At 38.4% G+C, this 60826-nt stretch overlaps 3 protein-coding genes across 4 annotated transcripts; all 3 read left to right on the forward strand.

Moving 5' to 3' along the window:
- The first annotated feature begins 8622 nt into the window (after positions 1-8622).
- Positions 8623-14392, forward strand: LOC103349087 (olfactory receptor 8B3-like). 2 transcript variants are annotated; one of them, XM_070065355.1, is made up of 2 exons: positions 8623-8642; positions 10379-11312. In XM_070065355.1, the coding sequence occupies exons 1-2, from the start codon at positions 8623-8625 to the stop codon at positions 11310-11312; spliced, it is 954 nt and encodes a 317-aa protein (XP_069921456.1). The 2 variants fall into 2 exon arrangements, with proteins under 2 accessions (XP_069921456.1, XP_069921462.1); XM_070065361.1 differs by lacking the exon at positions 8623-8642 and adding an exon at positions 14373-14392 and having other exon boundaries at positions 10380-11295.
- Positions 14393-32429: 18037 nt separating this feature from the next.
- LOC127486304 (olfactory receptor 8B8-like) lies at positions 32430-34337 on the forward strand. Its single transcript, XM_051830145.1, has 2 exons — positions 32430-32447; positions 33417-34337. The coding sequence occupies exons 1-2, from the start codon at positions 32430-32432 to the stop codon at positions 34335-34337; spliced, it is 939 nt and encodes a 312-aa protein (XP_051686105.1).
- A 5615-nt stretch (positions 34338-39952) lies between these two features.
- Positions 39953-44530, forward strand: LOC100358496 (olfactory receptor 8B8-like). The gene is made up of 2 exons (XM_002708845.3): positions 39953-39966; positions 43591-44530. The coding sequence occupies exons 1-2, from the start codon at positions 39953-39955 to the stop codon at positions 44528-44530; spliced, it is 954 nt and encodes a 317-aa protein (XP_002708891.3).
- The last annotated feature ends 16296 nt before the right edge of the window (positions 44531-60826 follow it).

Below are 60826 nucleotides of genomic sequence, written 5' to 3' on the forward strand. Positions count from 1 at the left end.
GAGAAGGATATTAGGATATAAACCCTTAAAGAAAACAAGGGAACTAGTCTTAAGGTACAATTTAAATATGTTTTTTTTTTTTTTTGACAGGCAGAGTGGACAGTGAGAGAGAGAGAGATGGAGAGAAAGGTCTTCCTTTGCCGTTGGTTCACCCTCCAATGGCCGCCGCGGCCGGCGCACCATGCTGATCCGATGGCAGGAGCCAGGTATTTCTCCTGGTCTCCCATGGGGTGCAGGGCCCAAGGACTTGGGCCATCCTCCACTGCACTCCCTAGCCACAGCAGAGAGCTGGCCTGGAAGAGGGGCAACCGGGACAGAATCCGGCGCCCCAACAGGGACTAGAACCCGGTGTGCCAGCGCCACAAGGCAGAGGATTAGCCTAGTGAGCTGCAGCGCCGGCCATAATTTAAATATTTTCTAAAAAAAACTATAATTATATACATTATTTCACTCTTTTTGAATCTCCATCCAATGTTTTGATATTGGGAAATTAGGTATAAATTCTTCTTTTTGGCTATTTTAGTTATTTTTATATTCATAATTGATAACGCCCTGACCTATAGTATGAACCTCTGAATATCTACACGGTGTCTCTAAGAGCAAGAAGATTGGTTTTTCACTCAACAAGTTCTATTTATATAAAAAAGTTTATAATTTATTTTATTTTTATTTCTTTCTAAAATGTTATTTAAGGTATACAAATTTTATATATTTCCTATATACAGAGTCAGGAACAAATTGATACTTCCCACCCATAGTCCCTCATACCCATATTCCCACACTTATTCCTCTCCCCTCTCCTGTTTCCTTACATAATTTTTACAAATATTTATTTCAGTTAACTTTTTATTCATAAGATTAACCCTGCACTAAGTAAAGAGTTCAACAAGTAGTATAAAGAAAAAAATATTATTCCTCAACAGTTAAGACAGTTAAACAAACATCAAGTCTCAAAATGTCAATTTCACTTCTACAGAGTACCCTTTAGATATGTTACTCATTACCACCGATCTAGGCAAAATCTATGGTATTTTCCTTTTTGGGACTGGCTTATTTCACTAAGTGTAATGGTTTCCAGTTGTAGACATTTTGTTCAAATGACAGGATTTCATTTGTTACTGCAGTACAGCGTTCCATAGTGTATATATACCATAATTTCTTTACCCAGTCTTTAGTTGTTTGACATATGCAGATTCCTGTCTTAGCTATTGTGAATTGAGCTGTGATAAACATGGAGGTACAGCTCACTCTTTCATATGCTGATTTCTTTTCATTTGGGTAAACTCCCAAGAGTGGATGGCTGGACTATATGGTAGTTCTGTATTCAGATTTCTGAGGTATTATCATATTGTCTTCCAAAGTGGCTGAACCAGTTTACATTCCCACTAACAGTGGATTAGAGAACTTTTTCCCCCATATCCTCACCAGCATTTAATGTTTGTTGATTTCTGTATGAGAGCCATTCTAACTACAGTAGGGTGAAACCTCATTATAGCTTTGATTTGCATTTCCATGATGGCAAGTGGTCCTGAGCCTTTTTTTATGTGTTTGTTGGCTATTTGAATTTTTTCTCATTAAAAATGCCTGTTCAAGTTCTTTGCCCATTTCTTAACTGGATTGTTTGTTTTGTTTTTGTTGGGGTTCTTGAGCTCTTCATATATTCTGGATATTAATCCTTTATCAGGTGCATAGTTTTCAAATATTTTCTCCCATACTGTTGGTTGCCTCTTCAGTTTTGTTTCTTTTGCATTGCAGAAGCTTCTCAACTTGATGTAATCCCATTTGTCAATTTTGACTTTGATAGCCTGTGCTTCTGGGTCATCTGCTAGTATTTTTTGCTGTTATTGTTGTTGTTGAGGATTTCTGCATCTATATTAATCAGGGAAATTGATCTGTAGTTCTCTTTCTCTGTTGCTTCTTTGTCAGGTTTAGGAAATAAGGTGATGCTCAATCCATAGAAGGAGTTTGAGTGGATTCCCTGCATTCCAATAGTTTTGAATGGCTTGAGAAAAATTGCAATTAGTTATTCTTTAAATGTCTGGTAGAGTTCAGCAGTGAAGGCATCTGGTCATGGGCTTTTTTCTTTGTTGGGAAGGTCTTTATTACTAATTCAATTTCTGTCTTGACCATTGGTCTGTTTAGGTTTTCTATTTACATCACTCAATTTGAGGAGATTGTATGTGTTTAGAAATCTATCAGTTTCTTTCAGGGTTGCCAGTTTGTGGGCATCCAGCTGTGTGTAGTAATTCCTGCTGATTCTTTTCATTTCCATGTTATGTGTTATTACATTTCCTTTTTAATTTCTGTGCTTATTGATCTGAGTTTGCTCCCTCTTTTTTTGTTAAATGGAACAATTTTGTTTATTTTTTCAAAAAAATACAGGTCTTCATTCACTGATCTTTTGTATTGTTCTTGAGTTTCAATTTTGTTTATTTCTTCTGTAATTTTAATTAATTATTTCCTCCTACTGATTATGAGTATGGTTTCTTGTTGGTTTTCTAGGTCCTTGAGATGCAATGATAACTCATTCCAATTTCTTAATGCAGGTGCCAATTACTATAAGCTTCCCTTTTAACACTGCTTTTGCCGTATCTCATAAGTTTTTTTTTTTTTTTGTAATCTTCACTCATTTATAGAAATTCTTTTATTTCTTTTTTGATTTCTTCTATTACCCACTGATCATAGAGACCCACTGACTCAGAGATCCTGAGTTGTTAATTTTCAGCATCATTCCATTGTGGTCAGGGGAGATGAATGGAATGATTTTGATTTTTTTGAATTTTCTCAGACTTGCTCTATATGCTCATATACGGTCTGTTCTAGAGAAAGTCCCATGCACTGATGAGAAGAATGTGTCTTCTGCAACTTTGGGATGAAAGCTTCAGTAGATATCAATTGGTTCCAATTGGTCCGTATGATGATTAGCTCTGTGGTTTATTTATTTTTTGTGAGGTTGATCTGTCCATTGATGAAAATGGGATGTTGATGTCCCCTGTTACTATTGTATTGAAGTTTATATCTCTCTTTAGATCCATTAACATTTCTTTTAAATAACCAGGTGCCCCTGACATTAGGTGTAAATATATTTATCAAAGTCCCATCTTCCTTTTGAATTAATCTCTTCATCATTACATAGTGTCTTGTACTCTTTAACAATTTTTGTTTTAAAGTCTATTTGGTCTAATATTAGGATGGTTACAGCTGCTCTGTTTTTGCTTTTCATTAGCATGAAATATCTTTTTCCATCCTTTCACTTTTAGTTTGCATGTATCTTTGTTGGTGAGGTGTGCTTCTTATAGGCAGGAAATAGATGTATCTTTTTTTTTTTTTTTTTATCCAGAGAGGCAGTCTGTATCTTTTAATTGGAGAATTTAGGCAATTTATATTCAAGATTAGTATTGATAAGTAATGATTTGGACCTTCCTTTTTTTTAAAAAAAAAATTATTTGAGGGGTAGGGTTACAGAGAGAGAGGGAGAGACAGAGAGAAACATCTCCCCTTCACTGGTTCACTCCCCCAAATGGCAGCCATGGCTAAAGCTGGGCCAGTCTGAAGCCAGGAGCCAGAAGATTCCTCCTGGATTCCCACCTGTGTGTAGAGGGCCAAGTACTTGGGCCATTCTCCACTGCTTTCCCAGGCCATTAACAGAGAGCTAGATTGAGGGAGGAGCTGCTGGGACACTAACAAGTGCCCAAATGAGATGCCGGCAGCTGGGATGGAGGCCTAGCCTATTATACCAAAGCGCCAGCCCCTGGCCCTGTCATTTTTCCATAAATATTCCCATTGTTTACTTTTGATGTCCTTTGTACTTTTACTGAGAGATTTTATGCCTTCACATTATTTCTTAGTGATGACTATGTTTCTGTGTTTTTCTGTGTTGCACATTCTTAAGCATCTATTGTAAGACTGGTTTAGTGGTGACAAATTCTTTTAATTTTGTTTGTTAAGGAAGGTCTTTATTTTACTTCCATTCATAATTTAGAGTTTGCAGGGTACAGTGTTATAGGTTGACAGCTTTTTCTCTTAAGACTTGGACTGTGCCTCTCCATTCTTTCCTTGCCTGGAGAGTTTCTGATGAGAAGTCAGCTGTGAGTCTAATTGGAGATCCTCTGAAAGTAATCTGGTGTTTCTCTTGTGAACATTTTAGAATCTTTTCTTTATGTTTTACTGTTGAAAGTTTGACTAAAGTTTGCCATGGTGACTATCTTTTCTGGTCATGTCTATTAGGATTTCTATGTGCTTTCTGTACTTAGATGTCTCTTTATTTCTCCAAATTAAGGAAGTTTTTGATAATATTTCACTAAGCAGGTCTTCTAATTCATTCTGTCTTTCCATTATTTCAGGAACTCCTAAGACCCATGTGTTGGGTCATTTGATAATATCCCCATAAATCTCCAACACTCTTTTTAATTTTTCAAATTTCTCCTCCCCTTCCTCTTCCTTCTTCTTCTTTTGTCTGACTGAAAAATTCCCAGATTTGTCTTCTAGCTCATTTCCTATCTTTTCTCTCAACAGATCTGTTATTAAGGCTTTTCATTTCTAATACTTAATTTTCTATTTCTCTTCAAAATTTTAACTTCATGGGAAAATTTTTCATTCATGTTATGTATGAATTTCTTTAATTCATGGATTTGCTTCTGAGTAATCACATGATTAATCTGTTGAATTTCATTTCAAGCATTTCATCCATCTCTTCATTTTCACATTCTAATATTGAAGATGTTGCTGTGTTCCTTTGGTGGGCTCATGGTGTCTTCCTTATTCTTATTTCTTGAATTTCTTTGCTTATTTTAGACATTTGTGGAAATGCTTGTTTTCTTTTCTTCTGATGGCTGTTATCTTTGAATTATGCCTCTATGGCTTAGTGGAATGTCTGTTCTGTCTGTATACCCAGAGGTGTTGGTGAGCATGGCCAGGAAACTCTGGTCAGTTCTCCAGGGTGGGGTGAGTATCCAGGGTGATATCCTGGATACTCCACGTGGCTGGTTCCTGGTGCTCGGTATGAACCCCAATTCACCTCTCTGTCCTAAATAAAGCTCTTACTTTCCTATGCAACTTTCTCACTAAATAAAAGCTTACAACGTAAAAAAAAATAAATAAATAAAGGCATGCCCCTGCCCAGAGGGCACGGAGGAAGGGCCGCAACAGGTGGACGCACACCTCTGAGGCGCGAGCAGAGCGCGGGCTGCACAGGGCAGCGCACTGGTGACTGGGCTGACCCTGCCACGCTGGGGACCAGGCAGGAGATGAGGGGCGGGAGAGGGGGCAGACAGAGCCGGGGAAGACGACTGGTTGGGGCCAGACACTGTGGCATTAGTGCCAAGCCAGAGGAGCAGGGGCTCCTGGCCCCCAACCACTTACAAGAGGTGTGCCTGCACCAAGCAGAGTCCATCAGTGACCTGGACAGCAGAGGCTGGCTGCGGCCCCGTGTGTGGCCGTGGGGCGGGGAGGGTTCCTGCCGCTGCTGGCGAAGTTGGTGCTCACCTGCCTGGCTCTTGCCGTCCTAGCCTTCTACTTGAGTGTGCTGCAGAGTGAATCCTTGCGTGTCCTGGCACACATGCTGCGCACCCAGGAGGAGACGCTGCTCAGACTCCGCCTGGCCAGCCTCAGCCAGCTGCTGTGCCTCAACTCCAGCGAGGCCCAAGCGCCTGGCTGAGACACCACTTGGACCTGGGGCCTGTGGGTGTGTGTGGGGGCGGGGGGGGATAAAGCAGCCACTGGCAGGTGTTTGCCACGGTCAAAAAAAAAAAAATCCATCACGCCAAGTTGGGCGTGATGGATTTCTTGTTAACAGAAGGGGGAGTATGCTCATGTCTGTTTGCAAAATCCCACCCTCACCTCCTCTCCTTCATGGTGATCAATGCCTGGGTGTTAGCCCTCAGTTGGTGCCATACTCATGCATGTTTCTGCATGAACCGCACAAAGGTCCTGTGCAATCCTCAGTATGAGCACAGATGCCCCTGCAATAACCTATCCCAGGCAATCAGGGATCTCTCACAGTGATTGCCAAGAGACCCAGCTGCACCTGGTGCCCTCTCATGCAGTCACAGGGTTCTCATAGTCTCAGCACACAGGGCTCCCATAGCCACAGGATGCAGAGGATCCACTCTACCCCACTAGCCTGTCCCATCCACTGAGATGGTGAGATGTTCCCAGTGCCAGTTGCCTTGGACGCTCTGCCTAGGCAGTTTGAGCCCTAGAGCTTGTCATATGTTGAGAGGCTGAGAGCACCTTACAGTCACATGTGGGTTTCCAGCCTCCTGTCAATCCTCCCAGCCAGACTCTGTCAATGGGAAGCACAGATTTTTCCCTCTGGTAAAATCCCTGGATCACATGCATGCAGAATAGCTGCTGGCTGTAGCCCTACTCCTTTCACAATCGAGCCTTCTCTCTGCTGCTTGTTGTGCACATGGGAGAGTCTCTGCAGCTGGTACTAATGTTGGAATGGTTCATTCTCCCTGTCTGTTGCTGGGTGCATGCACCCTAGCTACTGCTGGTGTCTCTACTGACAAGATAGCGTCTGTCCCCACCAGTTGCTGGGCACACAATCAAGATCTGCAGCAGCTGTTATCTACTTATGTCCAGACTGGCACCTGCCTTCTCTCAGCTGGTTGCTGGGAGCCTTTGTGGGAGTGATGTGAAGCGAGAAATATGCCCCTTTCTTTCCCTAGGTGAACAGGCAGCCTGTTCCCCTCAGAGCTATGGGCCAGACTCAAAGACAGTGTAGTCCTCTATGCCCTCCCTCTGGCTCTATCACCAGTGGCATGTGCCATGGCATTCTGAGCTCACCCTGCTCTCCATAGCTGGAGCTTTCTCCACTGGGCTGCTCGGTTTGTGTGCTGTGTCCATGCTCATTGCTGTGCACCTATAGCAGATCCACAGTGTCTTCTCCTTCCACGGGATCTTTACTGCAGTTTTCCCTCCAGCTCTCCCCTGAGAATGCAATATCTCCAGTTTTTTTTTTTTAACTGTTTTTCCCTAGCCTAGGGCAATCTGTCCTTTCCTGTTCTGCAATCTTGAAATCTCTGTATATAAAATAGTGTGATTTGATTTTTCTTTTCTGCTGTCTCTTTCGATAAAATTATTTTCTATATCAAATAAAGTTCTATTTAAATAAGAAAACAATGTGCATGTGTCTGTCATCTGGTACCCTTTGCAAGTACTGCAAATAACATCCCCTCCTGAAATGTTTCATCACTCTTTGAAGGGACAAAAGGGTAGATTTAACCAGTTCACTAATATTTCATTTGAAGAGGCCCAAGATACAAATGAAGAGTGCTCCATTTTCAGTAAATATAAACCTTTAAACTTAGTTCCATACTTTCAAATTTTTGTGAGGAATTAACTTTACAAAATTTAAGTATGATTTATAACATTAAAGTGATGATGTTTGAAATGAGACACTCGCTGATAGGACTGAACACGTCAGCTTTGGATTTCTATTAAAAAAGGCATAACCTTTTTTTTTGGTGGTTATTTTTTCTTTCTTTTAGTTTAAGTGAATAGAAAGCATAACAGTTCTACTTTATTAAAATACTGGGTTTATTTCATATGTGTATTTTTTCTCCCCAAGATTTCTATGTCTGACCCCCACTGTTACTGTGTCCTATCATAATATTCAAAACATACTTAACACCAAAGGAAGGATGGAATGTTCACTACTTGCCTCAAGTATTATAGTTAAATGTTAGAGAAAACTTCTAAATTCACTTTTCCTATTCTTTTCTATGGTGAGAAGAAATTGATAACCTCATTAAGGAAATGTCACATCTAAGGAAACAACAGTATACTCGAGTAGGAATTTCTACTAGCTTTTTTTTTTTAAGACTTATTCATTTATTTGTAAGGCAGAGTTACAGAAAGGCAGAGGCAGAGAGAGAGAGAGCCTTCTTCTATCTGTTGGTTCACTCCCTAGCTGGCTGCAAGGGCAGAAGCTGCATCGATCCAAAGCCAGGAGCCAGGAGCTTCTTCTGGGTCTCCCACACGGGTGCAGGGGCCCAAGGACTTTGTCTGTCTTCTGCTGTTTTCCCAGGCCTTAGCAGAAAGCTGGACAGGAAGAGGAGCAGCCAGGACTTGAACCGGTGCCCATGTGTGATACCCACACTGCAGGTGGTGGCTTTACCCCCTCTGCCACAGGGCTGGCCCCCACTAGGTATTTTTTTTTTTCAGTGCTTTGTTTGCTTACTTTTTATTGAATTATTTATTTAATGGAGGGTTAATCTTATGGTTATAAAATAAACTGAAAGTGTATCATTATAAATATTAAAAGAAAGTTTAAGAAAGGAAGGGGGAGGGAACTTGGGTGGTGGGAAGGGTAGGGTGGGAATCTTCTCTATGCTCCTAAATCTGTATATATGAAGTATATGGCATCTGTTTAACTTATATAAATAAAAATTGCTTAAAAATTCCAAAAATGAATTTTCACCAGGCATTTAAAGGTAAAAACTTTAACTGGATACAACAAAAGAAAAGTCATTTTGGTAATATTCCTGGTGAGACAACACCTGAAAATTTTTAGGTAAAGAAATGAAAAAGCAGGCAGAAACACCCCTAGGAATATTTTCATTAATGATGTAGGAAGAAAGGTGAAAAAAATCACAAACAATCCATTTCCCTACAGAGATGAAGATGATGGAGAGAATGTAATTTTGGATCTGCCATGGGAGAAGTACATTCCCTAAGGTGAAGCAAACATTTGAGTAATTTATTGGGTCTCTCATGAAAACACAGTCCCTTCATTTTCCTTTTGTACCTAGAATCTCTTCCCTGGGAGGAGAGTGAAAATGTCTTTAGCCTGCTCATAACAAGGGCATCATGTTATTAGATTAGTTTGAATCTCCATGTATCTCATCAAGTGGTAACTGTCCCAATAACATGGTTGTTTATTTTTCTCTTGCCCGAGAGTCCAAAATTATAATCAGGAATTGAGATAGAAGTTCAGAAAGATTTTCAGAAAATATGAAAAAATAACTCTATGTTGCATCCTCTAGGAATCAAAGGAAGCAAAGCCTCAGAGCCTGATATGGGACATGTCAGGACCCCAGAGTGAATAACAACATCAAAGAAGCCTTAGCATTTTCTTCCTGTGGTGGGTGAGTTTTGGATTCTTTTTACGTTAATACCTTCCTTGTTTCTTGACACTTTCATGGAGATATCACTGACACAAATTGTACATATAGGCACCTATTTAATTTACATATATATTTCTAAGATATATGATAGACAACTTCATGTTTATATATACATATATGTATATTTACATTGTGAAAGAATCACAGTGTTCAAGTTAATTAAATTATCCATCACCTCTTAGGAGATGGCTCTTTCATGAATTTGTGTCTGTACATGTACTGAGGAAATTAATTTGCCTATGTATAATCTTAGAAAATGTCAAATATAATAATATATTATTGTTAATTATGGATACACTGCTGTATATAAGATATCTAAAAATTATTCATCTTGCATAATTGAAACTTTACCTACCTATCTGATTCCCCCCCTCATTGACCTCAGGCAACAAACATCCTACTCACAGCTTATATGAATTTGACTACAATAAAACCCTCATTTGAGGGAGATTATGATGGATTTCTCTTTCTATATCTTGCATTTTAACTTTATATGATGTCTTCATTTTTTAAATTGAATGCAGGGATTTAAGAAGCACCATTTGGTTTCCATTTCCTGAAATCCTAACCTCCTGACTGTGCCAGAAAATTCTCTTTGACAGGAGAGCAGAGACTATTCAGAGAAAATAGTGGCACGAGGCTTGCAATACCTTAATAGTAAACTCCCGTTACATGGTAAGAGCCCTCACTCTTCTAGATTCATAACTCTTATTCTCTGACAGTAAGGCAGTAACCAACCTCTCATAGACTCTGGTTCCCTAGTTTCAATTAGAATTTGTTTCAGGAACCCATTCTAGCTAATTCTATCTGCATTACTGGTAGTACAAAATTGTTAATTTCTTTGACTGATTATATTGGTTGTGAAGGATCTTCAAGCAGATGACAAAATGGTGAGAGGAGAGAAGGACCACTTTGTGCGGGCCTGCCCTTCTTCATTTTTTAACTCTTGACTTTTCCATATAAAACTGGTGTTAGAAACATGTTTGCATATGAAACTGGTGACTTTCTCTCACACAGGAGAGTGCATTGGTGTTTCACTTTGCTTTGCTTAAGTGTTAAGACTCCAATAAGGAGAAGGCCCATCACTTGGCAATAGGGTATTCGCAAAAGCAAACCCGATGGGCTCATGTTGGGGTAATCTCAGGCATTCTCAACTTTGACCTTACACTTGCGTGAGAAAATACTGTTCAAAGAGTGGGGTTCTAAAGCATTTTTTTTCCTTGTGTCTACAGGTTCCCTTGGAGAAGAATGGCACACCCAAATGGCTCTCTGGTGACTGAATTCATCTTGGTGGGGTTAACAGACCAGCCAGTTCTCCAGTTGCCCCTTTTCTTCCTGTTTCTGGTCACATATACAGTTACTGTGTTGGGAAATTTGGGCCTGATTATTCTAATTGTGCTGAATTCACACCTTCACACTCCCATGTACTTTTTTCTCTTTAATTTGTCCTTCATAGACCTCTGTTACTCCTCTGTCTTTACACCCAAAATGCTGCTGAACTTCGTATCAAAGAAGAATATTATCTCTTACATGGGATGTATGACCCAGCTCTTCTTTTTTTGCTTCTTTATTATCTCTGAATGCTATGTGCTGACATCAATGTCCTATGATCGCTATGTGGCCATTTGTAAGCCACTTTTATACAATATAACAATGTCCCAAAAAGTATGTGCCAACCTTATGCTTGGTTCATACTTGATGGCCTTTGCTGGCGCGATGGCCCACACTGGATGTATTCTCAGACTGACATTTTGTGATGCAAACACCATCAACCACTATTTCTGTGATCTGATTCCTTTACTTGAGCTCTCCTGCACCAACACTTATGTCAATGAAGTAGAGATTTTCATCGTGGTGGGCATCAACATCATTGTGCCCAGCCTCACCATCTTTCTCTCTTATGGTTTCATTCTCTCAAGCATCCTGCACATCAGCTCCACTGAGGGCAGGTCCAAAGCCTTCAGCACCTGCAGTTCCCACATAGTTGCTGTTTCTCTGTTCTTTGGATCAGGTGCATTCATGTATCTCAAACCATCTTCTGCTGGGTCAATGGATGAGGGAAAAGTCTCTTCTGTTTTTTATACCACTGTGGTTCCTCTGATGAATCCACTAATCTACAGTTTGAGGAACAAAGATGTTAAAATTGCCTTGAGAAAAACACTGAGTAGGATAAAGTTTTAATTAGAAACACCATGTTTCTGTGTATGTTGTTGGAGCACAGAGAGACTGCATTATATTACACACTTTTAGGGCAGGTTTCATTTTCTATTTCTTTATTATCAAGACAAAGGAAATTTTCCCCTTTCTTGGTTTCAATTTTTTTATCCAGCAGCTTTTTTTACTTGCCTCACCTTTTACACTATTTTACCTGTTTATTAGTGGAGTTAAATAAAAAAAAATGTTTCTTACTTTTCATTGTCAGTAGAAAGTTTATTTGTCTTCAAGAGTGCTGAATGTTTTGTAGCAAAGGCATACCAGGTTGACATTACTCCATTGGTTCTTATCTACCACTTGCAATGATGCATAACTTCAATGACATGTTTCAACTTGTCTTTTCATCTCCACTGAGCTGGAATATGTTTCTGTCAGATGTTGGTCATTCACAAATATATACCTTTCTACATAGAATATCCAGTGGAACCCACTTTGCAGTTGTAAACAGTATGCATTAAAGTTCTTAGGGCAGAACTATTACGTTTGGTATTGTATAGGTGACATGTAAGTACTATATTTTCAATATGGATTTATTGTACGGACAAGATTTTGAAGCTCAGAGTCTTTAACAACATCTAGAGCTATTTAAAGACAAAGGCAAGAATAAACTGTCAATGCATCATTTCAAATGTTCCACACTTACAGTATTTTTTCTGTATACTTCATTATATAGATTTTATTTCACTAAATATGAAAGCATTCTACTTTGGAAGTTGGCTGTGGTTTTTTTTTCTTGGAAGACACATGAATTTAACTAAAGATCTTCATTTTCTTCTTTGTAACTGGAAAAAATGATGACCCTTTTCATAATTATATTACAATCTTCATATCACTTTATTAATAAGACTATGATATCAAATGGGAACTTTTTAAAGAGCACAATATCTAATTTTACTAATTTATGTGCTTTGCTTTTCCTAAGAACTTTGGTTACCTTTCTTATAATACATACAAGGAAAACCACAGAAATTCTGATTTTCTCCTTGGAAGACCTGTGCACTTTTTACTTTTAATTCATTTATGAGAAAGAAGTAATTTCCAACATCTCAAAAAATACACTTTTTGAAAAACTTGTGTATTTATTTGAAAGGCAGAAATAGAGAGAGAGAGAGAGAGAGAGAGAGAGAGATTCTCTACTGCTGGTTCACACCCCAAACAGCCACAATGATTAGCGTTGGGCCAGGCTGGAGCAAGGAGCCAGAAGCCTCCTCCAGGTCTCCCTATTACTAACAGCTTACTTTACTATGTTTGTCTCAATCCACATATCACACTCCCCTTTGTTTTTCATCCTAACTCTCTGTGTCTCTCCCATCATTCCTAGTCTATAGTGATCAACATTCCATGTTTCTATTGAGGCCTCTTTTGTAGCTTCCACCTCTGAGGAAGAACACACAGGACATCATGTTAAGGATGACTTTTTTCTGAGTGAGAAAGGGAGGGCCTGTTGGGTTAGAAAGTCGGGAAATGCTGACTCAAGTAGCGATCTAAAATTTTTGCTAAAAATGTATTTTCAGTGTATTTAAATTGCCGTAATAGGAATTTGGGAACAAATGAAACTCTTAGCCAGAACTTAAAGGCATATATAACCAGTAAACAAGAGTTTTGTACGTTGTGGATGGTCAATGATGACCTAAATAGCATTTTAATCTCACTTTGACTCCTGTCCTAAGAGTCCTGTAGTTTTCTTCAATTGTACTGTGCAAAATGATTAAAAAATAATACTTGTCATCCAGGGCATCCACACATTAATATGGTTTGTAGAGCTACAGAGACTTCATTTGTGAAGAATCAGGAAGTTAGAGGAAAGCAAGTTCCCAACATAAAATAGTGAGTGACAAGAAATTAGGAAGACGAATTTGAAACTCAGTGTGATGATAAAATTAAAAATCCTTTTTACAATGATCCTAAAATCATGAAGATCATGGAATGCGATGGATGCATGAAGGGTTATAAATTAAAGTGAGAAATAAGGGCTATTTAGTATAAAGAGTGCTTAAGCCCAGAAGACAGGAAGATTTTTAAAAAATGGAATCACTCAGGCCGGAGCCGCTGCTCACTAAGCTAATCCTCCACCTGTGGCACTGGTACTCTGGGTTCTAGTCCCGGTTGGGGCGCCGGTTCTGTCCCGGTTGCTCCTCTTCCAGGCCAGCTCTCTGCTGTAGCCCAGGAAGGCATGGAGAATGGCCCAAGTGCTTGGGCCCTGCACTGTGTGGGAGACCAGGAGGAAGCAAGCACCTGGCTCCTGGCTTTGGATCAACGCAGCAGGCCGGCTGTACGGCTGTAGTGGCCATTTGGGGAGTGAACCAACGGAAGGAAGACCTTTCTCTCTCTCTCTCTCTCTCTCTCTCTAACTCTGCCTGTCAAAAAAAAAAAAAAAAAAAGAATCACTCATCTTTTTGTTGGCTCAAATTCTATTCCCACATGGAACTGAAGGCATTAATATCTCCTATTGCAGACAGGGAGCAATGATAATCTGAAAGGAGCATATGGTAATTAAAACAGTTCTGATAACTTATAACAATTGGATGTTAAAATATTATTCTTTTGTCAGCACCATGGCTCACTAGATTAATCCTATGCCTTTGGCGCAGGCACCCCGGGTTCTAGTTCCAGTTGGGGCACTGGGTTCTGTCTTGGTTGCTCCTCTTCCAGTTCAGCTCTCTGCTGTGGCCCAGGGAGGGAATGGAGGATGGCCCAAGTGTTTGGGCGCCTGCACCTGCATGGGAGACCAGGAGGAAGCATCTGGCTCCTAGCTTCAGATCAGTGCAGTACCAGCCGTAGCGGCCATTTGGGGGCTGAACCAATGGAAGGAAGACCTTTCTCTCTGTCTCTCTCTCTCTCACTGTCTTCCTCTGTCTGTCAAAAAAAAAAAAAGACATTATTCTTTTAAGAAAATAGGGAAATATGTTTATTCTGACAAATTTCAATGCAATACATTAATTTAAATATTTTTAAAAAAACATAAAATATACATTCTTTTTTTTTTTTTTTTTGACAGGCAGAGTGGACAGTGAGAGAGAGAGACAGAGAGAAAGGTCTTCCTTTGACGTTGGTTCACCCTCCAATGGCCGCCGCAGCCGGCGCGCTGCGGCCGGCGCACCGTGCTGATCCAATGGCAGAAGCCAGGTGCTTCTCCTGGTCTCCCATGGGGTGCAGGGCCCAAGTACTTGGGCCATCCTCCACTGCACTCCCTGGCCACAGCAGAGAGCTGGCCTGGAAGAGGGGCAACAGGGACAGAATCTGGCGCTCCGACCAGGACTAGAACCCGGTGTGCCGACGCTGCAAGGTGAAGGATTAGCCTAGTGAGTTGCGGCGCCGGCCAAAATATACATTCTTTTACCATTGTTGTAATCTCCATCCAATGTTTAATACTGGGGATTTTAGAATAAGTTGTTTCTTTGCCCTTTGATTATTTTTAGATATTCAGTGCTGCTGCATTCATGACTTAGGATTTGAAATGACCTCTCAGTCCCTACACAGTGGCTCCAAGATCAAATGCTTGGTATTTCATTCAACAAGTTTTATTTATGTAAAATAGTTTAACTTCGTTGGGGGAATCTTTCAGGTTTTCCTTTGGCTTCTTTTGCTACAGTTAATTTTTGTATCAAGTAAAATTCTATTTGAGAAAACAAGGTATAGGTCATTTGGATCCTTTAAAGATACTGCAAGGCTGCATCACTATTTGAAGAGGTCAAAATTGGATTCAACTAGATCACTAAGCTTTCATTTGAAGAGCTCCAAATACAAATGAAGGCTGTTCTACAGTCAAAAAAGATAAACATTCTTTAAAATTATGTTCCATACTATCAATCTTTTTAGAAAATGAATTTAAAAAGCTCAAAAGCAATTTGTATAAGTCAAGGCAGCACCATTTGAAGAGGCAGTTCCACAAATAAATAGTGAAGAACTTAATTGTATTTGTTTCCAAAGGTGAGTAACCAAGTCTGGATTTTTATTTTTTAAATACACCAGCTAATGAACACCTACGGGTAATGTAATAATTAAAAGTGGTAATTATTCATTACTAAAAAGAAATATTTCTCCTATGGACAAGATCTAAGTTACAGAAGATTTTAATTATAAAGGAGAGCTAAAAACAGCACAACCCGTTTATTTCACCTTTGCATCACAGTAACTCTCCAATGGGATACCCTGCAGTTCACTTACCTCCTTCCCTATGTCCTAACTACACATGGTAACAAGAGAGCAAGTCTGAATATTTCACATGCACCACATACAGTATTTCTTGAGAAATACTTCAGAGAGAGAGAGAGAATCTAGTACCTGCTAGTTTATTCCTCAAATGTATGCATTTGCCATGGCTGGACCTGTGTGAAGTCAGGTACCCTGCAACTTAATCTGGGTCTCCCACAAGGGTGGTAGGGAACCAAGTACCTGGGTCATCACCTGCTGCTATCCAGGACGCACATTATCAAGAACTTAGAACAAAAAGTGGAGCCAGAACTCAAAGCTAGACACTCCTGTATGGGACAGAGGCAATCCAGGCAGAATCCTAGCTGCTGTATCAATGCCCACCACTCTTTAGGATCATGACAACATCTTTCCACTCATGTGACATGTAGAATTTCTGGTGAGATATCTGGTAATAATTTATATTGAGACTGCTTTGCATGAGCTGTATTTTCATTTCTGTTTCTTCAGAATTATTTTGTCTTGATGTTTAAAAATTTTATTTAAATTATATAAGTTTCATGTATTTCATATATACAGATTTAGGGACATAGTGATCACTATGCATCTCAGTGAACTCCTCTTTGAATCAAATTTAATTGGTGACATCTTCTCTTCTAGGACATGGATGTGGTATCTTTGCATAGATTAAGGAAGTTTTCTGTAATCATTTCCTTAAATGTACTTACTTCTCTTATGTTCTTCTTCTCAAACCCTTATTGTATGAACAGGTCCTTTTTGATTGTGTCCCATAATGTCTGTAGGCTTTCTTTCATTTTTTTTCTAATTATTTTTTGTTTTATTTTTTCTAATTACTTTAATTTCTCATTATTTTTGAGTTTCATCAAGTCTACTATTTTAGCATTCCAGTGCATTTATCTATTCAGTCATTGTTTCCTTAACCACTGATATTTCTAGTTTCTATACCAAAATGTTTGATTTGCTCATTAAAGTTCTCATTTTTACATATTCCATTTGCAAGCAACTCATGACAAGAGCCTAGGGTGATTACTGATACCATAAACAAGAGTGTCAATTTGATAAGTCAACAACAGGAGTCACTGTGCACTTACTCCTCATGTAGGATCTCTGTCCTTAATGTGCTGTACATTGTGATTTAATGCTATAACTAGTGCTCAAACAGTATTTTTCACTTTGTGTTACTATGTGGGTGCAAACTGTTGAAACCTTTATTCAATATATGCTAAACTGATCTTCTGTATATAAAGAGAATTGAAAATGAATCTTGATGTGAATGGAAGGGGAGAGGGAGCGGGAAAGGGGAGGGTTGCGGGTGGGAGGGAAGTTATGGCGGGGGGGAAGCCACTGTAATCCATGAGCTGTACTTTGGAAATTTATATTCATTAAATAAAAGTTAAAAAAATTATCTGTATATTCTTGTAGTCCAATCAACCAACTTAAGAGAAGTAATCATTCTTTGCCTGCTCTTCCATCAGTCTCTACTTCTTTTGGGTCCATTGTTGAGTGTTTCTTGTTTCTTTTAGAAATATCATTACATTCTTATTCTTTACAAAACTATGTCCTTGTATTAGAGCATGTCTTTTGGAGTAATAGTCATTAATTCCAAACTTTTAAGGGGTTTCTCAGTTGGTAAATGACTTCACTATTAATACAGTCTGAGATTCTTTGTGTAAAGGCTGACAACAAACCCACAGAAGCTTGACTTGGGGTTCTCTAGACAGCTAGAATGCGACCTTTGGTGTGAATTTTGGTGGGGAAACTGGGTTCTGCAGGCTGGTGTGACCATTGGAAGAATTAATTCAGCAATTTCGAAGATCTGAGAAAAGAGCACTGAAGTACTCTCTACTTGAACTTGGAGACAGTGTTTTTCAGGACATGTTGGTGTTATTCTTCATGTCTTTGAGTTGGACAGGGTTGCCCAGGCAACAAGCAGAGTCACTATTCAGGATGAACTGCACCAACTGTTAGCCTCTTTAGAAATATTCCATTGAATTTTCCCTACCAGTATATGTAGTAACTTCAGGTGGGCTTTGAGACTGTGTTGAGAAGTATTTATATATTTTGGTGAGGCGAAAGTAACTCCCAGTCTTTGTTGCAATGAGTGGTGCCATGCATCTCTCTCCCTGAGTGCTGAAAGTTGACTGTTTTGGAATTCAAGCCAGGCATATGCAGCCACCACTTCAGGAAGTAAGCAGATCAGATGTGTGCACTAGGCACTGTGTGTTCTACGTGATTGCTTTATTTCTACCTGATCCATGGTGATACAACTGTATAATTAACTACTGGGTTCCATATGAGGTAGGACCGGAGTGGGCTTTGGGGAAACTTCTTGGAATCCTGTTGAAAACAAATGCTGCATTTGCAGAAACTTTGGTAATGGATAATATTCTTTGTGAGGCATCATGCCAACTTAGCAGAGGAGAAGCATGATGTTGTCAAAGAATTTTATTTCCCTGCCCTTTCTAAGACTTTATTCCATTCTGTTGTCCTCACAGGTTTCCCAAGCTGGTTTTAAGGTACTCTTGTATATGGGTAGTTGCTAGCTAACTTTCCTGAGATAAGGTTTTGAAACTTTGGATCTCATATTCTGTCATCATGCTGTTATCTTTTTTCCTGAAAGTTCTTGAATTTTGGAAGGACAAAGCTGTTTGTTCAGAGCCTGTGATAGCAATGGTGTGAAGAATTAAATAGTAGTGTGTATGTAGGGAAATGCTAGAACAGTGGTTAGGATAACACCACAGTTCAGCAGTGTAGTTCACTTACAACAATATCAGTATCTATATTTATGAGGTGGCTGTGAGAAAGCAATGGAAGTCATTATGTTTATTGTCATATTGTTCAACATGTGAGAAATATGGAGACAATTCTGAAAAATTTTAGCAAAAGAAAAACAGGATTTATATAAATATTTAATGAGTGCCTATGCTGTACACTGTATTGTACTTAAATGACAAAATCAATCTATATTAGAAACTTGTAGGTCATTTACAGCAAGATACTTATGGTTTAGCAGGGAACACATTAATTACATGAAAGACAAACATTGATGATGAGTGTTTTGATGGAGTAAACAGCAGAAACAATAAGAACATCAAAACAGACAATCTCCAATTTATGATGTTGAAGTCGTAAGTTTGTGACTTACAAGAGTATGAAATATGTGCATTAAATACAAATCATATTTTTAGCTTTTCTTTCTGAGATAGGGATATATAGTATTGTCATCTCTTGGGATATACAGCTGAAGGCTGTTAAAGTGATCTGAACATGTTGAAGTTAGACTAAGCTGTATTTGGTGAGTAGGTGTATTCAATTCATTTTTCTGATTTTTAAATGTTTTCTGTTGAACTCACATATTGTAACTGCATATATTCATAGATTCAATGTGACATTTCAACCTATCATTGACATGTATATTGATAAAATTAGGAGATTAGCATTTCCTTTTCGTTAATATGCCTTTATGTTTGGAGCCTTTGACAACTTCCTATTCGAGTGCTTTATGAAATATAATAATTTCGTTGCAAACTGTGATCACCTGACTATGCTAGAGAGGAAAAAAACATCTAGTTCTTCCTGTCTAGCTGTATTTTAATCCCTGTTACAAACCCTCTCAGAGTTATATTTTCCCCCTACCCCCACCTTTCATATCTTGGAAACACACTATTCTACTCTATTCTTTGAGGTTGATGTCTTAACTTTTACATATGCTGAAAACTGCAGAATTTCACTTAACATCCTGCATAAATTTTAGTGCCTGTGACATTTTCAACTTTAAAATGATTTTATGAAAATAAATATCTCTCCCAGTTCTTAACCACTGATCTTCACAACTGACAGGGGAACATTTGCCAAATGCCAGCACATTCCAAATATTTTTCTGGAATGTTTTGTTTTAATTAGCTCAATAACCCAGTAAAAAGATGCTATTTATATCATCCCTATTTTGCAAAGATTAACCTCAGGTATGAAAATGTTAACTATCTTGTGAGAGGCACAGGGATTCAAGCACAGACCTTCTAACTCCATAGGTCCCATTCTTTTCAATGGGGAGAAGAAACCAGTGATCTCACTACTGAAACATCACATCTAAAGAATCAACAGAATACTCAGATATAAATTTACACTAAGTTCTAAGGAGTAAAAACTTCTATCGGAATGCAACATATGCAAAGATATTTTGGAAATGTGCCAAGAGAGATAACACCTGAAGTGAGTTATGGAAGTCATTTCATGCTAAGTGAAATAAGTCAATCACCAAAAGACAAATATCATATGTTTCCCCGAATTATAACTACTATGCAGCATACAAAAAGTGTAATGTATATGAGCAGAATGGACATTTTGAGATTTGATTATTGTTTATTGCTCCTGGCTATATTCTAGAGGAATAGTGTTTTTCTGCTTGATACTTGTTGAACTTTTATTTAGTGGATGGTTAAGCTTGTGATTATAAAGAAAATTGAAAGCATGACATTGTAAAAATTTAAAGAAAAGGAGAAGGAAGGTTGGGAGTGATGGAAGGAGAGTAAGACGGAAAGTATCATTATACTCTTAAAACTCTATGTATGGGCCGGCGCAGCGGCTCACCAGGCTAATCCTCCACCTAGCAGCACTGGCACACCGGGTTCCAGTCCCGGTTGGGGAGCCGGATTCTGTCCCGGTTGCCCCTCTTCCAGTCCAGCTCTCTACTGTGGCCCAGGAGTGCAGTGGAGGATGGCCCAAGTGCTTGGGCCCTGCACCCCATGGGAGACCAGGAGAAGCACCTGGCTCCTGCCATCGGATGGCCGCGGTGGCCATTGGAGGATGAACCAACGGCAAAAGGAAGACCTTTTTCTCTGTCTCTCTCTCTCTCGCTGTCCACTCTGCCTGTCAAAAAAAAAAAAAAAACTGTATGTATGAAATATGTGAAACTTGTTTCCTCTTAATAAATTTTTTTTAAAATCATACAAAGAATAAAAAAAACAGGAAGACAGACCTCAAGAAACATTTTTGTTAAAGATGTGGGAAGAAATTGGGGGAAAAATCCATTTCCCTACAGAGTTGAAGATCATGGAGAAAGATTAAGTTTGGCCCCTCCTTGGGAGAAGTACAATCTTGAGAGTGAAGTGATGACCTGAGTAATGTATTGAATCACTCAGCAGATAAAGACAGATCATGATCTGATGTATATCTATAGTCTCTTCCTTTATTTGTTATTATTATTATTACCTAGAATATGTTCCCTATGAGAGAATGAGCAAGTCTTTACCCTACTTATCACCAAGCACACTGCATCATTAAACTCAAGTTAAATCTCCTAGTGTCTCATCAAGAGGCATATGTCCTAATGACACAGGTTGCTTAATTTCCCCTGGTACTTGAAATGGCAAAGATTATAATCATGAATTGTGACCAGCAGCTCTGAAAGCTTATAACATAATAGAAAAAATAAGTCTATGCTGTATCCTCTTAACATAAAAGAAAGCAGTCACAGGGCCTGACACGGGTCCCAGCAGGACCACAGAGGGAATAGCAATACGTAAGCACTGAGGCTTTCTTCCCCTTGGAAGGTGAGTTTAGATTCTGTTCACATTAACATCTTCTTTTTTTGGCATTTTCATGGAAATATATATATGAGGTACACAATTTCATGTTTTGAAATATGTACTCATTGTGACATAGTCGCAGTGATCAAGTATATTAAGATATCTGTCACCCCCATGCTCGGGCTGACTTGCCCCAATTGGTAGAGTTGGAAACATACCAGGGGATTCCAATTCAATTCCATCAAGGTGGCATGTGCCAATGCCATCTCACTACTCCAAGTGATCAATTTCAGTTCACAATTGATCATAATGAAAGGACTAAGAGTCAAAGGGAGCACATAAACAAGTCTAGTATCTGCTAACACCAACCGATAGAATAAATAAAGGGGAGAGTGATCCAACATGGGAAGTGAGATACTCAGCAGACTCATAGAATGGCGGATGTCCTAAATAGCACTCTGGCCTCAGAATCAGCCCTAAAGGCACTCGGATCTGGCTGAAAAGCCCATGAGAGTATTTCAGGCATGGAAAGCCAAGACACTCTGGCAAAAAGATCTCTGTGAGTGAGATCCCAGTGGAAAGAACAGGTCTTCAAAGAGGGAGGTGCCTTTCTCTGAAGGGAGGAGAGAACCTCCACTTTGACTATGACCGTGTCTAAACAAGATAAGAGTCGGAGAACTCAAGGGGCTTCCATAGCCTTGGAAACTCATAACTGGTGCATAGGGAGATTACTGATGCCATAAACAGGAGTGTCAATTGGTAAAGTCAACAACAGGAGTCACTGTGCACTTACTCCTCATGTAGGATCTCGGTCCTTAACGTGCTGTACACTGAGGCTTAATGCTATAACGAGTACTCAAACAGTATATTTCACTTTGTGTTTCTATGGGGGTGCAAACGACTGAAATCTTTACTTAATGTACACTAAACTGATCTTTTGTAAAAAAAAAAAAAAAAAAAAAAGAAATTTTCAATTCCCAACTTGACTCTCACTGGGATTAAACATGACAATAGGTCTGATCTGATTTCATCATCATTTTAAAAAAATCATCTATTATTTTTCACTTTATGTTTCTGTGTGGGAGCAAACTGTTGAAATACTTACTTAAGGTATACTAAGCTGATCTTCTGTATATTAAGATAATCGAAAATGAATCTTGATGTGAATGGAAGGGGAGAGGGAGTGGGAAAGGGGAGGGTTGTTGGTGGGAGGGACGGTATGGGGGGGGAAGCCATTGTAACCCATGAGTCGTACTTTGGAAATTTATATTCATTAAATAAAAGATAAAAAAAAAAAAAAAAAAAAAAAAAAAAGATATCTGTCACCCCAAAGGCAGTTTCTCTGTTGTGTTTTATTTTGTCTGTGCATTATTGAGAATATCAGCTTACAAATCTATCTTCTTAGAAAATATAACATATATTAATAGAGTAATTTTTAAATTTTATTTAAGGTACACATATTTCATGTGTTTTATGCATACAGCTTTAGGAGTTAGTGATGTTTCCCACCATACCCTCCCTCCTGCCCACACACCTATTCTTCCTACTCCTTCCTCTCCTATTCTTTCTCTTATTTGTTATAATGATCTAATTTCAAATGCTTATACTCATAAGATTAACCCTACACTAGGTAAACAGTTCAACAAATAGTAACAAGAAAAATAAAACTCTTGTTGCACTGCTATATATTTGACCTCCAGAAATCAATCATCTTGTATAATTGAAACTTGGTAAACTATAACCAACCCTACATGATTTCCCCTTCCCCTGACTTCTGGCATCAAGCATACTACTTCCTTGCATGAGTTTGATTATGTTAAATTCACATATAAGAGATTAGGCAGAATTTCTGGCTCAGCGCTTGCATATTAACATAGCATGAGTCCTCATGTCTTAAGCTAAATTCAAGGATATAAAAAGCTATACTATCTTTTTATTTCCTGAAATCCAAAACATCAGGATTGTTGCCAAGAATTCTCTTATTTTATTTTATTTTATTTTAATTTATTTTATTTTTTTGACAGGCAGAGTGGACAATGAGAGAGAGAGACAGAGAGAAAGGTCATCCTTTTTCCGTCGGTACACTCCCGAAATGGCCGTGCTGACCCAAAGCCAGGAGCCAGGTGTTTCTCCTGGTCTCCCATGAGGGTGCAGAGCCCCAGCACTTGGGCCATCCTCCACTGCACTCCAGGGCCACAGCAGAGAGCTGGACTGGAAGAGGAGCAACCGGGACTAAAAACTGGGGCGCCAGTGCCGCAGGCAGAGGATTAGCCTATTGAGCCGCTGGCCAGAAATTCTCTTTGAAATGAATTCAGAGAATATTCCAAGTCATTAGTGGGCACAAGGGCTGCAATAACTTCATAATAAAATGCCCTCTGCATTTTCAGAATTATCACATTTCCAGACTGATAACTTTTGTTGAGTGACAAGACAGTAGCCAAACTCTCACAGACCCAGGTTTCCCAATTTTAGTTTGAAGGTGTCTTGGGGGCCCACCCTAGCAAATTCCATCCTGCATTATTGGTAACACCAAATTATTAATTTCTTTTGTCTGATTTTATTAGTAGGGAAGGATTTAAAGCAAATGAGTAAATGAAGAGCGGTGAGAAGGACAACTTTGTCCATGTTTTCACTTCTTCATCTTACCATTCCACTTTTCCAGCAATTGAGTTTTCATATAAAAGCACTGTATGCATCTAACTACACAGGCAGAGTTGTTACACTTGCTGTTCTGTAGTTGAACTTCACATTCTACATTGCCTATATGTATTTATTTTGTGCACCATGTTCTGAATCTCTGAGTTTTTAACAATTAACAAAGCTTCTTAAATAAGACGAAAGCTAGGATAAACTCTCAGAATCATAATTTCAGATTTTCTACACTTATATGTATTTTCTGTATACTTCATTTTATAGGTTTTATATCACTAAATATGAAATTTGAATCTCTTCTCAGCCTTTTGACTAACATCAAGGGAAATTTGAGAAAAACTCTACTTTGGGAAGTGATAATAATTATTTCCATGAATATTTGAAATCTATCTATAAGTCTGTGTCATTTTTTTTTGTTGCATTGGAAAAATTGATGATTTTTTCCACAGTTATACAGCGAAATTTATTTCACTTTATTAAAAGATTATGAAATAACAAGAGCTACTATAGAAGAGCACCATATCTAATTTAAATGATTTATATGCTTTGATTTTTCTGGTAATTATTATTATCTTTAGCACAGTAAAACCAAGGAAAACTAAAAGAAATTCAGATTTTCTAAATAAAGCCCCTGAGTATTGTGCTACTGTTTCTTTCATTTTGGGGAGAGAAGTAATTTCCAATGGCATCAAAGAGCACACTTCACTACTAGCTAATTTCTTACAGGTAAATAATTTTGTATCTGCTGTAGAACTATTTAGCATCATCTTTTGTAGTGAAGAACAGGTTAGCAACAAAGAGTTTGGGTAATATTAGGAAAATAACACTATAACTAAATTCATTTCTTGGGGGTCAAAGAAATATTGTCCCATGATAGGTTTACTTAATTTGTAGTTGTTGCTTTATCATTTATTTCAGTATACTTATAACCTTACGGAATAAATTATATAGTTGTACATTTTCCCATTTAATCCCCACACAACTTCCCTATTATTAACATCTTAAATTAGTGTGTTTGTCTCCATCTGCAAACCACACTCAAGTTTCCCTAAACATTTTCATCCAAACCTCATGTGTCTCTCCCATCCCTCCAGTCTGTAGTAATCAATATTCTGTGGTCATATTTCAGTTTTACTTCGGGCTGCCCTCTGTGAGGAAGAGCATGCAGGCTATCATGTTGCATTACGACTATTTTTGTTAATGTGGAGGTCTGTTGGGCAAGGACGCTTGGTAATGATTGGCTCAAGAAGAGAAATGAATCTTTTTGAACAAAAATGAATTATATATATATATATATATACATATATATATATATATATATTCAGCATCTTCAAGTGACGTAATATGGGCTTGGGAAAAAAAATGAAACCTTCAGCCAGATTTCAAAGTGATAAATATTCAGTAAACAAGAATTTCATCTGTGGTAAATGTTCAATGGTGATTTAAATGCATTTCCTTTTCAATTTGTATCCTGTCCTGAGACGTCACATTCCACTGTGCTGTACAGAGACTACTGAACAGTGACTACAAGGTGACACTGTGATCCACAGCATCCACACACTGATATTGTGCATTGATTTCCAGTGTCCCCATCTGTGAAGAACCAGGCAGTGAGAGGAAACAAACTAGTGAGCAGCACGAAGTTAGGAAGAAGAAATCTGAAAGCTAAAATGATGAGAAAATGAAAACTCCTACTTATGATAATCTTAAAAATATGAAGCTCATAAAATGTCAGTGGCCATGATGAAGGATTATAAATTAAAGTGAGAAATAAAGGAAATTTAATATTAAAGAATTATTAACTCAGGTAGCGGAAAGTTCTTAAAACAATGAAATGACTCACATATTGTTTGATTTTAGAATTATAAGTAATATAGCAAAAGACAATTTAAATATTTTCAAAGATAACCATCATAATAAACAGCATTTTGTCATTTTTCTGATCTATCTCTGATGTTTAGGTATGGCATAATTTAGCATGAATCATTTCTTGGCTCCTCTGATTATTTTTAGATACTCAGCACTGCTACATCTATGACCTATAATTTGAACTGACCTCTCTGTCTCCACACTCCTCACACAATGTCTCCAAGATCATATCTTTGCTATTTCGCTCAGCAAGTCCTATTTGTATAAAATGGCATAGCTTGATAGGTGTTAGCTGTTTTTCTTTATCTGCTGCTGCTTTTGCTACAATTATTTTCTGTATCAAATAAAATTCCATTTTACTATGAAAACAATTTTATGTTGTTTGGGATTCTTTGCAGGCACTGCAGAAGTGCATCCATTCCTCATGTGTTTCGTCACCGTTTGAAGAGATCAAAAAGATGAACTCAATGAGATCACTAATGTTTCATTTGAAGAGCCACAAAATAGAAGACTGTTCTATATTCAGAAAAAATATGCCTTCTTTAAGATTATTTCCATTCATTTGATTTTTTTCAAAAATTCATTTAAAAAGCTTAAATACAAGAAATAACCAAACTTTGGTATTTCTTTTTTTTTTACATATGTAAGCTATTCTGTGCTTTCTGTTAAGACTGTATAAATCTTTCACATTTATATATGTAAGCTACAGAATGCCTAAGGATAATATAATAGCTATCAATAGTAAATATTCTTTACCAAACATAAGTATTCTTCTCTGGGCAATAGCTAACCTACACAAGCCTTTTGATTATGATTAATCTTTAAAAACAGCACAAACCGTTTCTCTCACTTGACTATCAGAGTAACCCACCACAAGGACTCCCCAAAGTTCACCTTGTCAGTTTCCCCATGTTCTAATCTACACATCATCACTAGAGTGCAAATCTGAGTATTTTACAAGCATTACTTATTTTTGGAGTATTTTTATTGTTAATGCCTCTAAAGAATTGATGAGAGAAAATATATTTTTATAAGTGTTGTCATAGATGAGAGTTAAAGTAATTAACTGTGGGATACAACTTTGCCCATGCACAAAGAAGATGTTTGTGAGTGCTTGGAAAACATGTTATTTCTGTGCATTAACACAAAATCATTCCATTGAAGGATCAGAAATAAACCTTCCTGAAAGGCAATTCCGAACTTTATGTCAGTAATATATTGACACTTGTAAAAACTGATAGAAGATAGAAAAAGTTGGTGAGGATTTGGAGAAAAGTGAATATTTGCATGTTCTTGCTGGAAATATAAATTAGTAGGGCTACTGCTGAAAGCAGCCTGATCATTCTTCAAAAAATTAAAATTTGAGCTATTTTATGACTCATCAACCCCACTAGTAGATGGACATCCAAGAGAAATGAAATTACTCTCGTGAAGACACATGTGCACGCCCATGTTTATTGCAGCGTTAGTCACAATAGCCAAGAAATGGATACAGCCTAAGTGTCCATGAATTGATAAATGGATAAAAAATTACATATATGTATATATATAATCAATCCAATACAATTTAGCCATATAAGCAAAATTCTTTCATTTGCAACAACATGGACAGGACTGAAATTATTATGTTAAATGCCATAAACATAGCACCATAAGATAAGCATCACATACTTTCATATGTGGAATCTTAAAAGGATGATCTCATAGATTTTGAGAGTATAATTTGTGGTATCAAATGTTAGGGAGATCATGGAGGGGGAGCTCTCATTTAATAATCAATAAATAATAATCAGTTAGAAATTGCAAATTCTATTGTTCTATTGCACAGTAAGTTGACTACAGATAATGATAGTGTGGTTTTTATTCTTCAGGAAAAGAAACTTTGGGATAAAAGATTTTGCATACATTTGTGGTATGATAATATTATATGATTGTGGAGATAGGCGGTTTAACCTTATTAGACATCACTGAATACATTCATATACACTATAGAACAGTCTATAGGGAACTGTGAGTAAAATAATAGTAGAAAAATTCCCTAAGTAGGAGGAATAAAGGGACATCCAAGTACAAGAGAAGCATCTACATCTCCTTATAGACATGATCAGGAAAGATCTTCATCACTATACATTATGTTCAAACTTTCATAAGTAAAACTTAAAGAAAAGATTCTAAAATATGCAAAAGACAAATGCCAGATTGCCCTCAAAGGATCTCCAATTAGACTGAAAGCTGATTTCTCAACAGAAACCCTACAGGTTAGGAGAGCATAGAGGACATAGCCCAAGTGTTAAGAAAAAAACAACACCTGTAAATTCAGAATACTATACATAGCAAAGGTCTCCTTTAAAGATGAAGCTGAAATAAAGACCCTCCAAAATAAAGAGAAATGGAAAGAATTTGTCAACACTCATCCAGCCACACAAATAATACTTAAGGGTGTGTTATATTCAGAAATAGAGAATAGTCATCATTTTTAAAGAATGTGAAGGCATAAAATCTCCTAGTAAAAGTTCAAAGGAAATCCAAAGCAAACAGTAGGAAATATATGGCAAAATGGCAGACCAATTTGGTACTTGTCAATAACATTGAATGCAAATGACCTAAATTCTCCAATTAAAAGATACAGACTGGCTGAACAGAATAAATAAAAGACCCATCTATCTGCTGTATACCAGAAACATATCTCACCAACAAACATGCACATCGACTGAAAGTGAAATGATAGTAAAAGATATACCATGGTAAGAGAAAGAAAAAATGAGCTGGAGTAGCCACCCTAATACTAGACAAAATAGACTTGAACACAAACACTGTTGAAAGAGACAAATAGGGCATTGTGTAATGATTAAAGGATCAATTCAAGAGGAAGTTGTGACTGTAGTAAATATGTATACACCCAAGCCTAGGGTACCTGGCTAGTTAAAACAAATGTTAATGAATCTAAAGAGAAGCATAAACTCCAATACAATATTAATAGCGGACTTCAACATCCCACATTCAGCAATGACAGAAAAAGTAGGTAGAAAATTGACAAAGAAACATCATAGCTAATCTATACTACGGGCCAAATGCACCTAATTGATATCCACAGAACATTTCATCCCACAACTCAGGAATACACTTTCTTTTTATCAAAGCTAGGAAAATTTTCTAGCATAGACGTGATAACAAATTTCAATGTGTACAGCAACTCTATACTTTCAATGCCTTCCACAATTTACATTTTTATGTCAAAATCTATATTCCTTTGTACTATGTATCCTTTGACAATTTATTTAAGTTGTAATTATTCTAATAATTTTGTCTTTTAACTCTCATACTACATATAGAATCGCTTCAGAAACCAGTTTTTCAATTCTAGAGTATTCTGAATATGGTTTATCTTATGTACATCATTGAGTTTTTTACTACTGGGAGTTCTATGTGATTCAGTAATGGCCATTTTTCCAGCTTAAAGACCTCCCCATATCAACCACTGTGACATAGGGCCAATGATGATACTTAAGGATGTGCTACACACAGAAACAGAGAATAGTCATGTTGTCCACAGATGTTTCGCAGGCCCGTTTTCAAGGTTAGATTTAAAGTACTCTTGTATGTGTGTGGTTTCCAGCTAAACTTCCTGATGTGGGTTTTGTTTGTTTGTTTGTTTTTTGTTTTTTTTTTTTGTTTGTTTTTTTTGACAGGCAGAGTGGACAAGGAGAGAGAGAGAGAAAGGTCTTCCTTTGCCGTTGGTTCACCCTCCAATGGCCACCACAGCTGGCGCGCTGCAGCCTGCGCACCGCGCTGATCCGAAGCCAGGAGCCAGGTACTTCTCCTGGTCTCCCATGGGGTGCAGGGCCCAAGCACTTGGGCCATCCTCCACTGCATTCCCTGGCCACAGCAGAGAGCTGGCCTGGAAGAGGGGCAACCGGGACAGAATCCGGCGCCCCGAATCCAGCGCCCCGACCGGGACTAGAACCCGGTGTGCCGGCGCCGCAAGGGGGAGGATTAGCCTATTGAGCCGTGGTGCCAGCCAACATGGGGTTTTGAAAATCTGGGTCTCATATTCTGTCATCATGCTGGTATCTTTTTTCCTGAATGTTCTTGACCTTTGGAGGGACAAAGCTGTTTGTTCACAGCCTGTGCTAGCTGCAGTGTTTAGGACTAAATAACAGTGTGTTCGGGGGGAAATGTTAGAACAGCTGTTAGGATATACTACAAATCCGCATGATAGTTATCTTAGAGCTTTACTAATATCTTCTTTGTGTGACAGCTGTGAGAATAGTATGGGAGTCATTATTTTTGTAAACCGTATTTTCAGTATATGATAAATATGGAGAAAAATTTGAAACATTTTAACAAGAGAACAACACAATTTCCAAAAATGTTTGAGAGTGCCTTCACTGTACTCTGTATTGTATTGTATTTAGCAGTAAAGTGGTAAAAATGGCAGAATCAACGTATGTTATAAACTTGTATGTCAATTACACCAAGCTGTATATGGTGTAGGGAGCAACACATTAATAAAAGAAAGCCAAACATTGTTGATGAGAATTTTGATGGAAAATGCAGCACAAACCATGAGATAATCAAAACAGACATTCTGCAACTTGTAATATTGAAGTCATCATTTTGTGACTTACAATTGTATGAAAACACTAGGATTTAAAATGTCATTCTGTAAGTTTTCTATTTTTCTGGAGTAGGGTTATGTTAGATGGTATTCTCTTGGGATGTACTCTAGACTAATGTAAATATTCTGAGTGTGTTTAAGGTTGGCTAAGCTATGATACTTATAGATTATGTTTATTCAATGCATTTTTTCATATCTTAAAATCTTTTTATAAAGATTTATTTATTTACTTGAAAGTCACAGTTATACAGAGAAAGAAGGAAACACACACACACACACACAGAGAATGTGAGTGACAGAGAGAGAGAGAGAGAGAGAGAGAGGTTGGTCTTCCATCTTCCATCCACTGGTTCACTCCCCAATTAGCTGCAGTGGCCAGAGCTGCACCAATCTGTAGCCAGGAGCCAGGAGTATCTTCTGGGTCTTCCATGCAGGTGCAGGGCCCCAAGGACTTGTGTCATCTTGTCCTGCTTCCCAGGCCATAGCAGAGAGCTGGTTCAGAAGTGGAGCACCTGGGACTTGAACCGGTGCCCATATGGGATGCCAGCACTGCAGTCAGTGGCATTACCTGCTATAACACAGCACTGGCCCCAAAATCTTTCTATTAAATGCAAATATTGTAACTATTGTCATGGGTTCAGTGTGAGAATCCAAAATGTCGTTGCCATGTAAAGGATAAGATTATGATATTTCCATTTTCTTATTATTTTTCTGTGTTTGGAAATTTCAAAGCTTCTGTTCTAGTGGTTTTTAAAATCTAATACTTTGTCTTCTCTCTAAAGTGCAGTAGAATATAAAGTCTCATTCCTTCTGACTATGTTCCTATTAAAAAATTCCTTATTGTCACTCATCCCTCCCACCCTCAGTAATCACTGTTCTAATGTTTTCTTGGATATTAAGCTTTTTAAATTTTACACAGAATTGAAAACTGTAGTGTTTCTTTTGTGTTGGGTATTTAACTAAACATCTTTCACCAATTGTACTTTACTTTATAGGCTTATGATATTTTCAACGTAAAATGAGTTTATGAAAACAATATCCATCCTAAGTCCATAACCACTGATTTTCACAACTGACAGTTGAATATTTACCAAATGCCATCAGTATTCCAACCATTTTGATTTAATGTTTTGTCTTAATGTTTCAACATTTCAATAAAAGAGATGTTATTTTTATTATCTCTGTTTTGCAAAGATCCACCTGAAGTACAAAATTGTTAACTAATTTGTGAGAGGCACAGGTATTCCAACCCAGACTTTCTAATTCCATAGGCCACATTCTTTTTTTTTTTTTTTTTTGATGAGAAGAAATTGATGATCCCATTACTGAAATGTCACATCTTAGGAACCAGCGTGTTATTCAGGTAGGAATTTCCTTTAGCATTTAGAAATAAAAACTTTAGTGGGGATGCAACACAAGAAAAGTCATCTTGGAAATATCCTAGGAGGGATATTTCAGTAAGTTACTGAAATCCTTGAAAAATTTCATATAAAGAAATAAAGAAGCAGATAGACAGAAAATTTCTATTAAAGATATTTGAAAAGGGGGGGAGGGGCAATCCATTTCCCTACAGAGTTGAAGATGGTGGAGAACACTTATATTTGGCTTCTCAATGAGAGAAAAAATATTCTCTGGAGTGAAGTGAAAACTTGAGTAATTATTGAATCACTCTTCAGATAAAGGCAGATCATGATCTGATGTACATCTACCATCTCCTTATTGCATTATTCTTCCTAAAATGTGTTCCCTGGGAAGGCAATTGGCAAGCCTTAACCCTTCTTATAATCAAGCATATTACATCATTAAATAAGTTAAATCAGTTAAATCTCCAAGTGTCTCATCAGGTGGCAAATGTCTTAATGACACATGTTGTTTATTTTCCCTTGGTACTTGAAATGCCAAAAAATATAATCAGGAACTGTAACCAGCGAGTCTGAAAGATTATTGTGGTACATGAAAAAATAATTACATGCAACATCCTATTAGATTCCAAGGTAGCAAAGTCACGGAGCCTGACACTGGCCTTAGCAAGACCACCGATTTTATAGCAATAAGGAAACCATCAGTATTTCTTGCCTGCAGAAGGTGAGTTTGAGATTGCATTTACATTCACTTCTTCTTTTTTATTTGATGCTCTCATGGAAATTCAGAAACACAAAATTATATATGTGCATATATATATATGTATATGTGAAATAGATAATATCATGTTTTGAAATATGTACTCAATGTGCAACAATCACAATGATCAAATTAATTATGATATCCATCCCTTCATAGGCACACCCTTTGTGTATTGTTGTTCATGAGTTGAGAAAATTAATTTTTAAATGAACCTTCTTAGAAAATATCAAGTATACTAAATCAGTATTATTATTTGTTGCTACATTGCTATAATCGGGTCTCCAGAAATCATTTATCTTGCATAGCTGAAGCTTGATGATCTTTAACAAACCGACAAACCCTATGTGTTTTTCCCTCCTAAAGACTTCTAGAATCAAACATCCTCTTCCTTCCTTACATGAGTTTATTTATGGTAAATTCACATATAGGGAAGATTATGCAAGATTTCTCTGTCAGTGCCTTGATGTTAACAAAGCGTGATCTCCTCATGTTTTAAGTGAAAACCAAGGATCTCTCCTTTCTCTCCATTTCATGAACTTCTTAGCCTCATGAATGTTGCAAAGATTCTCTTTGAAAGGAGCTCAGAGAATATTCAACACATTGGTGTTCACAAGGGTTGCACATTCTTAATAAGATGATTCCCTCTGCATGGTCAGAATTATCACTGGTCTATATTCATAATTCTCATTCTCTGACAATAGGCAGTAACCAATCACTTATAGACTAAAGTTTTCTTAGTTTCAATTAGAAATTGTTTAGGTGCCCACTCCAGAATATTCTAATCTGCATTAGAGGTAGCACCAATTTTGATTCTGATTTTATTTGTAAGGAAGGATCTCAAAGCATATGACAAAATAATGAGAGGAGAGGGACCATTGTGTCCAGATCTGCCCTCTATCCTTTCCATGCACCTTCTCAGCAATCATATTTGCATATGAAATCATTGACTTTCTCATAGGAGGGATTTTTTGCTTTGTTTAGCTTGTAGGGCTTGAATAACAGGAAGACAATATTGTCTAGTACGTGAAAATATTGTTGAAAGAGGGGTGTTCTAAGGTAATTCTTATTTCTTGTGTCCACAGATTCACATAGGGAGTTATGGCACACACAAATGGCTCTTTTGTGACAGAATTCGTCCTGATGGGATTAACAGACCAACCAGACCTCCAGCTGCCCCTTTTCTTCTTGTTTCTAGTCACATATATGATCACATTTTTTGGAAATCTGGGCTTGATCATTTTAATTGTGCTAAATTCACACCTGCACACTCCCATGTACTTTTTCCTCCTTAATTTGTCTTTCATAGACTTCTGTTATTCCTCTGTAATTACACCCAAAATGATGATGAGCTTTGTATTGAAGAATAGTATATCTTACATAGGATGTATGACACAGTTCTACTTGTTTTGCTTTTTTGTCATTTCTGAATGCCATGTGCTGACATCCATGGCCTATGATCGATACGTGGCCATCTGCAAGCCACTTCTATACAACACAATCATGTCCCCTAAAGTCTGTTTCAACCTTATGCTGGGTTCATACTTGACTGCCTTTTCTCACGCCATGATCCACACTGGATGCATTCTCAGGCTGAGCTTCTGTGATGCAAACACCATCGACCACTACTTCTGCGATGTTCTCCCTTTGCTTGAGCTCTCCTGCACCAGCACGTATGTCAATGAGGTAGAGATCTTCATAGTAGCAGGCATTGACATCACTGTTCCCAGCCTCATGGTCTTCATCTCTTACGGTTTCATTCTCTCCAGCATCCTGCGAATCAGCTCCACTGAGGGCAGATCCAAAGCCTTCAGCACCTGCAGTTCCCACATAGTTGCTGTTTCTCTGTTCTTTGGATCAGGTGCATTCATGTATCTCAAACCATCTTCTGCTGAATCAATGGGTGAGGGTAAAATTTCTTCTGTTTTTTATACTATTGTGGTTCCCATGATGAATCCCTTAATCTACAGTTTAAGGAACAAAGATGTTAAAATTGTGTTGAGAAAATCCCTGAGCAGTATCAAGTTTTAGTTAGAAACACTATACTTTTTAGTACATAGTTGCAAGAAAGAGACTGTATGGATTTCATCACCAATTTTTAGAACTTTTGTTTTCCTATTGCTTTCCCAACGTTCTGAAGGAAATTCCCTTTTCTTGATGTTTCAATGTTTTATCCTCTAGAGGTTTTTTTCCCTTCCTTTTCCTTCTTACCATACATGAAATTTCTCCTTTCACCCTATAACTGCTTGAGATCATCATTAAGTAATAGTTTTAACTCTTGATTTTCATTGTCATTATTCAGTTTATTATTTTTGGAAGTGACGAGGGGCTGGCGCTGTGGTGCAGTATGTTAATCTATACCATATGGGCACCGGTTCTAGTCCCTGCTGCTCCTCTTCTGATCCAGCTCTCTGCTGTGGCTTGGAAAAGCACTTAGAAGATGGCCCAAGTGCTTGGATCCCTGCACCCTCGTGGGAAACCTGGAAGAAGCTCCTGGCTCCTGGCTTCAGATCCGCTCAGCTCCAGCTGTTGTGGCCAGTTGGGGAGTGAACCAGCGAATTGAAGACCTCTCTCTCTCTCTCTCTCACTCACTGTTTGTGACTTTACCCCTCAAATAAATACATAAAATCTTTTAAAAAAAGATGTGACAAATATTTGACAAGTGATAAAGTACAGGATCAAAAGGTTGAAATTATTCCACTGGGCAGACAGTTTTTATTAGCACCTGTAATGATATGTAAGTTCAACAACATGTTTTCCATGTGAAGGAGTAAGTTTCTATATTTAATACACTTAGTCAGTAATTCACAGATACAGGTATTTTCTATGTGAACTATTAAGTACAATGCACTTTGCGGTTGTAAGCAGTATGCATTAAACTAATTCTGGCAGAATTGTTACATTTACTATTATTTAATTGAAATTCACATATCAGATCTTCAATATGCATTTATTTTATGGACAAGATTCTGAAGCTCAGAGTATTTAACAACTTACACAGCTTTTTAAAAGACAAAAGCAAGAAAAAAACATCAGTATCAAAATTTCAAATGTTCTATACTTATAATATATTTCCTGTACACCTCATTTTATGAGCATTGTTTCTCTAAATATGAAATTTTAGAAAACAGTGCTATTTTGGAAGATGACTCTGCTTTGTTCCCAGATGTTGGGTGAATTTACTTAATGGACTTTATTTCATTTTATTAATTTCTTATCATGAAAACAATCTGATGTTGCTTAATAATTGTAGAAGAAATTATTTCCCTTTATTAATAATAATATAATATAACAAAATCCATAAACCAAGAGCATGATATCTAATTTAAAAGATTTAGATTGTTTGTTTATTTGAATAATTTTGTTTATCTTTTGTACGATATAAACAAGGAAAACTACAAGAAAATTTTATTTGCTCTTAAAATTCCAGGATATTTTGCTACTGTTTGGTTCATATATTTCAGAGAATTCATTTCTTTGAATAATTTCAAGAAAGCATTCTATAATGTTAAAGATACTTTCAGACTTAACAAAAATTTGAATATCCTATAGAACTATTCATAATTGTTTTTAGTATTGAAGAAACAGGTAAGAAACCAAGAGTTTAATTCGATAAGTTAAGTGAAATAACACTGGATATTAAAATGTATTTCTTGAGAGTCCTTGAAATAAAGTATAATCACATTTTAAATATACTTAATCTATATTTTTAACTTTTTAATTTTAGAGTAGTTTAAAATTACATACCAAAAAATTTAGAATTATGAAAAGTACCCATATACCTGTGCTCTACTTTCTCTACACTTAATGTATTATTTTAATATATTTATATCAATCTCTAAATCACACTCAGCTTCCCATGGTTTTTAACACAAGCCCTCTTTGCCTTCCCCATACCCCCAATTCTCGAGTAATCAACATTCCGTGTTCATATTGTGGATACTTTTCTCATTTTTAGCTGCTACCTATTAAGTAGAGCATGTGTAATTAAGTAATAATTTTTTGTGTGTATGTAAGTAGAGGCCTGTTGAACTAGGATAGTTAGGAAATTTTTGTTTGAATTACAGAAGTGAACGTTTTCAAAAAATAAAAAGAAATGAAATTGAAATATATCAGAATTTTTTACTTGATGTAACAGGGTTTTGTGAGGAAATGAGACTATGAGCCAGAAGACAAATGGATAAATAGCCAGTAAACAAGAGGTTCATGCATAGTAAATGGTCTAAATACATCCAATCGAAATTTGTATCCTGTCCTGGATTCTCATAATGACCTTCCACTACATTTGTTCAAAGGCTATTGAAAAGTCTTTACAACAGTGTCATGGCTTTCTTTTTTTAGGAAAAACTGTGAGGACTGTTGAGCTAAGATAGTTGGCACATGATTGGCTTTTGGGTTAGTTAGGGAATTGACTTTGTTGCAGAAAGTAAAAAACAAAAACAAGAAGATTTTAAATGTTTTCAGAGTCTTATAACTCATGGGATAGATCCTTTTGTCATGACCTAAAGATTAAGTAGCTAATAAATAAAGATCCACGTGTGTCAAATGGTCAGTGATGATGCAAATAATATTTCAATGTCAAGTTGTATCCTGTTCTGGAGAATGTTATACTTATCCTCCACTGTTCCAAAAGTGGTTGAACACGAGATCCACACATTAATAATTAGTGTACACTGGCCTCATTTGTGAAGAATCGGAAGTAAGAAAACAGTAACTTTTAAAGATAATGTTTAATAGAAATTTAATCCCAAATTACAAAGAAGCAATTTGAAAACCAGAAGAATAAAGTAAAAGACTCTAAACATATGAAGATCATAGGGTTTTAATGGATATGATAGAGGCTTATCAATTAAGGTAAGAAAGAAGGCTTATTTGACATTGAAGAATGATTAAACCCAGAAGGCAGGATGATTTTGAAACAATTAAATCACTCTGATTTTTGTTGACTCTCCACATGTAATTTAAGGCATTAACACCTCCTATTGTGGCTAGGGAGCAATGATAATTTGAAAGGAACATTAGTTGAATAAAACCAATTGTGACAATGTATTTTTAAGAGTAGGATGTTAGGCCATAAACAAGAGTGTCAATTGTTAAGTCAACAACAGGAATCACTGTGCACTTACTCCCCATGTAGGATCTCTGTCCTTAATGTTTTGTAAAAGTAAATTAATGCTATAACTAGTACTCAAATGGTACTTTACAGTTTGTATTTCTGTGTGGGTACAAACTGTTTAAATCTTTACTTAATATATACTAAATTGATCTGTATACAAAGAGAATTGAAAATGAGTCTTGATGTGAATGGAATGGGGAAGGGAGTGGGAGATGGGAGGGTTGTGGGTGGGAGGGAAGTTATGGGAGGGGAGAGCCACTGTAATCCAAAAGCTGTACTTTGGAAATTTATATTTATTAAATAAAAGTTAAAAAAAGAGTAGGATGTTAGGATATTATCCATTTAATAAAACGGGGAAATATGACTACCCTGAAAATTTTAAAATATGACTTAAAGAGAGAGAAACATTTTCTTTTCTTTTTTTGTAGAGATTTATTTATTTATTTGAAAGACAGAGTTACGGAGAGAAAGAGGAGGAGAAAGAAGATCGGGGAGAGAGAAAGAGAGAGAGAGAGAGAGAGAGAGAGAATCTTTTATTACTTGTTCATTCCCCAAATGTCCACAATGACCAGGACTGGGCTTGGCCAAATCTAGGAATCTGGAACTCCATCCAGTCTCCCATGTGGACGGCAGGAGCCCAAGTACTTGGGACATCTTCTACTGCCTTTCCAGGTACATCAGCAGGGAGCTGGCTTTTAAGTGGAGCAGCCAGGACTTGAACTGGTGCTCATATTGGATGTTGGTGTAACAGGCAGTGGCTTAACCTGCCAGCACCACATTGTTGGCTCCATCATTTTTTAAAAAAGTTTTAATTTTTTTAAATTGAAAGGCAGTGTTAGAGAGGGAGAGATAGAGAGATAGAGATAGAGAGAGAGAGAGAGAGAGAGAGAGTGTGTGTGTGTGTCTATTCATTGGTTCATTCCCCAGATGACCTCAAAGTTGTGCACACACACACACACACTCTCTCTCTATCTCTCCCTCTCTAACACTGCCTTTCAAGTTTGTGCAGATTAAAGCCAGGAGTCTGCTGCTACTCCATCCTGGTCTCCCATGTGGGTGGCAAGGGCACAAACACTTGGACCATCTTCTGATGCTTTTCCAGGCACATTAACAGGGAGTGGATTGGTACTGGAGCAGCTGAGATCCAACTGGCACCCATATAGGATGCCAGCCTTGCAAACAGCAGCTTTATGTGTTGTGCCACAATTCAGCCATGTTTTACCATTTTTCTAATCTCTACCCAATGCTTATATATTGTGAAATTTAGCATAAGTGGTTGTTTATATTGATTATTTTTATAAATTCCGCATTGCTAAATCCCTATGATATTTATCCCAGTGACTAAAAACCTATAATTTGAAATGACTTCTTAGTCCTCACATAATAGCTCCAACATCAACATGCTTGGCTTTTCATTCAAGTTGTTCTATTTATATAAAATAGTATAACTTGGTTTGAAATTCCTTTTTGATTTTACTTTACCTGCTGCTTCCTTTGATAACACCACTTATTTAAATTCTATTTAAAGAAGGAAGTATCGTATGCGTTATTTGCTACCTTCTGCACACACTGCAGAAATATATCCACTGCTCATATATTTCATCACTATTTAAAGTGACTAAAGTGTGAATTCAACCAGATCACTAGTAGTTCATTTGAAATTTCCCAAAATACAAAAAGAGATTGCTTTGTGTTCAGAAAAATACACCTTCTTTAAGTTCCCTGGCTTCACCTTTTAGAAAATGATTTCAAAAGAAAATGAATTTAAATAGCTTAAATACATCCTACATGTAGGTAAATTCCAAAAGGTCGTAGAAAGCCGACATAACTCTAAGAATTAATCATGCAGTTATAACGAACTTGTGAGGCGCTGACAAGGGATTTTTAAATAAATATGGCACAGTTTATTTTTCTTTCTTGCATTGAGACATTTCTCTGGTAATTAAGCTGAGCACCAGAGGAAGTGGGCCCACTCAACTCATGTCAACAAGAGACTCCAGTAAGGAAGGTGGGAGGCTCTGCCTCAGATTCTATAACAAATCTCAGTTCTAACATCCGTCAGAAACATGTATGGGTGTTGGAATTCCTCCTAGGAGTGCTGCACTATTTCTCTGCCTTGTCTTATCTACCAGCACCTCAGAGAAGGACTGGGAGGTCACTGGGGGTAGGGACCTAGTTCCTATTTCATAGATGCTGGACATGATTCTCAGAGATATTCATGGTTTATTTTAAATCACTACTTAATGATAGAGTTCAGACTGGGAATTAGTGTTTAGATTAAAATTCATCAGGACTTTCTTACTTATTAAAAAATGTATCTACTTTATAAATTATGGAGACAGCAATGTTGGTTTTAGTGAATAAAATGCTTTAGAATACAAGTAAAATATTAATAATACAAATAAAAGCAAAATATTAAAATAAAAATCAACAGAAAGTATTTGTTCTTTTCTAAATTTGTATTTTAGAGCCTTGTTGTCTCATCTAGAGTGTGTGAGTATACTCTTAATTTATACCGGCCTGTGTATTAATGAAAACGCTAAGGTGGTCTATACCACTCACTGTGGGCAGTGCTTAGTAAGTCCCGGGCTAGTAGTCAGTTCTTACATTCAATGTTTTATTTAATCTCACATCTGGGGCATTTGATAAGCACTGATATGAATATCCCAGTGTGGCAGAAACTGGTGCTCTTCAGTCTTCTTCCAGGGCAGATTTTCCCAGTCTTTCTTGCAGTGTGGTGCGGCATGTGACCGAGTTCTAGGTGTCATGGCACTGGTGCAGAGCCAAGTATGTCCTGTTCACATTTTCTTTATCCATATCAGGGCTGGCCCCAGCTCACGATGAGGCGCCACTCAGGTGGTGGGGTTTACAGAACAGACAGGAAGTGATTGCAGAGAGTCAGGGCGGGGAAAGGAAGGATGGGTGGAGCCACGATAGAGAAGGGGCACACAGGAGACGGATGCTGGCAGTGTTCTCTATAGATCTTCACAGTGATTAGTAACTGTGCTTTATAGTACGTGCAGGTGTCTACATTATGTACCTCTAGATATGTACTTAAGCTAAATTACAGGACAAAATAAGGTTAGGAAACATTGATTAGAGCCCCACCAAATGGAACAATAAGCTAATCTATAAGCAGGGACAGCCTTACTAGTGGAATGGCTCACAGTAGCACGAGGACAACCCTGACAGAGAATACAGAAAATCAAGATCACAGCAGGAAGGGTGGTTCTCTTCACCACACAGATGCTACATTTACACCGATGTGTGAGGGAAGAGGAAACATGTATGAGCGCACTTTAAAAAGTTCCTGGAAAATGAAATTAAAAGATAAGCTTATTTTCCTTCAAAAAGTTTCAAAATCCGTGCATAATTTTCTAAAAAGATTCATTTATTTATTTATAAGGCAGAATGATGGAGAGAGAGCAAGAGAGGGCTAGAGAGAAAAGTCTTTCATCAGCTGGTTCATTCCCACAACAGATTGCAACAGCCAAGTCTGGGACAGGCCAAAGCCAGGAGTCCAGAATGCCACTCTGCTCTCTCACATGGGTGGTAGGAACCCAAGCACTTGTGCCATCTTCTGCTTCTAGGTGCATTAGCAAGAAGCTGGATCATAAGTGGAGCAGCCAAGGAAATGGAGTTGTTGTGTAATGGGTAAAGCCACTACCACCTGCAATGTCAGCAACCCTTACAAGTACCTGTTCATGTCTCCACTACTCCACTTTCGATTTAGCTCCCTGCTATTAGCCAGGAATGTGTGAAAGATGCCACAGTGTTGCATCCCTGCCACCCATGTGGGAGACTCAGATGAAGCTCCTGGCTCTTGGATTTAGCCTGGTCCAGCCCTGGCCATTGCAGCCCTCTAGGGAATGAATCCAGAAGGTATTTCTCTCTCATTCTCTCTGTATTGCCATAAAAATAAATGAAACAATCTTTAAAAAAAGAAGTGGAGCACCCAGGACTTAACTGGCATTCTGGTGTGGGATGCTATTGTTCCCAGAGAGGGCTTCACCTGCTGTTCCACGACACCAGCCCCCAACTATGTATTTTTTCATAATATGCATTGCCATGGACTTTTTGAAGACCCCCTCCTATAATCACTCTGTGTTGATTTGTAGTATATTATAAATCATTATGCTTAGGTTTGTTGTATAATACAGAAACATATTATATAGCATCATTTTCTTAACCCTTTTTATTTTATTGATATAGTATTCCCTAAAGAAATACTTCAGACTTTATTTATCTATTTTAATGTTTTCATTTATTTAAGCTGGAGAGAGAGAGAGAGAAAGAGAGAGAGAAAGCGAGACAGACTGACACTGAACTGAACAGCTTGTTGTTTCCAAGTGTACACAACTGAAGAACTGGTGAGATTGCACCAGGCTGATGCAAGAAGCTGGAATTTCAACCTAGGTCTCCCACATGAGTGGCAGGAATCTACTTGAACCATCACAGATGCCTCCTAGGGTCTGCCTTTAATTATTTGAAGGGCAGAGCAAGAGACACAAATAGGGGGAGGGAAAGGAGAGGAAGAGATCTTCCATCTCTCGCTCATTCCCTAATAGGCTACAGTAGCTCTTCTGGGTCAGGCCAAAGCCAGTAACTCCATCCTTGTCTACCATACAGGTAGCAGCAGCCCAGGTACTTGGGTTATCATCTACTGTCTTCCCAAGTACATATGACACAATATAAAATTACACTTGTGTTGAAGGATGTGTATGTACCTGTATTGTTTTGTGTGTGAAATATTGTAAGTCCCTTTAGTTTTTTGTTAATGATCTTATCCAAAACATTTTTAAAAATCACTCTGAAAAAAATAAAAATAGAGAAGTGGAAATTTTCTGCCTGCCATTTCTGCCCAGGAGAATGTACTATCCCTGAAAGTGAACCTATGAGCTGAACAATGCTTCCAGACACCAGGGTAAAAGCATCCCCAGTAGTGTGTAAATAACTTCTGAACTCCGCCTATCCTAAAGGATTTGAATCATGGAGGGGCTCCTGGGAAAGCCTCTATATCAAATCCCTGAGACCTTGAAGCTCAGGAAAAAATAACTTTCAAGATGATACCTGTTATTATGTCGAGAGAGAGAGCTCCTTGGATTCCTTTTTTCATGTTTAATGATTACCCCTGGGCAAAATCATAATTAAAAATTATGGTGTTTATCTGGAAGACTCTCAGAGCAAGTTGAACACTGAGATTAATAATTGACCTGAGTCTCTCTATGCAAAAGGAGGAGGAGACTTCAGGTCAGCAATATTACATCTGCAGTGGCAGATCTATGTCTCTGTGCAGGACAATGGCAGAAAGGACACCATGAGGATGGTTCTGGTGCTGCTAGGCAGAAGACGTGAGAAGAAGGTGAGAAGAAGGTGAGCGATGCATCTTTCTGTTTTATGTCCTTCTGTGCGCCTTTCTGCTTTCCACCACTCTGACCCTGAGGTCTCAGTGGTGGAGAGGTCTATGTAGGAGAAAGTAGAGACCAGAAGTAGCTCAGAGAGGACAGACAGGCTAACTAACAGTGCCTCTGACTTTTTCTGTCCCTCAGAGAATTTCCCATGAAGGAGACACAAGGTCCATTGCTAACTTAGTGACCTTCTTGCTGTGCTTGTATGAGGAATCAACGGGCTTCTGTGAGTCTCCTCCCCTAATTTTGAAATGGACTTCCTGCTCAAGGTCTTTTTTTTTTTTTTTTTTGACAGGCAGAGTGGACAGTGAGGGAGAGAGAGACAGAGAAAGGTCTTCCTTTACTGTTGGTTCATCCCCCAATGGCCACTGCGGCCGGCGGGAGCTCAAGGTCTTTACTCTTCACAGAATTCAATCTGTATTTGAAGCCAAAACAGCAGAGTCAGAGTGTGGTAACGTAACGATCAACAAGCATAAAGTCAAGTAAATGTTAGTGATAAACTGGAAAAACAGATGAGAAATCACTGCACTCCCCTCCCTTTGGAAGGGTTTTTCCCATGTGTTTCACTATGCTGATAGCTTTCCTGTACCCGTCTTCCTTGATCCAAGAAGTGTGGATCCAGCTTTCTAGAAAGTAGTTAACCCTCGGCAGAGGGTCTGGGCTTCTTGGCTCCGGAAGGGACTGGATGTGGTATCGCATGGTGAATCTGGATTCCATCTCAAATATAATTTACTCTCTTGTCTTTCAGATCCTGCTGAAGAAAAATGGGCATTGAAAACAGTTCCTTCATCACTGAGTTTATCTTGGTGGGTTTAACAGATAATTCAGGAGTCCAGTTTCCTCTCTTCTTCTTCTTCCTAGGAGTCTATGTCATCACTGTGGCAGGAAACCTGGGCTTGATTACTTTAATTGGACTAAATTCTCACCTTCACACTCCCATGTACTTCTTTCTTTTTAATTTATCTTGTATTGATCTCTGTTACTCTTCTGTCATTACCCCAAAACTGTTGGTAAACTTTGTGTCAAAGATGAACACCATATCCTATGCAGGATGCATGACTCAGCTCTTTTTCTATTGCTTCTTTGTCAGTGCAGAGTGCTATGTGTTGACAGTGATGGCCTATGATCGCTATGTGGCCATCTGCAAGCCCCTGCTGTACACAGTCGCCATGTCCCCTCAGCTCTGTTCCCTGCTGGCTGTGACTGTTTATGTGGGGGCATTTATCGGTGCCTGGGCCCACACGGGGTGCATGCTGAGGTTGACTTTCTGTGAGTCCAACACCATCAACCACTACATGTGTGACATCTTGCCCCTGCTGGAACTCTCCTGCACCAGCACTCACATCAATGAACTGGTGGTTTTCATTGTTGTGGGCTTTGATGTTGGTGTGCCCAGCCTCACCATCATTGTCTCTTACACTTTCATCCTCTCCAGCATCCTCCACATTCGTTCTAATGAAGGAAGATCCAAAGCCTTCAGCACGTGTAGCTCACACATGATGGTTGTCTCTGTTTTCTTTGGGTCAGGAGCATTCATGTACCTCCATCCATCTTCTGTTTTGTCCATGGACCAGGGGAAAGTGTCCACAGTGTTCTATACTATTGTGGTGCCCATGCTCAACCCGCTTATCTACAGCTTCCGAAACAAGGAGGTTAAGGTTGCTCTGAGAAATACCTTGAGAAGAAAAATATTTTCCTAAGCCATCAATGGTATTAACTGTCATAAAGGAATGTAGGTTTCCCTTTAAATTTTTCCACCTCCCACACTGTGGAGTTCCTTCATACAGCAAGAAGTGAGGGATAACAGAAAGAGCACTGGATTTGGAGTCAGGAAGCCTTGATTGAAATCTCTGTAAAATAAAGACATTGTGTTGCTTCATAGAGTTATTATAAAGTATTAATGAAAATTAGAATATGTAGTGCAGTACTGAGTTCTTTTTTAAAAAAATATTTTTGTTGTTCATTTGAAAGGCTGATTTACAGAGAACAGAGGAAAGACAGAGAGAGAGAGAGAGAGAGAGAGAGAGAGAGAGAGAAGCGAGTTGCTCCATCCACTGATTCACTTTCCATATGGCCATGATGGCCGAGACTGGGTCAGGCCAAAGCCAAGAGCCTGGAGCTACTTCCAGGTCTCCCACCTGGGTGCAGGAGCCCAAGAACTTGGGCCATCTCTCACTAATTTCCAAGGCACATGAGCAGGCAGCTGGATTGCAAGTGGAGCAGCCAGATCTAAAATCAGCACCCATATGGGATGGCCATGTTGTAGCTGGAGGCTTAATCTGCTATGCCACAACACCGGCCCCAAGTGCTGAGTTCTAATTGTTTTAAAACCTTTTGCCTTCTCTTCTACCTTAGTCTTTCCTTTCCCTCTTCTCCCCCAAGTTTTTACACTTATATTTTAGAGGTAATCTTCAAATCTTTTTCAGATAGATTTGGTAATTTATCATCCATCAAAATAGTTTGTTAGAATCCACTCACAGACAGCTTTAGATAGAGTTCACATATAAATTTCAGACCTACGTATTTCCTTCTGTAATGTTTCCATTTGAATTCTTCCTAGGCATTTGGACTCAATACTTAGTGTAGCAGCAGCTCCAATGCCACCAAAATCACTCCTCTTGCCCAGTGATCATTCACGGTGAATGGTACCATCCTCGGATTAAGTGCTTAAACCCTAAATGGGTATCTTCCTGAGCTTCTCGCTTCTTACTGTTCCTACTCACACCTTTTTCCTACTATCTAGTGCTGCAGTTGCAGAGAACCACTTGAATTTTCCCTTTTGATCCATTTCTCCCAGGATTACTTGATTGGTTATGCCTCCCATGTACCAGATGTAACTTGCAGTACCTTCCACAGTAAAATACAGTCTTGCTCTTGTTCCCTTGAATAATTTCCACAACCCCTCCACCTTTCCTAGAACACTCTCCTATGTTTTCTTTGCCTTCTTCATCTTATTATTCTGGCACGACATTACTTAGAAAACCATGGGGGAGTCTTTCCTAAACAGAAAAGCATGATTTGATGACCTCAGACTATATTCTCAATCCATTTCTGTGCCTACACTAGTGGTACTGGTATCCTTGTATCAAAATTCCTTTTCATCTTAAATTTCTCCCTCACTGGTTTATGGGAAGAAATTAACTCTTATTCCCTGTTTCATCTCCATTAGCTGGCACAACATCATAGTCTCTGACTTGCAGCAAGCGTTTAATTCATATTACATTTACATTTATAATGTGTTTCTATTCACTTTATTATGTGAAAATTCACAACAGACATTTGCTGCATTAGTTAATTTGCCACTTGAGGTGCCTCCAATCATTATAGAGTCCCTTGGTTTGAGTCCAGGCTCTGTTTCTCATACATGGCTTGTTAAAATGCATCCCAAGAGGTGGCAAGCTCAAATATTTGGGTCCCTGACACCTATATGGGGCACCTGAACTGAGTTCCTGACTCTTGAATTTATCTTGGCCCAGCCCAAATTGTTTCAGGTATTTCAGGAGTTAACATGTATCTCTCTCTCTCTCTCTCTCTCTCTCTGATTTCTTAAAAAATTAAATAAAAATAATTTTAAAAGTTATAACAAAACTCGGTTTCATTTAAATTTTTATTTAATGCAAGGGAATGTGTTGTATGATACAGGTGTATTCAATGTGGCTTTTCAAAAATGGTGATCACTTTGGAATTTATAGAGCAAATAGAGGGTTCTCCTTTGTTTTATTTTGCCTACCTCCTTTAAAGATGTGATTGGCTCATGGTTACATTAGATCTGACTTTCTTTTCTTAGAATTCTCTTATTCTTCTAATCCACCTTCTCCTTTTAATATTAATACCTTAAATATCAACTAAAAAGAAATCTCTAACTCATTTTACAAGATGTAGAAGCTTCTGTCACCAGCTAACTCCCAGAGTATCTTTTCTGACTCACTTCTATTTCAAGATCCTAAAAATCTTCTTATGCTCTAAAAAAAATCATGGAGGATGGCCTAAGTTCTCGGTCTCTGCCACTCATGTTGGAGACCTGGAAGAAGTTCCTGGCCCTAGCTTCTACCTGGCACAACCCTGCACATTATGGCTATTTGAATAGTGAACCAGTGGATGGAGGATCTCTCTCTCTTCCTCCTTCCTTCCCTATCTCCCTTTCTCCCTCTCCCTCTGTAACTCTACTTTTCCAATAAATAAATAAATATAAAAAAAAAAACTTTGAAAAAGGTCTAAAGTGAATCTCTTTGGTTTCTTTGTTATGCTCCCACACAATTGTCCCAGAAATATGTCCAGGATGGAATTCAGTCATCAGACAGGTCATAGCTACAGTGATATTTTCATCATTACTCTAAGTTTTTTTCTAAGTATTATACAGTATTCTGCTGCCATAAATTTATTGGAGACAATACTAAAGTACTGCTTGAAGAATCATCCCTGTATTCAATGTTTTAATTATCAGTGCTATATAGTATAAATGGGAGAAAAAACATTATAACAGACAAATAAAATGTATACATTCCAGAAAATTTGGAAGTACAGAAAAGGAAAGACAAATGGTTTCAAAACCTATTGCTGGCCGGCGCCATGGCTCAGTAGGCTAATCCTCCACCTAGCGGCGCCGGCACACCGGGTTCTTGTCCAGGTCGGGGCACCGGATTCTTTCCCGGTTGCCCCTCCTCCAGGCCAGCTCTCTGCTGTGGCCCGGGAAGGCAGTGGAGGATGGCCCAAGTGCTTGGGCCCTGCACCCCATGGAAGACCAGGATAAGTACCTGGCTCCTGCCTTCAGATCAGCGCGGTGCGCCGGCCTCAGCGCGCCAGCCGTGGTGGCCACTGGAGGGTGAACCAACTGCAAAAGGAAGACCTTTCTCTCTGTCTCTCTCTCTCGCTATCCACTCTGTCAAAAAAAAAAAAAAAAACTATTGCTAAATATTTGATATAATAACTCCTCTTTGTTCATTTTCTATGAATTATTGTGTATAGCATACAGATTATAGCCATAATTATGATTTTCTAATCCATCGTTACTATGGCATTCCTCAAACATTTACGAAATCACTACTATATGCTAGACCATGTTCTGGGAATTGAAATATAGCAGTGACATGGCTGAGTTATTAACTCTTCTGTAACTTGAATTGGAATATTCTTACATGATTATATGGTCAGTGCAACAATTTTAGTATTTTTTCTTAAAGTAAAAGGACTTGAATTTTCTTATAAGATAAAATAGAAGAGCATAATATTTTCTGTGCTAAAATAACTTCCTGTTGAGGAAACTAAATTGCTGAGTAGAGACCAGGATAACCTATCTTTTCTAACAATGTGTGATTCAAAATGTATCATTGTTTCTCTCTGTCTCTCTCTCCCTTACTGTCTAACTCTGCCTGTCAAATAAATAAATAAATAAATGTATCATGTGAAAGACACAAGGAGGGTGCTTTCCCCTTGGTAAGTAGTGTACTAATGGTCTTACCCCCAGGGTGAGTCCTTCTGATCTAGTTATTTGTGTTGACAGAGATTGGGTTGTAACTGAAGGGTAGGAAGAGTTGATATCACCATTCACTGCTGATCATGAGAAGTTCATTTTCCTTCACTGAATACTACCACCCACAATGTAAACAGCATGGTTGCCTTCAAAATTATTGTCAATGACTGATGATGAGATGGGGAAAATAATAACATTATCATTCTCACTGGTGATTTTCCTGAGATTAAGTCATCCAAAATTTATATATTTTCTTTCACTGGTTAATTTTCTAGATGGAAAAAACCTACTTTATACTTTAATGACATGTGCAGAATTGTTCCATTTTGAGGGTACTTGTTGGATTGACCACAGTGTTGGCACATTGCAAAGGACCTGAAAGGGTTCAAACCAGTGCTTTGATATGTACTACTGGCATCATAAACAGTGGCTTAACCTGCTGCACCACAATGCTGGTCTCCTGCTATATATTTATACTGTACTTTACAGAGGCATTAGCTTCATATGATATATATTCTAATACACCTTTGTTTTCACCTTGTGCTTTTAGTTGTTTTCATAACATGTAATTATTTTTGTTTTTTATGATACTTTCTTCTTTCATGTAAACATAATATTAACAGTAATTTTTTTCCAGAATTTACTGTACATGAAAGATCAGAAAAGCTAGATAATGCTCCATTGTAACTATAGCAATTTCCACCAGATGTCACTAATGCTGTAATGTTCAAATTAAGAAGAGTTTCTTCATACTAAGACTAATATTCAGCTTCTATGACTGGAAGTTGGCACGAGGATTTCTGGGTTCAAACATATTAACACATCTGATGAAAATCACTTAAAATCTTTTGTTTGCTAGGTACTTTATGTGAATTATTTAATTTAATTTAATGCTTTTGTGAGCAAGTTGAATTATGGGCTCCATGGGTATATCAAATGTGCTGTTGACAAAAGTTGAGATGGATTCTTTCTTCTGCCCCCTGGCAAGGAAGCTCATCCATGACTTCCCCCAGCTTCAATTACAGAGAAACAGGGAGGAATTAATTCTGGCTTCACTAATAAATATTAATGTATTATTCATGTTCATTAAATGTAGGAAATACATTTCAAATTACTGTACTCAAAATGTCTCCAACAAAAATTTATGTTACAATAAATGTATAATAAAAACTATCCACTCTATCTCAAATGTTACTATTTATATTTTCCAAATTAAGATCTTTCAGAACTTTCCATTTTCCATGGTTATGTCTCTGAAAGTCAACAGTATTGATTTCTGTATGAAAGGCATTCTAACCAGGGTGAGCTGAAAGCTCATTGTGGTTTTGATTTGCATTTCCCTGAGGGCTAGTGATCCTGAGCATTTTTCTGTTGGCCATTTGAATTTCTTCTTTTGAAAAATTTCTGTTTAAGTTCTTTGCCCATCCTTAACTGGGTTGTTTGTTTTGGTGCTGTAGAGTTTCTTGAGCTCTTTGTATATTCTGGTTATTAATCCATTATCAGTTGCATAGTTTGCAAATATTTTCTCCCATTCTGTCAGTTGCCTCTCCACTTTCCTGAGTGTTTTTTTTTTCTGTACAGAAATTTCTCAATTTGATGTAATCCCAGTTGTTAATTTTGGCTTTGACTGCCTGTGCCTCTGGGTTCTTTTCCAAGAAGTATTTGCCTGTGCCAATATCTTACAGGGTTTCTCCAGTGTTCTCTAATAACTTGATGGTGTTATGCTGTAGATTTAGATCTTTAATCCATGTTGAGTAGATTTTGTGTAAGGTGTAAGTTGGGGTCTTTCTTCATACTTCTGCATGTGGAAATCCAGTTTTCCCAGCAGCATATGTTGAATAGACTGTCCTTGCTCAAGGAATTGGTTTTAGATCCTTGATCAAATATAAGTTGGTTGTAGATATTTGGATTGATTTCTGGTGTTTCTCTTCTGTTCCATTGGTCTATCCATCTATGTTTGTATCGGTACCAGGCTGTTTTGATTATAGCTGCATTGTAATATGTCTTGAAATCTGGTATTGTGATGCCTCTGGCTTTGTTTTTGTTGTATAAGGTTGCTTTAGATATTTGAGGGCTCCTGTGTCTCTATATGAATTTCAGCATCATTTTTTCTAGATCTGAGAAGAGTGTCTTTGGTATTTTGATTGGTATCACATTGACCTATAAATTGCTTTCAGAAGAATGGACATTTTGATGATATTGATTCTTCTTATTTAGAACATGAAAGTTTTTTCTGATTTTTGTACCTTTTTTTCTTTCTTTAAAGTTTTGTAATTCTCATCATGGAGATCTTTGACAACCTTTGTTAAATTTATTCTGAGGTATTTGATTTTTTTGTAGCTATCGTGAATGGGATTGATTTTAGAAGCACAATATCAGCCTTGGCATTGTCCTTATATTCAATGGCTGTTGATTTTTGTGTATTGACTTTATAATCTGATACTTTACCAAATCCTTCCATGAGTTCCAATAGTCTTTTGGATCCCCATATATAGAATCATGTCTTCTGCAAATAGGGGTAGTTTGACTTCCTCTTTCCCAATTTGTGTCCCTTTGATTTCATTTTCTTGCATAATGTCTCTGACTAAAACTTACAAGATTATATTGAATAGCAATGGTGAGATTGGCATCCTTGTCTGGTACTGGATCTCAGTGAGAATGCTTCCAACTTGTCACCATTCAATAGGAAGCTGGCTGTGAGTTTGTCATAAATGGCCTTGATTTGAGAAATGTTCCTTCTGTACTCAATTTGCTTAGAGTTTGCATCATGAAAGGGCATTTTATTTTGTCAAATGGTTTCTCTGCATCCTTTGAGATAATTATATGGTTTTTGTTCTCCAATTTCTTAATGTGGTTTATCACAGTGATTGATTTGCAAACGTTGAGCCATCCCTGCATAGCAGGGATAAATCCCACTTGGTCTGGGTGGTTGATCTTTCTGATGTGTTTTGGATTCTAATAGGTTAGAATCTTGTTGAGAATTTTTGTGTCTATGTTCATCAGGGAAATTGGTCTATAATTCTGTTTCTCTGTTGCATCTTTTTCAAGTTAAGGAATTAAGGCGATACTGGCTTCACAGAAAGTTTTGGAAAGATTTCCTCCCTTTCAATTGTTTTGAATAACTTGAAAAGAATTGAAGTTAGTTCTTCTTTAAATGTCTGGTAGAATTCACCCGTGAAGCCATCTGTCCTGAGCTTTTCTTTGTGGGGAGGGCCAGATGTCCATAAGATGTTGACTAGATAAAGAAATTATGGTATATATACTTTATGTAATACTAATCAGCTGTAAAATGATGAAATCCTGGGGCCAGTGCTGTGACACAGTGGGTTAATGCCCTGGCCTGAAGCGCCGGCGTCACCTATGGGCACTGGTTCTAGTCCCGGCTGCTCAACTTGCAATCCACTCTCTACTATGGCCTGGGAAAGCAGTAGAAGATAGCCCAGGCAGAGCCAAGATGGCGGAATAGTGAGGGCGCACGCCGATAGTCCAGGAAAATTTAGTTTAATAAAAGTGGAGTTCAGTAGCCTCAGAAAAAGGATCAGGAAAAAATTGCAGAGGAAACTCTTCCGGATCTAGTGGCTGTGACTTGGAGAACCTACAGGGAGAGCAAGGTCACCCACCGTGTGGAAGCCGAGCTGCGGGAGCCGCAGGGTCTGTGCACCAGTGCGGGAAGGGGAGTGGATGTGACACAGATGACCAGTGGGGAGAGCAGGGATGCCCAGGGCTCCGAGTCCAAACATCGGCGCTGGAAGGGGAGGTGAGCTCAATAACCCGAGACATTGGCGGGGAAACCATGGTCAGAATCTAGAGAGGAGCGGACTTGAGGCAGGAAAGTTCACCAGACTGACTACAGGAGAGAAGGAAAAAAAAAAAGGTGGGGTGGTACTGGTACAGATGAGTTTCTCTCTCCTCCAACCTTGCAAAGGCGAGCAAGAGACAAAGAGCAGGCCCCACTCTGGATATACATAACAAAAGGGGAGCACTAAGGAACTGAGGCACTACAATTCAGTAGCCTAGGCAACCCAGTGGGAGTCCGCAGGAGAAACTGAGCTGGCACAGACTCTTTGTGTAGAAGCCAGAGATCGGAAGCTAAATACCATCGATTCTGCTCAGCAGAATCTTCCCTCCTGAATAAAAAAAATAAAAAAAACACATAAATAAAAAGAGAGAGAATTAGGCCGGCGCCGTGGCTCAATAGGCTAATCCTCCACCTTGCGGCGCCGGCACACCGGGTTCTAGTCCCGGTCGGGGCGCCGGATTCTGTCCCGGTTGCCCCTCTTCCAGGCCAGCTCTCTGCTATGGCCAGGGAGTGCAGTGGAGGATGGCCCAGGTGCTTGGGCCCTGCACCCCATGGGAGACCAGGAAAAGCACCTGGATCCTGGCTCCTGCCATCGGATCAGCGCGGTGCGCCGGCTGCAGCGGCGGCCATTGGAGGGTGAACCAACGGCAAAGGAAGACCTTTCTCTCTCTGTCTCTCTCTCTCACTGTCCACTCTGCCTGTCAAAAAAAAAAAAAAAAGAGAGAGAATTACCACGCATAACCTGAGGGTGTCACTTTGCACACCCATAACCCAGAAGAACCAAGCAGAGCTCTCAGGCCACACCCATCTCAAGCCTCCAAGGCTCCTCCAACAGCAGAAAGTCCACTTAACACAGACATAGTATATATATAAAAAAAAAAACCACATAGTGAGGGAAGAAGAATTAACAATGCCAAGCAACAAACACAGAAATCAAGGGAACAAGATCAACGATGACACTATGATGCCTCCAAATAAACAAAACACCCTAAGCCAAGATTATGAAGATGATGAGATAGAAGAAATGCAAGATACAGATTTCAAAAAAATTATGGTAAGAACATTTAGAAGTTTTCAAAAGCAAATCCTTGAACTACAGAAATCCTTATTGGACAGGATTGAAAACCTCTCTCGTGAAAAAGAAATTTTAAGGAAGAATCAAAATGAAACGCAGAAACTAGTAGAACAGGAAAGTGTGATAGTGAAGAGAAATCAAAATGAAATGAAGAGCTCAATAGATCAAATGACAAACACATTAGAAAGTCTAAAAAGCAGAGTCAGTGAAACAGAAGAGAGAATATAGGACTTAGAAGACAGAGCACAGGAAAACATACAGTCAAACCAAAGAAAAGAAGAGGAAATTAGAAATCTAAAAAATATTGTTGGGAATCTACAGGATACTATTAAAAAAACCAACATTCGGGTTCTAGGAGTTCCTGAAGGCATGGAGAGAGAGAAAGGATTAGAAGGCCTTTTTAGTGAGATACTAGCAGAGAACTTTCCGGGTTTGGAGAAGGACAGAGACATCCTAGTACAGGAAGCTCATAGAACCCCTAGTAAACATGACCAAAAGAGATCCTCAGCACGACACGTGGTAATTAAACTTACCACAGTGAAACATAAAGAAAAGATCCTAAAATGTGCAAGAGAGAAATGTCAGATTATTCTCAGAGGATCTCCAATCAGACTCACAGCAGACTTCTCATCAGAAACACTACAGGCTAGGAGGGAATGGCGAGACATAGCCCAGGTGCTAAGAGAGAAAAATTGCCAGCCCAGAATATTATATCCTGCTAAGCTCTCATTTGTGAATGAAGGTGAAATAAAGACCTTTCATAGCAAACAGAAATTGAAAGACTTTGTGGCCACTCGTCCGGCCCTGCAAAGGATACTTAAAGATGTGCTACACTCAGAAACACAGAAACACGGCCATCAATATGAAAGAAGGTAAAGGAAGATCACCTACCAGTAAAAGAGCACAGGAAGCTCAAAGCATATACTAGAAAATATCTCTGGGAAAATGGCAGGGCAGTCACTATGTATCAATAGTCACATTAAACGTTAATGGCTTAACTATTCAGTTAGAAGACACCGATTGGCTGACTGGCTTAGGGAACAAAACCCAACTTTATATTGCCTACAAAAAACACATCTCTCTAACAAAGATGCATGCAGAATGAAAGTGAAAGGTTGGAAAAAGATATTCCATGGCAACAGAAAACAAAAAAAAGCAGGTGTAGCCATATTAATATCAGACAAAATAAACTTTAATACAAAAACTGTTAAGAGAGACAAAGAGGGGCACTATATAATGATTAAGGATTCAATTCAACAGGAAGATGTAACTATTATAAATGTATGTGCACCTAATTACAGGGTACCGGTCTATTTAAAAGATAAGTTAAGGGACTTAAAGGGAGACTTTGATTCCAATACAATAGTACTGGGAGAGTTCAATACTCCACTCTCAGAAATAGACAGATCATCCGGACAGAAGATCAACAAGGAAACAGCAGATTTAATCGACACTATTGCCCAAATAGATCTAACAGATAACTACAGAACTTTCAATCCTACATCTAAAGACTTTACATTCTTCTCAGCAGTGCATGGAACCTTCTCTAGGATTGATCACATGCTAGGCCATAAAGCAAGTCTCAGCAAATTTAAAAGAATTAGAATCATACAATGCAGCTTCTCAGACCACAGCGGAATGAAGCTGGAAATTAGCCAGTCATGAAACCCTAGAAAGTATGCAAACACATGGAAACTGAACAACATGCTCCTAAATGAACACTGGGTCATTCAAGAAATCAAAAGAGAAGTCAAAAACTTTCTGGAAGTAAATGAGGATAACAACACAACATATCAAAACTTATGGGATACGGCAAAAGCAGCATTGAGAAGCAAATTTATAGCAATAGGTGCCTATATCAAGAAATTGGAAAGGTACCAAATAAATGAGCTTTCAGCACATCTCAAGGACCTAGAAAAACTGCAGCAAACCAGACCAAATGTAGTAGGAGAAGAGAAATAATTAAAATCAGAGAAGAAATTAACGGGATTGAATCCAAAAAAAAATTACAAAAAATCAGCCAAGCGAGAAGCTGGTTTTTTGAAAACATAAACAAAAATGACACCCCATTGGCCCAACTAACTAAAAAAAGAAGAGAAAAGACCCATATCAATAAAATCAGGGATGAAAAAGGAAACGTAACAACAGACACCACAGAAATAAAAAGAATCATCAGAAATTACTACAAGGACTTGTATGCCAGAAAACAGGAAAATCTATCAGAAATGGATAGATTCCTGGAAATATGCAATCTACCAAAATTGAACCATGAAGACATAGAAAACCTAAATAGACCCATAACTGAAACAGAAATTGAAACAGTAATAAAGGTCCTTCCAACAAAGAAAAGCCCAGGACCAGATGGATTCACTGATGAATTCTACCAGACATTTCAAGAAGAACTAATTCCATTTCTTCTCAAACTATTCAGAACAATCGAAAAAGATGGAATCCTCCCAAATTCTTTCTATGAAGCCAGCATCACCTTAATCCCTAAGCCAGAGAAAGATGCAGCACTGAAAGAAATTTATAGACCAATATCCCTGATGAACATAGACGCAAAAATCCTCAATAAAATTCTCACCAATAGAGTACAACAACACATCAGGAAAATCATCCACCCAGACCAAGTGGGATTTATCCCTGGTCTGCAGGGATGGTTCAACATTCACAAATCAATCAATGTGATTCACCACATTAACAGACTGCAGAAGAAAAACCATATGATTATCTCAATAGATGCAGAGAAAGCATTCGATAAAATTCAACACCCTTTCGTGATGAAAACTCTAAGGAAATTGGGTATAGAAGGAACATTCCTCAACATAATCAAAGCAATTTATGAAAAACCCACGGCCAGCATCCTATTGAATGGGGAAAAGTTGGAAGCATTTCCACTGAGATCTGGCACCAGACAGGGATGCCCACTCTCACCACTGCTATTTAACATAGTTCTGGAAGTTTTAGCCAGAGCCATCAGTCAAGAAAAAGAAATTAAAGGAATACAAATTGGGAAGGAAGAAGTCAAACTATCCCTCTTTGCAGATGATATGATTCTTTACTTAGAGGATCCAAAGAACTATACTAAGAGACTGTTAGAACTCATAGAGGAGTTTGGCAAACTGGCAGAATATAAAATCAATGCACAAAAATCAACAGCCTTTGAATACACAGGCAATGCCACGGCTGAGGAAGAACTGCTAAGATCAATCCCATTCACAATAGCTACAAAAACAATCAAATACCTTGGAATAAACTTAACCAAGGACGTTAAAGATCTCTACCATGAGAATTACAAAATCTTAAAGAAAGAAATAGAAGAGGATACTAAAAATGGAAAAATCTTCCATGTTCATGGATTGGAAGAATCAACATCATCAAAATGTCCATTCTCCCAAAAGTAATTTATAGATTCAATGCAATCCCAATCAAGATACCAAAGACATTCTTCTCAGATCTAGAAAAAGTGATGCTGAAATTCATATGGAGGCACAAGAGACCTTGAATAGCTAAATCAATCTTGTACAACAAAAACAAAGCCAGAGGCATCACAATACCAGATTTCAAGACATACTACAGTGCAGTTGTAATCAAAACAGCATGGTACTGGTACAGAAACAGATGGATAGACCAATGGAACAGAATTGAAACACCAGAAATCAACCCAAACATCTAAGCCAACTTATATTTGATCAATGATCTAAAACCAATTCCTGGAGCAAGGACAGTCTATTCAAAAAATGGTGCTGGGAAAACTGGATTTCCACGTGCAGAAGCATGAAGCAAGACCCCTACCTTACACCTTACACAAAAATCCACTCAACGTGGATTAAAGGCCTAAATCTATGACCTGACACCATAAAGTTATTAGAGAACATTGGAGAAACCCTTCAAGATATTGGCACAGGCAAAGAGTTTCTGGATAAGATCCGGGAGGCACAGGCAGTCAAAGCCAAAATCAACTATTGGGATTGCATCAAATTGAGAAGTTTCTATAGTGCAAAAGAAATAGTCAGGAGAGTGAAGAGACCACTGACAGAATGGGAAAAATATATGCAACAGATAAAGGGTTAATAACCAGAATCTACAAAGAATCAAGAAACTCCACAACATCAAAACAAGCAACCCACTTAAGAGATGGGCCAAGGACCTCAATAGACATTTTTCAAAAGAGGAAATCCAAATGGCCAACAGGCACATGAAAAAATGTTCAAGATCACTAGCAATCAGGGAAATGCAAATCAAAACCACAAAGAGGTTTCCCCTCACCCCGGTTAGAATAGCTCACATACAGAAATCTACCTACAACAGTTGCTGGAGAGGATGTGTGGAAAAAGGGACACTAACCCACTGTTGGTGGGAATGCAAATTGGATAAACCACTATGGAAGTCAGTCTGGAGATTCCTCAGAAACCTGAATATAACCCTACCGTTCGACCCAGCCATCCCACTCCTTGGAATTTACCCAAAGGAGTTTAAATTGGCAAACAAAAAAGCGGTCTGCACCCTAATGTTTATCGCAGCACAATTCACAATAGCCAAGACCTGGATGCCCATCAACGGTAGACTGGATAAAGAAATTATGGGATATGTACTCTTTAGAATACTATACCGCAGTAAGAAACAACGAAATCCAGTCATTTGCAACAAAATGGAGGAATCTGGAACACATCATGCTGAGTGAAGAAAGCCAGTCCCAAAGGGACAAATACCATATGTTCTCCCTGATCGGTGACAACTGACTGAACACCAAAAAGGAAACCTCCTGAAGTGAAATGGACACTATGAGAAACGGTGACTTGATCAGCATAGCCCTGACTGTTAATGAACAACTTAATACATTATCCCTCTTAGTAGTTTTTTTTTGTCTGTTCTACTTAATATGACTGGTTTAATTCTGTAATTATCACACAGTTATTCTTAAGTGTTGAAAATTAACTGAAATGTGATCCCTGTTAAACATAAGAGTGGGAATAAGAGAGGGAAGAGATGTACAATTTGGGACATGCTCAAGCTGACTTGCCCCAAATGGTAGAGTTAGAAACATACCAGGGGATTCCAATTCAATCCCATCAAGGTGGCATGTACCAATGCCATCTCACTATTCCAAGTGATCAATTTCTGTTCACAATTGATCATAATGAAAGGACTAAGAGTCAAAGGGATCACATAAACAAGTCTAGTGCCTGCTAATACTAACCGATAGAATAAATAAAGGGGAGAGTGATCCAACATGGGAAGTGGGATACTCAGCAGACTCATAGAATGGCGGATGTCCTAAACAGCACTCTGGCCTCAGAACCAGCCCTAAAGGCATTCGGATCTGGCTGAAAAGCCCATGAGAGTATTTCAGGCATGGAAAGCCAAGACACTCTGGCAAAAAACAACAACAACAACAACAACAAACACCTAAATGAAAGATCTCTGTGAGTGAGATCCCAGTGGAAAGAACAGGTCTTCAAAGAAGGAGGTACCTTTCTCTGAAGGGAGGAGAGAACTTCCACTTTGACTATGACCTTGTCTAAATAAGATAAGAGTCGGTGAACTCAAAAGGCTTCCATAGCCTTGGCAACTCATGACTAGAGCCTAGGGAGATTGCTGATGCCATAAACAAGAGTGTCAAATTGCTAAGTCAACAACAGGAGTCACTGTGTACTTACTCCTCATGTGGGATCTGTCCTTAATGTGTTGTCCAATGTGAAGTAATTCTATAACTAGTACTGAAACAGTCTTTTTCACTTTGTGTTTCTATGTGGGTGCAAACTGTTGAAATCTTTACTTAATATATACTAAACTGATCTTCTGTATATATAGAAAATTGAAAATGAATCTTCATATGAATGGAAGGGGAGAGAGAGTGGGAAAGGTGAGGGTTGCGGGTGGGAGGGAAGTCATTGGGGGGGGGGAAGCCAATGTAATCCATAAGCTGTACTTTGGAAATCTATATTCATTAAATAAAAGTTAAAAAAAAAGATAGCCCAAATGCTTGGGCCTCTGAACTCACATGGGAGACCCTGAAGAAGCTCCTGTCTCCTGGCTTTGGATCAGCACAGCTCTGGCCATTGCAGCCATCTGGGGAGTGAACCATCAGATGGAAGACATCTCTCTCTCTCTGCCTCTCTTCTCTCTGTGTAATTCTTTCAAATAAATAAATCTTTAAAAAAATGAAATCCTTTTTTTTTCAACAAAATTGTTGCAATTGGAAGCCATTATACTTAGTGAAATAAGCCAGTCCCCAAAAGACAGATACCATATGTTTCCCCTGATCTGAGGTAATGAATAGAGTACCTAAAGTACAGTGTATTACAATGAAACGGACTTTGTGAGATTCAATGATTGCTTGCTGCCTTTATCTCTGCTGTTTTTTTCTTCATTCTATTTATTGGACTCTTTTACTTAATATAGAGGTAACTTCATGATCATTAAGTAAACTGAAAGTAGATCTTTGTAGAAATTGAGTAGGAATGGGAGAGGAAGAAGGAAGAAGGGTTGAAGGATGTGTAGTCGGGAGGATAGGGTGGGAAATATCACTATGTTCCTAAATCTGTATCAATGAAATTCATGAAACTTGTATAATTTAAATAATTTTTTTTTAAAAAAAGGATTTGACTTTTTTGTCTTCAATTATTCCAACTTATTAGTGAATTTTTTATATTCTTCTCAGTGCACCACAGAGCAGTGTCTACTAGCAAGGCCTAATTAAATGAATACACAGAAAATAATATGAGGATCCCTCAAAAAATTTTAAAAAATAGAGCCACCATATGATCCAGAAATTCCACTTTTTGAAAATATTTCCAACAGAGTTGAAACCTGAATCTCAAAGTGATGTGAACGATCTTCAAAAAGCTCATAGAAAATGTGCACTATGGAAAACTATATAAAGACTCTATTTTTTTGCACCGAAATGAACTTAATTTTAAATTTATGATTGTGTTTCAATTTTCATTGCAGCACTATTCACAATAATCAAAAGGTAAGGGCACCTGTGGAGAAATGAAAAAACAGAATGTGGCATGTTCAGACAATGAAGTATAATTCAGTCTTTTTTTTTTTTTTTTTTTTTTGACAGGCAGAGTGGACAGTGAGAGAGAGAGACAGAGAGAAAGGTCTTCCTTTACCGTTGGTTCACCCTCCAATGGCCACTGCAGCCGGCGCACTGCGGCCAGCACACCGTGTTGATCTGAAGCCAGGAGCCAGGTGCTTCTCCTGGTCATCCATGCGGGTGCAGGGCCCAAGGACCTGGGCCATCCTCCACTGCACTCCCGGGCCACAGCAGAGAGCTGGCCTGGAAGAGGGGCAACCGGGACAGAATCCGGCACCCCGACCAGTACTAGAACCCGGTGTGCCAGCGCCGCAGGCAGAGAATTAGCCTATTGAGCCACGGTGCTGGCCATAATTCAGTCTTTTGTTTAAAAAAATGGTTTATTTATTTATTCAAAAGGCAGAGTCACAGAGAAGCAGAGGCAGAGAGAGAGAAGACTTCCATCTGCTGGTTCACTCTCCAGATGACCACAACGGCCAAAGCTGTCCTGATCCAAAGCCAAGTACCAGGAGTTTCTACCAGGTCTGCCATGCGGGTGCAGAGCCCCAAGGACTTGGGCCATCTTCAACTGTTTTCCCAGGCCATAGCAGAGAGCTGGATGAGAAGT

The sequence above is a fragment of the Oryctolagus cuniculus genome, chromosome 1 (assembly GCF_964237555.1).
Source record: "Oryctolagus cuniculus chromosome 1, mOryCun1.1, whole genome shotgun sequence".
Taxonomy (NCBI): domain Eukaryota; kingdom Metazoa; phylum Chordata; class Mammalia; order Lagomorpha; family Leporidae; genus Oryctolagus; species Oryctolagus cuniculus.

Coding starts and splice junctions, on each gene's coding strand:
- LOC103349087 (XM_070065355.1), top strand. CDS start 8,623: ATGAAGATGATGGAGAGAAT. Junction 8,643..10,378: donor ATGAAGATGATGGAGAGAAT/GTAATTTTGGAT, acceptor CCCTTGGAGAAG/AATGGCACACCCAAATGGCT.